The 62,729-nt window shown below is 39.5% G+C and overlaps 1 protein-coding gene across 2 annotated transcripts; it reads right to left on the bottom strand.

Annotated features, from left to right (window-relative positions):
• Positions 1–14,401: 14,401 nt before the first annotated feature.
• ITGB6 (integrin subunit beta 6) lies at positions 14,402–62,491 on the bottom strand. Of its 2 annotated transcripts, none has more exons than XM_030580766.1 (16): positions 62,381–62,491; positions 62,193–62,269; positions 61,419–61,498; positions 58,600–58,804; positions 56,983–57,229; positions 55,172–55,337; positions 54,349–54,510; positions 53,370–53,465; positions 43,331–43,420; positions 38,714–38,848; positions 38,061–38,478; positions 36,728–36,950; positions 34,050–34,147; positions 28,577–28,696; positions 23,675–23,841; positions 14,402–14,842 (listed from the first exon to the last, which is right to left on the bottom strand). In XM_030580766.1, exons 2-16 carry the CDS (start codon positions 62,251–62,253, stop codon positions 14,828–14,830), a joined length of 2,283 nt encoding a protein of 760 aa, XP_030436626.1. In that variant the 5' UTR covers positions 62,254–62,269; positions 62,381–62,491; the 3' UTR covers positions 14,402–14,827. The 2 variants fall into 2 exon arrangements, with proteins under 2 accessions (XP_030436626.1, XP_030436625.1); XM_030580765.1 differs by lacking the exon at positions 14,402–14,842 and adding an exon at positions 15,968–19,555.
• Between the last annotated feature and the right edge of the window lie 238 nt (positions 62,492–62,729).

Genomic DNA, 62,729 nt, shown 5'->3' with positions numbered 1-62,729 from the left:
CTGGGCTGAGGAAGGAGAAGTGCCATGCAATTTTCACCAAGGCAGCTGTATCTTCATTCCCCCAGCACCACCCCAGCTTCAGGTCAAACTTGTTGGAACTTGAGTGACTCTCTGGGGAGCTGAGAGGGAAAGAGGTCTCTGTTTAAGGAAAGAGGGACATGGTAGACAGAAGGGGGAGGATAATGTCTAAATTGAACTGTTAGCTGATATAAAGTTAATAGCTGGTACAAATACACTTCTAAATCTTAATGGTATCAATACATTTCTAATTAAGAGGTCAGAACAATGTTTTTAGTATGAAATGGTGTGTGGAGCACTATACAAGACTGCATCTGTGACTGATTGGGAGTTAGCCAGCAGTGGGCTCAGACTGACTATAGAGCGAAGTCTGACATGGGCTCCTTGACTGGTGAATGGCTCAAGTGACACAACTAAGACATGCCAAATTAGAAGACATGGATTTATTTGAAATCTGACAAGCACAAACTTTTTTCCCTTGCCCCTGTCCTGTACCCATTTGCAAGTATACTGAAAAAGAGCAGGAAAATTACAGGAAGACACTAGGTGAAAACAGGTGATGCAGCAATTCCTGGCAGTGTCCAGTCAAATGTACTGACCGGACACTAAAAATCCAATTACTGCAGGCAGTGCAGGGGAGAGTGGCAGCCTGTCACCTGGCCCTGAAGTGGCAGTTACCATGGCAGCATACATGAACCAGCTTGGGTTGCCCCTTTGAGGAGCATGGGCTGCACGGCTGCAGTGGAGGACAGGCATGGCAAGGGGGTAAGGAGCTCCCAGCAGCATGGAATGTTCCCTGGGACAGAAGGAACACAAACTGCTCTGCCAGCTGGTGTTTTCCTAGCCTGCACTCTCAGGCAGCTCCAGGGCAGGGAGGGCCCACACGGGTGGGGATGAGGGTTGCTGGGCAACAATGCACAGGGAGGCAGGAGGGCCACATCCTAGTTCGCAAGCAGGGTGGCCTGGCTGCTCCCATGTGGCCGCAGTGCTCTTCTGAGCTGCACTCCCAGGCAGCCTGCTGAAGCTGGGGTTTGCAAGTCCTTTGGGCCTGTTCACACTGGAGTAGAGGGGGACAGCAGTGAGCGATGAGGCCTGGGGGAAGGTGTGGGGCCGGTTTTCAGACATTAGAAAGTTGGCCACCCTAGTTACCAATTTAGTCATTTTCCAACCCTTTCCAAAATTTGAACACCGCCTCTAATTTCAATTCCTGGGGAAAGTACTGGGACAGAACACAGGGGGGTGGAATTAATATGAAGGTACAGTTTTAATCTGGGTAAGTTCTTCCCTCCCTGGCTCTGCTACTAATGAGAAGAGATAAAATTCCATGTTTGTGTTCAGAGCATAGCTGAAATCCCTGCTTGATTTTCAGCTATTGTGGTGGTCTTGTCATCTTGTTTCTTTTTCTCCTTCTTCCCCCTTTTATCATCAGGCAACCCTATCTAGTGCCCTACAGGTGTATAAGCTTCCCTCCGTTCACAAAGTAGCCCACCACCTTCGCTAGAGACCTTCTACACACACACACACACTGGCCATCCGCTTGCTAGGGCCCCCACTCTCTCACACACTAGCAGCATTCCATATTCCCAAGGCCCAGTGGAGAATAGAAGTGTCACATGTTTAGCTGAACTGTAATTAAGATAGCAACTAAACAGCCTCTATTTTGCTGTTCTATTTAATGAGCTGATTTGTAAATAATTTGCATTAAACATTACACATGTTGCTTCACAGAACTTGGCAGCTATGCACTAGCTCCCCCAGGGAGGGCCCCACTGTCACATACTCTAGCAATAGTGCCAAGAACAAACAGGCCCCCAAAATCAGGAGATCTTTTGAAAAATATATAATTTTTAAAAAATTGGCTTAATAGTTTTTCATCATTTAGGTTTCACTTTTCAAGCATTTCTCTACATCAAAGAGGGCTAGAAAAATTACCTTTTTAAAAATGAAAACATTTCCGGCATAAGAATGGCATTCAGCTCTGACACCTCCTTCTGCCACTAACCCCCAGCCCCCAAAGAAAAAACCCCAAACCTATCACAAGCAGAGTTTTTACCCCAAGAAGGGAGAAATGCCAGAGCGTCCATGAAGTCTAGTATAGCTTTGGTATTAAGAAAACACCAACTATCGCAAGACTTGCATCACAAGGTTCACTCACCTCTAGGGGAGCCTCTTCCTGGCTCTGCTCAAGTCCAACGCCCCCTTCTATAGATCATTCATGCTCTCTCTTCATGACTTGGCCCTCCTGTCAGGTCACCATACGCCTCCCCTTTTGGGATACCAAAGCCCCACTGGATGACTGTCCTAGGCAGTCTTCGCTCCACTGCCCAGTCTGTGCCACTTCCTCAGCAGCTCGTAGGGAAACCCAGGCTCACCAATAACGCTGGGTTCCAGGCCAGGGACCCTGTAACCAGAAGCCAAGGTCTGCACCGTCCCAAACCTTGCTACTGCTTCCCTGAGCTGCTCCTACTTCATCTCTATCAAGCTTTTTGCCTCTATCAGGCTCTTTCTCTACCTTCCTCTGAGTATGCCCTTCCCTTTGATTCTCCCCTGATTTCCTCCTTTCCCTCTCTACATCTAGGGAGTGACTGTAGGGCTCCACACTGCAGACCCCTTTCTGCTGCCAGCTCCCAGACTTTATCATAGAGCCGCCTGTCCCTTCTCAGCTGGGCTCTATTCCCAGTCAGGGGCTGCTCATCCAGCCTAATTCTTCTCTAGTGTGACCTATCAAGTTAATTGCCCCCCCTTCTGAGCCTCATTAACCTTTGCAGGGCTCGTGTGGAGGTGAACACCGCATCGCAACTTGCAATAAAATTGTGAGTTAGCAACAGTGCACTGGCCTCCTCACATGCTATCCCACCCCTCACTAGATCCCCTGTACCCACACACTACATCACGTAATTCATCTTCCGCCCTTCAGGACTCATCCACACATACACTAGTTTCCCCTCACTAGCTCCCTTTGCACAGTAACCCTCCCACTTATGTAATCCTACAACCCACTACATACAGTATTAATAATATCTCACCCCCTTGAGCCCTACTCACATGTAAACTTGCTTTCCTTTTCCTCACACATGGTTGGTTTCAGGGTCTGCCTACCAGCTACTTCACCCTGTACATACACACAGCTAGTTTGTGTCTCCACTGTCTCTAGCAAAGCTGGCTCCAGGCAACAGCCAATGAAGCAGGTGTTTGAGGCGGCCAATGGAAAGGGACGGCATGTCTGGGTCTTCAGCAACGGGTCCCTCAGTCCCTCTCGGAGCAAAGGGACCTGCTGCTGAAGTATGAAGCAGTGTGGTTGAGCTGCCACCGAAGTGCCGCCGATCGTGGCTTTATTTTTTTATTATTTTTTTTTTGCGTCTTGGGGCGGCAAAAAAACTGGAGCCGGCCCTGATCCCTAGACTCATATACACGTCAGCACATCGCCTCTTATAAACACAGTTGTAAACTGTGGGAGTCTCCTTCCTCCCCTACTTGCAGCCTACCCTCCTCTCAGGACTGGGGGTTGCAGTGTGTTGACTGAAAGGAGGGAAACAGAAACAGGCAGCTGTGTACAGACTCCCCAGCAGGCCATTAGCATCTCTGCAGGGGGAGAGGAAGAAGCACAGAAGCAGCTGCAGCTCTTCCTCCCCTGCTGCCACATCCCCATGAGAAAAGAAAGGCTGCACTATGCAGAGGGGCTATAGCTAGGAATATTTTGTGTTATTTTCTCCTGTCCTGCTCTAGCCAAGCATTTGGGAGCGGCACTAGAGGGAAATAAAGTTTGTGGGGATCTGTCTCTTCACCCTCCCCATAAAATCATGCATTTTCTTTTTGTTACAATGTTGGAACAGAATGGCAACAACAAAGTACCACCAAAAACTAATCAAGTTGACACAGTAAGAAGAAGCCTTACATACAAGCTAGATACTTATAGTGCAACTTCATTTCTATCATTAGACCCAAGCAACTTTCAGCTGAACCTGCTTCCAACTCACTAGTGTCTTTTAACTGTAAGGCCTTGTCTACACTATTGATATTTTGCAAAAATTTCTCATCTTTGTTAACCACCAGTGCTAACAAAGTTGAGAGCCCTAGTGTAGATAGCTGACCAGCTGCTACCAGCATTTTAAGCACTAGATCATGTAATCCTACTCAACATGTAACTGATATAGGCCAAGATCCAGCAAAGAATTTAACCAAGTACTTAACTTTAAACATGTAAATAAGACCATTAAAGTCATGGGACAACTAATTTGTTTAAGTTTTTTGCTAAATTGGAGTCACGGTGCTTAAAATTCAGGTGGCTTCTGGTTAGCTGTATACAGTAGAGATCTCAATGTTGCTAACACCAGTGGGGTGGAACTAGTGTTAATAAACTGTTAGAAATTGGCAAAGTTTCTCTAAGAAGATATGACTTAAAAGAGGTTAATATTGCTTGTATACACACAGAAGCATAGAATATCAGGATTGGAAGGGACCTCAAGACCCCCTGCTCAAAGCAGGACCAATCCCCAACTAAATCATCCCAGCTGGGGATTTGTCAAGCCTGACCTTAAAAACCTCTAAGAAAGGAGATTCCACCACCTCCCTAGGTAACCCATTCCATTCCAGTGCTTCACCACTCTCCTAGTGAAAAAGTTTTCCCTAATATCCAACCTAAATTTTCCCCATTGCAACTTGAGACCATTACTCCTTGTTCTGTCATCTGGTATCACTGAGAACAGTCTACATCCATCCTCTTTGTAATCCCCTTTCAGGTAGTTGAAAGTAGCTATCAAATCTCCCCTCATTCTTCTCTTCTGCAGACTAAACAATCCCAGTTCCCTCAGCCTCTCCTCATAAGTCATGTGCTCCAGACCCCCTAATCATTTTTGTTGCCCTTCATTGGACTCTTTCAAATTTTTCCACATCCTACTTTTAGTATGTGGCCCAAAACTGGACACAGTACACCAGATGAGGCCTCACCAATGCAGAATAGAGGGGAATGATCACATCGCTCAATCTGCTGGCAATGCCCCGAGTTATACAGCCCAAAATGCTGTTAGCCTTCTTGGCAACAAGGGCACACTGTTGATTCGTATCCAGCTTCTCATCCACTGTAACCCCTAGGTCCTTTTCTACAGAACTGTTGCCTAGCCATTCGGTCCCTAGTCTGTAACAGTGCATGGGATTCTTCCATTCTAAGTGCAGGACTCTGCACTTGTCCTGTTGAACCTCATCAGATTTCTTTTGGCCCAATCCTCTAATTTGTCTAGGCCTCCTATCTCTACTCTCCAGCATATCTACCACTCCTCCCAGTTTAGTGTCATCTACAAACTTGCTGAGGGTGCAGTCCACGCCATCCTCCAGATCATTAATGAAGATATTGAACAAAACTGGCCCCAGGACCGACCCTTGGGGCACTCCGCTTGATACCAGCTGCCAACTAGACATAGAGCCATTGATCACTACCCATTGAGCCCAACAATTTAGCCAGTTTTCTATCCACCTTTTAGTCCATTCATCCAGCCCATACTTCTTTAACTTGCTGGCAAGAATACTGTGGCAGACTGTATCAAAAGCTTTGCTAAAGTCAAGGAATAACATGTCCACTCCTTTCCCCCCATCCACAGACCCAGTTATCTCCTCATAGCAGGCAATTAGGTTAGTCAGGCATGACTTGCCCTTGATGAATCCATGCTGACTGTTCCTGATCATTTTCCAGTCCTCTAAGTGCTTCAGAATTGATTCCTTGAGGACCTGCTTCATGATTTTTCCAGAGACTGTGGTGAGGCCGAATGGGCTGTAGTTCCCCGGATCCTCCTTCCTCCCTTTTATAAAGAGGGGCACTACATTAGCCTTTTTCCAGTCATCCGGGACCTCCCCCGATTGCCATGAGTTTTCAAAGATAATGGCCAATGGCTCTGCAATCACATCCACCAACTCCTTTAGCACCCTCGGATGCAGCACATCCGTCCCCATGGATTTGTGCTCATCCAGCTTTTCTAAATAGTCCTGAACCACTTCTTTCTCCACAGAGGGCTGGTCACCTCCTCCTCATGCTGTGCTGCCCAGTGCAGCAGTCTGGGAGATGACCTTATTCGTGAAAAAAAGAGGCTAAAAAAGGATTGAGTACATTAGCTTTTTCCACATCCTCTGCCACTAGGTTGCCTCCCTCATTCAGTAAGGGGCCCACACTTTCCTTGACTTTCTTCTTGTTGCTAACGTACTTGAAGAAACCCTTCTTGTTACTCTTAACATCTCTTGCTAGCTGCAACTCCAAGTGTGATTTGGCCTTCCTGATTTCACTCAGCAATATTGTTATTCTCCTCCCTGGTCATTTGTCCAATCTTCCACTTCTTATAAGCTTCTTTTTTGTGTTTAAGATCAGCAAGGATTTCACTGGTAAGCCAAGCTAGTTGCCTGCCATATTTACTATTCTTTCTACACATCAGAATGGTTTGTTCCTGCAACCTCAATAAGGTTATCAATTATCAATACCATTGCATTTACTCATGTACTAACACATAATTATGACTATTTTAGAATCAAAAATAGTATTTACTTAATGTGCGGCTGCAAAAAATATTTAACATTTGCAAAAAATATCACATAATTGCATGCAAAAAGTTGAGTAAAAATAATGTTGTTTTGAGTTCTAAGAATGAATGAAATGATCTGTACCCCACAAAAATAAACATTACCACAATTACATTACAAATTGCAGAAGCTTGGCTTTAATTATCTGGTTCTCGCTATGTATACATGGAGAGAGAGAGAGAAATAGATTTAATTTCTCCAAATAGCTTTGTCACATTTAAAAGAGAAGCAAAATAGGTTTGACAGAAGATAACGGAATTTTTATTTCAGTTCATGTGGCAAAAAGAAAGACACAAGGCTATTTTTGAATAAAGCTGGTCAAATAATGAAAAGAAAACCTTTCAAATAGTTTACATGAAAGATATTTTTAAATTTGCTGAATTTTTATTGTATAATAATATTATGATTTATTATTAGATCAGCTCTTAGGATTTATATTGTTTGATTACAACATTACCTCCCTAGACCCAGATGTATGACTCCTATTGACATCTGTATCTGAAATGTGTTATGACTTGTTTGCAAAATATATTGTTATGGGCATTATTTTTTCTAGATGAGATCAATTTGATTTGGATAATGCTGTTCTTCATTTGGTAAATGTTCTGCAGAAGGATGACAGAATGAGAAACCTCAGACAAATAAAACATACTTAACTGTAGCCCCAGATGTGGGAACTAAATATTTGTTGACCATTAATCATAAGTTTTGATCTACAATTCACTTCCATAGCGAAATCTACACATTGAGATAAGTTTTAGTTAAGAAAATAACTGGTAAAAGTTGCAAAATTCTGAGTCCCCATGAAGCTCAGGCAAAAGCCAGAAGTTTTAGCTCAGGGATCTTCCAGATGGAATAATTTTGCCTTACATATCTTATTTTGCATTCAGTAGAATTAAATACAAACATATTCTGTGTTCTCTTTGATATTTTCTTTTGATATAAATCCGACACATATTTTCCAAAGGGAAAAGATGATGGTCCCACATTTGATGTAATTACATGAATTTATACAAACTATGGGTCCAATCCTGTTCCCAGAAGAAGTCAGTGGAAGAACTTCCATTGATTTCAATAAGAGAAGGATCAGTCTTCATGTTTGGATAATTCAAATTCTTTTTGTCATTGCCGATAACGCAGTCTCTGGCCTCAGGTAATTGTTGGCAGCACAGAACCACTTTTGATACCATTTTTCCCCTGAGTCCTACATTTTGAATCATGGATATTTAAACTCATAACTCATAGACTTAAGGTCAGAAGGGACCATTATGGTCATCTAGTCTGACCTCCTGCACAATGCAGGTCACAGAATCTTACCCACCCACTCCTGGAACAAACCCCTAACCTATGTCTGAGTTATTGAAGTCCTCAAATTGTGGTTTAAAGACCTCAAGGTGCAGAGAATCCTCCAGCAAGTGACCCGTGCCCCACGCTGCAGAGGAAGGCGAAAAACCTCCAGGGCCTTTGCCAATGTTCCCTGGAGGAAAATTCCTTCCCGACCCCAAATATGGTGATCAGTTAAACCCTGAGCATGTGGACAAGACTCACCAGCCAGCACCCAGGAAAGAATTCTCTGCAGTAACTCAGATCCCACCCCATCTAACATCCCATCACAGACCACTGGGCATATTTACCTGCTAATAATCAAAGATGAATTAATTGCCAAAATCAGGCTATCCCATCATACTATCCCCTCCATAAACTTATCAAGCTTAGTCTTGAAGCCAGATATGTCTTTTGCCCCCACTACTCCCCTTGGAAGGCTGTTCCAGAACTTCACTCCTCTAATGATTAGAAACCTTCATCTAATTTCTTCACAGGTATTCAAAGAGAGAGAGGAGACAGAAGGGGTGGTGGGGATGTAACAGACCTTTTGAGCATACAGGTTATACATAGCATACAGAACAGAGTCTCATTTTTCCCCTCACCTGTTTCACTGAAGAATAAAACAAGGTATGAGACATGCAGTAGCACTGCTTTCACTTTGCATTTAATTTTGTAATCTGGCCATCATCAGACCAGGAGAATAAGTAGTTTGGAAGAGTCTTTATTGTACAAGCTGTGTTTATGCCATTCATCTCCCCATCTCTCAATAACTAAGCTAACTCCATAAGCCAATTATCCTATTAATTATTTGTGGCAGTCTTTGTTCCATCTCAATTAATTAATGTGCCAGCTGTACGTCTAGCCATAGCTGAGGTCACCGTTTCATGGGAGATTAAAAGCCAACTGATAAGCAACCTGGGAGAAATAAGGAAGGTGTTAAAAGAATTCATTAAAAACATTTTTACCAAACAGCATGATGATAACACACTTGAATATATTATTGCAATTACACTTGGATTAGACCTGCTCTGGTCCATATCTCTCCCCTCATTCTCAACCCTATATAAGGAATGTACAATGTGAGGCCTGCAACCCAGAAGTATATACAATTCAACATGTGGCCACGTAGATTTTAGTAAAGAGGGGCAGCCTGAGAAGACTCTGCTCCCACCTTGTTAGCAACTATAATGGATCACAATCCACATTAAAAGGGGGGTGCAAATGCAAGTCAAGTGCTATCCTCACCTCCTCAAGTTACCAATGAACTCCACAGCCAAGCAAAGTTTGAGTTTCCCTACTCTTACATCATTGCCTTTTATTCTTCAGTCCTTCCAACACTTGCTACCATTGGCAGGCGGAGATAGCATGTCAGTAGTTAGTGATGCAGTTTTCAACACAACTCTGTAGCGCTTTTCCCCCCAAAGGTAGCAAAGCACTTTAGAAGCATTAATTAGGCCTCAGAATATCCCCCTGAGATATATATTACCGCACCCATTTTACAGATAGGAAAAACAGAGAGAGAGAGAGAGAGAGAGATGAAATTACTTGCCCAAAGTCACACAGCAAGTCAGCTGAGAACAGAATTCAGGAGGAGTCTTGACTATTAATCTCCTGATTTAAACCACTAGATACTGCCCTCATTTTCTCATTGATACATGGCTCTTTGGACATATGTTACTGTCTTGTTTCCTCCACTAATAAACTTGAAGGAGCTGTAGCTGTAGCCGAAGCACCAAGACATGATTACTATTACCACAGAACTTCTCTTGGATTAAACTTTCTCTGTTTAATTTGGGCCAGTATGTAAAACCTGCACCATTGGCCAAAAATACGGCATGTTCCTGGAGCTCCTACTAGCTGCCCTGCCTACCCCTAGGAATTAGCCAAATTTATCCTCTCCAGAACCAGCTTCACGATGTGTGGGTCCTCAGATAGGAATTCATGTTTAGGATTTGCAGTCCACAGGCATTCAGTAGAGCCAAATCCTTAGACCTCTCTGGCAATATGAAAACCTGGCCTAATGTTTGTTGTGAGATAGCCATTTGGTGTAATTACAGTACAAAAACACTCCTCTTGTTGACTACTGGACCCTAAACAGTCACCTGCCTTGTTTGAGCCTCAGGCCATCTCTGATCCTCTCATTTTCAGATTTTCTCACACAGATATGACAAGAAACAGCAATAAAACTAAATGATGGTGTCAAATGAGAACACACAAAGATTCAATATTTTTCCAATTGAAAGGCTCTAGAGAAAATCTAGGTGGTAGGTTGCTCCTGGGCCTCAATCATGTAGTATCTAGATGCATGAAGATCACCAGCTCAAAATGAATTTACATTATTCAAACATTGAAGGGATGTGGAAACATTCAATTTTTCTGTGGCTGAACATTTGTAGAGACATAATAGGGATTACATTTGATTCACAACGTACAATCATCTGCTACCATTGATCATGGCAGCGGGAGGAAATCAGCACTTCTCAATGTACTAGATGACTTTGTTATGAAGGAAGCTGGATGTGTTCCTGAGAATAGCATCAGTTGACCGAGCAACTAGCATCAGGCCAAGAATGTCAAATGTAAATGCATAGGCAATAAAAAGAAACACATTTATTGTAAATAATAGGCCAGATGCTCTGAACATAGTACACCAAACTTAGCCAAAATCTTTGATATCAATGAGAATTATTTATTGACACCAAAGCCATTAGATCAGTAAATCCAGACACGTAGAATTGCAAATCTTTGGTCCTTGGGATGGAGAGGAAGCTAGACAAGCTCTCCTCAAGTACTTTGTACTGGCACCTTTGTGTATTTTCTACTTCCAGCTTTTTTCCTTCTTAGGGCTTGTCTACATGGGGACCTAGCCTACATTACAAAGTTTTGCCACCATAACTATTTCAGATAGGAGTGTGAAAAAATTACGCCCCTAACCAACATAGCTAGGATGGCAAAAACCCTTAGTGCTGACACAATTATACTAGCAAACGTGTCCTGCTGCCAGCATAATTTATATAATACAGGGGTGTGGTTTAAGTTTGCCTCAATACAAGCAGTGTCTCCATTATGGAGCTTTGCTAGAGTAGCTATACTCCCACTACCTGCAAATGGAGGCATTGTCTGCTAAGAAGAGTTTGTAGTGTAGACCAGGCCTCAGGAGACTTCATCTGAATCAACTCATGGCATGAAGTTAAAATGCATAAATTAAAGTGCTTTAAATCCCTGCATGGATATTCAGCTTCAGAAGTGGCCTTTAAGGAGGATTAAGCTACAGTGAACTAAGGCCATTTTACTTCTGAATCAGAGCATCCACAGAGGTGTTTAATGCTATTTAAATTATATGCATTTACTTCACAGCTACAACTGATTTGTCATAACTTTCCTGAGTATTCTCAAGTAGACAAGCCCTCAATGTCAGTCTTCCAACTGCTTCTTGTAGAGGTGAAAAATATATTCCATGGGGAAAAAAACACTCCACTTGTACAAAGCCCCTATAATCAAGCTCAATATAGCTGGAGTTGGAGAGGCTAGGACGGGGTAGGCAACCTATGGCACGTATGCCGAAGGCGACACGCGAGCTGATTTTCAGCGGCACTCTCACTGCCCGGGTCCTGGCCACTGGTCTGGGGGGCTCTGCATTTTAATTTAATTTTAAATGAAGCTTTTTAAACATTTTAAAAACCTTAATTACTTTACATACAACAATAGTTTAGTTATATATTACAGACTTATAGAAAGAGATCTTCTAAAAACATTAAAATGTATTACTGGCACGCAAAACCTTAAATTAGAGTGAATAAATGAAGAATCAGCACACCACTTCTGGAAAGTTGCCGACCTCTGGGCTAGGAAGTAGAATCCAACCCCACAACCCACGGGCAGTGAATGGAGCTGCTGTGCAGTCTCCTTGAGGCTGCTATTCCAGCTGGCCTGGAACAGTAACCACAGTCCCTGCAGGTCAACTGTGATAGATGTTGGGGCCACTGGATCTGTGGACTTCTCCAGTTACAGCCTTCTGTGCTGGGCTGTGTGGCCTTGGTGCAGAGACTCTCTGTACAGCCCAGAGTGGGTACTCAAGCACCTTTGCACAGACACTATGTAATGCCAACAGACCCCGTTTTTGTGGCTGGCAGGATCAAACCTGGGACCTCTGAGGCTAAATGCATGAGTCTCTACTGCATGAGCTAAAAGCCACATGGCTGTAAGCCAAGGCTGTAGCAGACTCATCAGTCTCTAGGTGTTCTAGGTGCCACTGGAGGGGGACAGAGCACCACAATCAGCCAGCCTGGGTTACAACTGCATGGATTTAAAGATTTTTAAGGACAGAAGAAATCATTAGATCATCTAATCTGACCCTGCTGTATAGGGTGACCAGGTGTCCTGATAAAATCGGGACCGTCCCGATATTCAGTCGCCTGTCCCACTTCCCAATGGATGTATGGTCGGGATGCCATTTGTCCCGACATTCCGGCTCATTTTTTTTGTTTTGGTTTGGTTTTTTTGTTTTGTTTTGCTTTGGTGAAGCTCTGGCTCAGCTTTTTTTTTTTTTTTTTTTTTTTTTTTGTGCTTCGGCTGTACTCTGGATCTGCTCCCCCATGTGTCCCAATACTTTGTTCATATAATCTGGTCACCCTACATGCTGTATAACATGGCAATAGCCACTTCTGGCCTTAAAATCTATGAACCTGTATGCTCTATGAGTCTATGTAATGCGTGGCTGTACCTGAACTGAGGTAGCACCAGTATAGACAGACCTGTGGGGGAGAGTTTAACAAACAAAGGAAATAAAAGGGCATATAGAGGAGTCTGTATAGAAGTTAGAGAAGAAAACAACGTTGCTAAATGGTACAGAAAATAGAGAAAGTAAGTATAGCATGAAAGACCTTAAATAATGTTATTTTTATTAAAAGGCTTTCTCCCACTTAATTCCAACCGCTCCTTGACTGCCTCTCTATCTTTTCAGACTCCTTTATTTTATTCTTTCCTGGGAATTTAATGGTTATACTATGTTCACTTAACCTGACAATGGTAGGATGGGCCTCCTACAGCTTGAAATAGAATCTCTTGGGGTTCATTATATAGAAATTTTGACCCTGACACTGAAGTCATTTGGGCCTAGTCTTGAAGTCAATGAGAGTTTTAGTAGGAGCAAGATCGGACCTACACATGTAACTTTGATCTAATGGAGATCAGCATGAAGGCACCATTTTCCTTAAGATGAGCTGTTAGCTTTGAGATTTAAAATTGGTGGTACACCTCTTCCCCAAAAACATGTAAAGCCCAACTGTCTTTAACATTCAATTAGTATGTGCCATTTCTCTCTGCATTTAGCCCTCAGTTTTATTTAATGCCTTAATTTGTCCAAATTTGGAAGCTGTTATTAAGAAAACTATTGCTGAGAAAAGTTACTTTGCAGACAAGTAGCTTGTAGAAAAAATATCAAGCCACACACTTTTTCTATCTGAAAATGACATTTCTTGCCATAGTTTGTAAATTACCCAGTTTTATTAGACATACAAACTTGAATTCATCTATTGTATAAATAATTCTCTGAAAGGTTAAAGGTTGCAGAGAAAATCAGTTCCTGGTTCATATCTGCTCTCCTGAATTCTTATTGATAAAAGTTCAGGTTGGGGCAAACTTTAAAAGAAAAAGTTCTCAACTTCCTAGAATCTCTGGAAAGTTCATGCCTTTTTATCATGCTAGACATGTGTCATTTTTGTCCTTTTCTTGATAATCTCTCAATCTTTGCCAGTATGAACCACAATGAAAAGAGAGAAGAAAAGTTTCAAAGTATGGACCTTTCTTGGAATCAAGAAAATAAAGATTTATAGAGAGTTGGTGTAGGTTGAATCTGCTATAAATTATGCACCATAGGTACATGCTATAGAATCAAATCAATTTCAACTTTCACATCCCACTGTGAAATATGAGAGGACATTTTCTCATTTTGAACCGGGGAAATATAATTAACTGGCAATATAGTTCTATCAAGGATATAGAACAAAGCTCTCTTCCTCATAGCAGGATATTAACAAACAAGACAACAATATATATGAATTTTCATTGGAACAGAAAAAGGAGAAGTACTCTACAGATAAAATAGAAAATATGAACTTTGCCTTATAGCTTCAAAGAGAAGTAAAACAGTTATTATAATGATTAATGGAAAACCCTTAGCTGTAAGCATGTTGTGCGCTTTAGGAATCACTCTATATAACCCTCTCATACATAATCACATCATATTTTGGAAAAATAGGTTGAGTACAAAGATTTACTTAAGAGCCTCTTGAAAAGTAAATAGATCACAAACAGGAGACCATCTATTCATATTACACCTCATAAAGAAAGCAACATCATAAACTATAGGGCAAACAAAGATGTTAAATAAAACAATAAATTTCAGCAGAACAAATTTTGGAAGCATGAGGGAGTTGCTAGGAATAATCAAATGACATGAAGCAACAGATAAGGATAGGCTGACACGTAAAAGATTTAGAGAAAAAATAATTTACTGTAAATATACTTGAACCAACAAATAATAATAACAACAAAAAAGATACAATTTTGCAGTATTTACTCAAGATTAAATAATTCCCTCCTTAAGGAAGGAGAATTCAGTGGGAATTACTCATACCCTGCAGAGGAATGGAGGAACGAATGGGTTCTTTCAGGTTTTACTCATGTAGCTTCTGTGTGATCATTCCACTTGGACAATGTTCCCCTTCCACCTACTTTAAAACAAGCTGGGAAGTTCAGGTTCAAAAGGCTTGACCGACATACAGGAAGTGTGGCTTTATACTCCGAACTCAGGGCAAACATGCAGAGCTGTGCAGCATTAAGGAAAAAAATTCACCTAGGACTCCACTTTTTGGATCACATTGTGTGGCTGACTCCAAACACTCCAACAGCAGGTTTCTCATCACAGAAGGTGTTTCTATGTAAGATAAGGGTTGGTGTTATCTTATGAGATAAATCTCTATGGGTTTTGAGGAGGAGGATGCTTTGTAGAACAGCTACTCCCCCCAGCTTCATCCACCCGAGCTGTCCCACCATTCCCCCTGAAACCAGGGAGTTGTAAGTCTGAGAGAGACTTCAGGGAGAAGCGGACAGTGCTGTTTCTGCACATCTCCTCCCAGTTTGTGGATACTTCTAGATACTTCAGTTCCTTGATGCTTAGTCTCTAGTTAGGGTGACCAGATGTCCTGATTTTTAGGGATAGTCCCAATTTTTGGGTCTTTTTCTTGTATAGGCTCCTATTACTCCCCACCCTGTCCCTATTTTTCACGTTTGCTGTCCGATAACTGTATCTCTAGTCCTATCTCAATTCTCATTGGTGTCAATGTGATATTTGCCTCTAGGAACATATGATGAATATCACGGATTTTTAGCAGGTAAAACTCATAGCCCAATTCCTGGAACTAACTTACAGTCCAAGTAGCCTGGCTGTACACTGGATATTTCCTCAGGGTGTTGGAGGGCAGGAATCCTCTCACTTGAAGCCAGAGAGCCTACCACAACTGCAACTACAATCTCAAGACTACAGCAGCCCAGATTGCCATTGGGCTCCCTTACCATTCTCCTTTTTATAGTGGAAAATGATTGACTGAATCTATATACTTGTGGATCCATTGGCCCTCTCCTGATTTATTCTGCAGGCTGGGAGTCAGTGACATATAGTGGAATACAGCTCCATAGCCTGTAGGAAGTGTGGACCCTCTGTATCTCCAAATCCTGCCCTCCTTTTCTCCTCTGAGAGAACTGGTCTGACTTAGGTGAGTCAGGGCACTCCACAGCCAGAGAGAAAGAGGCAGGATTTGGCCCTCTGCATTACTATATACAGTACACAAAGAGTACTGCCCTGACATTCAACTCCTGGATTCATTACCTATTTTCTGTATTATGTTGTTTCCTGAAATTGAAAAAGCCATACATGGGAAATGCAATCTGGACACACAATGCATATATACATTTTTGTAAATCAAAATGAAAATTATCCATGCAAGACAAATTACTTAAATTACATTTTTAATGTATGTCAGATACACAAATACAAAAAAAATGTTATGAACATTCTTTTATTTACTTAGTTTAACTCTTCAGTGAACAGAAGTACATCTATTAGTAATGTTTTGCCCTTTCTCCAGGTCCAGCCTTAGGTCAAAACATCACCCATGACAACAGCAAAAAAAAGACTTTTCCATCTTCTTCACTGCCTCCCGTCCTTCCCCACCACACGGACACTCAGAGTTTGAAAAAGGAAAAAAGGGTTGTAAAAGTTTGCTAAAAGTATCTACAAGATAACAAATATTACCATCCAACTAAAAGGATAAACTCCACTCCTGGAGTTGGGGAAAATGCCACTGGTCTATGATCAACATCTTATAATATGCTATATGACCTCTGGGAAGCTTGCAGCACATATTTTAATTAAAAATAGCTTTCAGCATGATTTATATTTGAGAGGTCTCCTATAGAATGTAAGCTCTTCAGGGCAGGGACTCTCGTATTGTGACTTGCACAATGGGGCCCATTAATTATAACAGTAAATAATCAGTGAGACTGGGTATTTTCTCTGTTCTGATGAATTCTTACTATAAAAAGTAGCTGATTGATTTTCATTCTGGCAAAAAGTGCCCGACTGAGAGCCTTGAAAACCTCTATGCACAGAACTAGTACAGCACAAACAGCCTTCTTCACCACACTGCCTTGCCAACGTGCCTCTGGCCTGACAGGGCTCCCTGCCAGGGGATGAATGAGTTCTGTAGTTCAGTCTGTGCATTAGGAGACACTGAACAGTGTTCAGAGGGTAACAACATTCAAACACTACAGAGCTGTTCTATATATAAACTGGTGACCTAAAGATGAAAGACTCTTCTTGCTATTACTGATCCATTGAGTCAGCCATTCTGAAATATAACTTAAAAAGTGTTTAATAAAACAATAGGCATTTGGTTACTTTAGAGCTATCAAATGGAAGATGCTTTTTAATCTTTTAAAAATGATTCTGATTTTATACTTTTACTTTAATACCAAACACAGAAGTAAGATCTATTTTACCTTTACATTCTTTCCATGGTCCAAATTCTGCTATCCTTACTTGTGCAATAATCCTATTGAAGTCAGTGAGTAAAATCCTGGCTCCATTGAAGTCAATGGCAAAACTCCCAGTGACTTCATGATTTTGCTCAGTGGGACTATTCATGTGGGTAAGGAAGCATGATTTCATGCTATATGTAACTTTCACTGACTTCAGTATGAGTTAAGTGAATGGAAGGACTGCAGATCTGGGCCCTCTGCATATGCGTAGCTTCCACTATGAGTTGTGAAAGAATAATGAAAAGTACAGATGCCTCATTAACTTATTCCAGTGATTAGATTTACAGTCAGCCTTTCACACTGCAATTATTTCACATGCTGTTATATTGTCTCATCTTATTTCTAAAGATGTTTTAAAAGTTTCTTTGAAAACAAATGTATATCATAGGTCCCAGTCCATTAATGAATAGTGTTAATCAGCTTCTATCTGAACAAACAAATAGAACTTCCATTAACTAATAGCCAAGGTTCCATTGTAACTATTTTGGAGAAAGAGCTGAGATTTTAACAAATAAAATAAAATATATGTGCTGTAAGTTTCAGAGCAATATATGCATCATTCTGATGTGTTGGAATTTAGTCTGAAGTCTGGTTACTGAGGTAGAACAACTTGAACTGATTTCAAGCTGTTTAAAAGATATTCTGCCATTCAAATAGAGAGAGGTGACGATTGCAGAGCAATGGACATCTGTTTTTATTAAGGGCTCATCCATCGTTACCAATTGACTGCAGTAGACTTTGGATCAGGCCCAGAAAAACAGGTTTGAGTCAGAGCTACATGATAAATCAATTCACACCACATCTTGTATTTGCAATGTATGGACATAAAAGCTTGAAGTTGCACATGCTGTTGGAATAAATATTTATTTCAAAATGGCCACCTAAAAGGATTTTTAGATCAAAATGTTGGTTTAATGAAGAGAAAAATATAATTTTTGTTAGCTTGTCAATAGGTTAACACGGTTTTTAAAAAATATTTTCAGATGGCACATGTCTGTCGTAAAAATAGTCTGCACTCTGAATCTCTTTACCGTGGATTCCAGAAGGTTAAAACATTTCAGAAGAAACTAATACCTAGCTCAATACAGCATTTTTTTCATTCTAAAAAAAATCTTGATAGTGTCATTAACGTGTTATCACATCAGCTATTTTTTTTCAGTACTGTGCATGCCATTAGCGTTTTTGACTAAGGGTCTATGGCAAGTAGTTAGCAACTCTAGTTAAAAACTGACTTTTTAAGGTCCTTATTAAAGTCACTGCCAGGAATACCAAGTGGAATTAGTAATCATTAACAGCTTATTTTGAAAAACTGCCCCCAAAGGCCAAATATATTCTTTTGTACTAGAATAAATGCACTTGCAGATTAGAATACGCTGCTGCTATGGACACCTAAGAATCTCATCATTTGTGTGTGTGGTATCCACAGAACAATGCTATTATAGGTATGATAATTACAAATGTGCCTTATGTATTAAATTCTCTTCTATGCAAAGGGCTTGCACAATAGCCTGTGCAGCTCCTAAGCGTATCTTGAAACCTACTTAGGATTAAGTGGTGTATAGGCCTTGTGTGGGATCTCTGCACAGGAGGTAGATTTTTCAGAACCCTCAGGGTCATCTTCAGGTTTAAAGCTGCTCTATTGAGTTTTCTGAACTATGACAAACATTTCTATTTTGTGCAAGAACCTCTCCACTAGAACTCAGAGGAAAGAGGAGGAAATGATCTGGCTGTGTTTAAACAGGATTCACTTTTGGCAGTGCCTTAGGATGGGTCCTTAAAGAAAAGGGTAGAACAACAAACGGAGAAGAGTCAGGGGCAGGGAAGGGGACAGGCAAAGAAAGAGGGAAAGGCAAAGAGGTTGAGGAGATATTTTTGTAAGCTTTGGATCCATGTAAGCTAGGCTATATATTCAGTTGTTTCTGATTAAATCACTGTCCAGGCCCATAGTTTGGCATCAGGACCCTCTAGCCCTGCTTGCATTAGTCTTGTCATTCATAAATTCCTATCTTTTATTTTATGTAAGCCAACAGGGTAGACTGATTGTGTTTGGGCATGCACCATATGTGTGGCATTGTAGAGTGAACAACGTAAAGTTAAATTAATCATAAATAGCAAATACAAGTTAGACTCATCAAAATGTGCTTATTGATGGTGAATTTTTTTTCTATTTGTGGAGCAAATTCCACATAAATCTTCAGTGCTTTCTTCTTTAAGACTAATTTGTGGGTCTGACTGTTAAGTGTATTTCTTTGTAATGTCCCTCTTAACTGCTGTATGACTAAAAATTATCTACAGTACCTTCAATACACACAAAATATATTTGCTCTAGCTGAATTATATCACTAAGATGTGCTAATAAACATCCATGTAACCAGTTATAAAGAAATAGAAACAAAATAGTGCTTTTATATTTCTTGTCAGTAAAACTAATTTTCCAGTGTCTGAAGTGCTAATAGAAATCTGCAGTAATGTCCACTTTTTGCTTTTCTTGGTGCTTGTAAGTTACATTTTTAAATGTAGTTGTTGAGCCTCTGTACAGGGGATTTGTTCCCTAAAAACAAAACAAAAAACAAAAAAAGAAAAGAAAAGAAAAAAGAAAAAATATAATTTTTCTTAAATCTGCCATTTGACCATTGACTCACTGCACATGTGTGTAGATGCAACCCATTAACTTTAATGCTATCTCTTCAGCTTTAGAGCAGTGTGGGTCACCATCATGTAAATGATTCCTGACCTGATTCAGTCTGGTAATGCAAACCACACACAGACTCAGTATCTTTTATTCCTTATATGTGGAAGTAATGTGCTTATTACTGCACTACAGAATATAGCACAGTAAATTTGTCATGTGCAGATCCACTGTAGATCGTAATATGGCATAACTATGATCAGTCTACACAGAGCATAACAAATCAGTCCAGAACCAGGAAAAATGTAACAAACAAACAAACTTGTTTCCCAGGTTAAAAAAAACAAATCTAGTCAAACAGTATGTTGCCAAAGATGTAGTTAATCATGTGTCTTACATTATTTTCAAGCAGAGCATCATGACTGGATCATTTTAAAAGGAAAAGACTATACCAAGTGTTTTCTATAAAAGGTCATTTAAATTGTTTATGCTGCCACCATTCCCCTACTTGATCTCTGCAGGCTACTCAGATGAAAGGGTTGCTCCCCTGCTCCCTTAATAGGTGGCAGATCAGTCTGAAACTTCCCAGTTGTAATCACATATAACTATGAATAATCAATCAAATGACAGATTTATTATTTCTGGCACTCAGAACTATGGGCCAAGTAAAAGCAGCAAAAGATGTGTTTTAAAATGATAGTAAGAATACCATGTACACTTATTACAGAATGAAACACTTTATATACAGGAGAAGTCATGCATCAATACCCCTTCAGGCAAGTGTGCTTTGCTGGCCTGCACCTGTGGAATAAGATCCCTTCCAGTGGTATCAGTGGTTTTGTGCTATCTGAAACTACAGATATCCTTACTCTTTCCTTGAGGATTACAAAGCTGTCCAAATTCTTAACACACAGTCATTTAACACCCACAATGAGCTAGAGCACTCCTTCCCTTGAGGCCAGTCCCTCACTAAACCACCTTCCTTATGTAGGCACCTAAAAGTTGCCTTCAGATGGCATTTCTGCTTTCAACATTGACACTGAAATGTGACTCCTCAATGTTCTCCATTACATTGCTGAATACTTCAACTGTCTAATTACACAGATGGTATAATTATATTTTGCAGTACAGTTTCCTGAATTGTTTTTTGGGGATTTTTAGGCAAATTCTCTCCATTCTTTTTCCACTTTTCCCTCATTCTTACAATCTTTGGGTGAATCCCCGATGCCCACTCTAGATCCACAGAAGCTGATTGCAGCTTTCTCAGCAGCTTGTCAATGTTATTATGGCTTGAACTCTGGTCAGATGCAGCTACTTGGAGGTGAGGTGTCCTGGCACTCATGCTGATTCCTTCTGTGGTCTTAACTACCTCAGTTGTCTGTGTGCAAAATGGCACTAATAATACTTTCCTACCTGAGGATTAGTTAGATGATGATGGAGAAGTGCTTTGAAAATGAAAGGTGCTAGATAAGTATTATTAGGTAATGCATATCCATTCTGGCTTTAATTAATTACCAACCCATGTAACTTCTCAACATGTTATTTTCTGTTTTAGATTTTTTTTTTTAAAGAATCACAAAGTTTACACCTTAATTTCAATTATGTGCTAATCCTAGATAAAATGTTCTGTAGTCACTTTGGGGGGGAGGGGGAATGATTCACCATTAAACTGCTAAGTTAATTATAAAGATAGTACTCATTTGTCAAGCCTGTTTTTTCCTATAAAAACACAAATTTGTGCCAATTAGTATATGTAATGTATATTAACATGATTTTTTTCATAGCTTCTTTTAATCATGTTTAAACAAAGCTGTAGCAACTCACTAATCTGCAGTTGATATTGCATGTCTTTTCAGGTCTGCTGGTTAACCCATTTTTATTGTTACCAACACACTGAAATGTCATGTAACAGTTTTCTATTTGAATAAAAATGTTCTCGCAAAATGCTGCTTTTATTCTTTTATATGCAAGTAGTACTAATGAGGCAGTTAAAGTGTTTGTTGTATAGCAACATTGACATTACCATTATTTGGCCATGCAGAGAACTAAGGGGGAGTAGAGCTGTACAGAGTGTGGCTCTGGGGGAGATCAGAGAATGCTCAATCAGGACTCTCCACTGTAAGCAAGTGGTGTGTAGGGGGAAGATAGGGGATGGATGGGGCAGGGAGTGGGAACCTTGGGTCCCACCACACTACTCACAAGTCAGAATAGCTGGCTGAGTTCATAGGGTCGGGGAGCAAACCACTCCAAAACAGGGATGAAGTAACTTACTCCCCATCAGAGCAAGGGGAGAACTGGAGTGGAATTGTAATTCTGAGACATAATTCTTTGCCTGACCATCTCTTGGAATGGCACAGTTACACACCGTCCCTTGCTCTGGGCTGAGCTTAATGGCTCAATCTAGCTCAAAGTGCTTTCCAAACTATGCTCTGAGTTGCTGAGGGCCTTCAGTCTTCACAGTCATTGGAAGTTGAGGATGCTCAACTCCTCACAAGATCAGGATCTCTGATTTTGCTAACTCATGTAGTACAGGCATTTCTGACGTGAAATGCATCGGCTATTTAAGAGATGAGCCTAAACCTTGGAACAAAGTTCACAGCTTACACCTAGCTCCATAACAAAAGAACAGCCCTACTGGGTCAGACCAATGGTCCATCTAGCCCAGCATCCTGTCTTCCGATAGTGGCCAATGTCAGGCGTTTCAGAGAGAAAGAACAGAACAAATAATCATCAAGTGATCCAGCCTCTGTTGCCCATTCTAAGTTCTAGGCAGCTCACTTCACCCCTACTCTTGTAGAAGGTTCCATGGGATTTTTAATATAACAATATGGCAACTCCAAAGCTATGCACTCCTTTCAGAACAAAACCTGAAGCAAGCCGAAAACCTCTGTGGTTCCAGGCTTTGGATGAAAATTAGGCTTCTTTATCTTTTACACAAACTTTTAGCTGAGGTTCAGGATCCTGAGCCTGAGATGCATGTAAACCTCAGAATGTTCAGATGGCCTCCCAATTCCCCAAGAGGTCTTCTCCTACCACAGGCCTGTGATCTTTCATTTATCTGTTGTCAGTCTTCTTGGGGCATGGCAGTGGCTTCCCCATCTCCTACCAGTGTCACTATGGGCAGCTGACAGGCCTTGGAAATACCTTCTCTCCCTCTTTCAGCAAGAGTGGTGGAAGATATATGCTGTCAGAATTTTATTCAGCTCTCCTGTAGTCAGCCACTTCAGACTGTACTATATGGTTAATTAGGGAAACCCCAGGGATTTTCAGGGCTAACACAAGGTATGTTAATGCTGGTTTCCAGTGCCCTTTGTCTGGCCTCACTGATTTTCCTTTCAGAAGTTTCTTTATTTTCTCCTCTGATGGCTCTTCTATTCCTTCACCTCTCTCTTACTAGCCTTGGCTAACCAAAGGCATTGTGGAAATATTCTTGGAGTTAAGTTGTACCTATTTTTCTTTCTCAGATGCTAGAGAATACATAGAGACTGGTCCTGCTGAAGTGTGTCAATCATGATGCTACTCTGCTCTGTGTAGCTTTGCCTTAGTCAGTGAATCACTATTTAATACGTCATAATACATTAAAATCCCTTCCACTCTTCTCTAGAAAAGCTTACTGAACAGATGGTTCCCAGCCCTTTTCATTTAAAGACTTTTGCAAAAGAGCAAAAGTTCCAGGCAGAAGCAACAGGGAAAAAGGAACATGTGATATTTACGGGAACATGACTGTGCCTCTAATCTTAACAAATTATTTACTAATAGATGCATATAAAATTATTCATTAGATGCCCAGTTGTTCGTTAAAAAACCAACATCTCAGTGCCTCATATTTGTTTGTGGAAGAAATAAAATGAAGAATATTAAAATCCATCTATTTTTCATTCATTCCTAAAAACCCATTACAATTTTAATTTATAGCATGCTATATAGTGAAAATCTACTGACACGAAAGCATGGTTTGGGAAATCTGTCCAATTCTTTTATTATTTGAGAGTCATTGAGCCAAATCATAGACACTTGTATAAAATTAATGCAAATACATACCGTTTGCCATTTGGCCTTTGATCTTTCTGCTTCAAACTTGGCAACCTCTTTTCGGTCTTGAAAAGAAACTAGCAATTTCCATATACAAAGTAGAACAATGCCAATCAGAAGGATAGCAAGAGAAACACCCAACATTATCATCGGAATGTTTGGAGGTTGTGGGCAATCTGTAGAAACAAAGCAAGCTATGAGTGTTATTTACAAGTATAGCTAATTGAAAACAGCTCAGAAGAACCTTTTGGTTTTCCTTGCTGGGTGTTGCATGTGCCTTTTCTTTCAAGTTCATGTATCTTTCCAGTCCCTGAATACAAACCCAAGAATTCAAAGTGAAACTCATCTGAAATAGTTTTAGCTGAAGCCACCATTTAGCTCAGGTTTCCATGAAATTCAAACCAGGCTTATGAAAAGGTTTGAGAAACTGGCCCAGAAGGATTATACTGCAAGGGTGAAAAGTATTCACTACGGAGGTTTCCCATTGCTCTAATACAAAATTAACTAGATACAGATTCTCTGGAGTTAAATTTGGAACACCAAAAATAAAAATCCAAAAGTGATTTTTCCAAAAGAAATAAGAAAAATGATTGGCTTAGTGGTAGCATGAAGTCTCACAATAGTTTGACTTCTTGGACTTAACGGCACTCAGGCATATTGCAGAGGGAAAGATGCTGACTAGATTGTTGGCAGTTTAGTGGATAACTACTAACACAGGGAAATAGCATCAGTGAAATGGAGAAGCTGGGGGAAATGGCATCTCAAAAATAAAGAAAAGCAAGAAAACCCAAGATTTTCCTTGAAATGTCTCAGATGTGGGACTGGGATTTGACTCAAATAAATAAGATTAGAGTTGCCTGGAAAAAGTTACAACAGAACCATTTTCCATCAGAGAATGCAATTGTCGAAAATAGAAATGCTGGGAAATCATATTAATTTTGCAGAAAGTTCATTTTAGGAGAAAAAACAAGGGAAAAAGTTCAGACAATGTTGAAATGTCTCATTTCAACATTTTCAAGATGAAATATTTCAATTTTTTATTTTGAATCTTTTTGTTTGGAATGTTTAAAATTCAGTATGATTTCTTTATTTTACAATATGTAATGCAACATCTTAAAAAAGTCATAGTATCAATGAAACATTTTGATTTTGTCCAAACAAAATGTTCTGATTGATCCAAAATTATTATTTTTCTGGAATTTTCTTTCATGGAGAATTTTGAAATGTTCAGGTTTGTTCTGATTCAGAGTGAAGCCAAATTTTGAAATATCAAAATTCTGTGCAAAATAGAATTTAAATTCTTCACACAGGTCTAAATGAGATATAGAAAGACTTCCGCTATTTTTCAAGGTCCACTGCCATAATGTAAACAGTATTGCTAACATAGCTCCCACTAGAATCCATGACAAAACTCATCGACTTCAGTGGAGCAGGAACAGACCCCTAGAAACTACACTGAAGGTGCTTTGTCTTGGGCTCCATTGATTTGAATATACTCATAAAAATACAGACATGGTCTTTCCCACGTGAATCCAGTCAGTTCTGAGATCTGAACAGTTGTCACTTTCAGCCCTATCTTAAATGGTCATGTCCTTTCCATTCAGTGACCAAACCTCATGAGTAAAGATGGAGTGAAGGTAAGCTGAAGTATTGGATAAGGAGGTACTGCATCAAATCAGACACCCAGTTTTCAAACAAAAGCACCTAAGTAGGACTTGGAATAATACACTTGATTGCTCAGTTTCGCACTTCAGTGCATAAATGTTCATTATACACATCTGGGTGCTAATTACAAAGGTCTAGGTGTGGGATATGTAAAGTTTGTTAGGGTACCTCTGTTTAAAAACAGGTAATAACATCTTTGAACCAGACAGAAATATTCTAGACACCTCAGTTTTGGAAATGTTTCACTTCTATTTCCATGGTGAATGTAAGGTGTTATCATGCTATAAGTTCAATACTACTTTTTAAATGGCTTAATTTATTTATTTATTTATTTATTTATGTTTTCGGTTCTACAAATGCTAGCTAGCAATCCTAGGTCGAATATGGACGTTTTAGAATAGAAAACCAATATTATTCTGGGATAGATTTTTTTTATAGAATTCAACATAGGCTTGTAAAGCCCAGAGGGCATGTTCTTTTTGTCAGCTCTCAATTAAAAGATCATTTTAATATTAACCAGTATTACTCATAAAAGTCAATGAAGGTTACTATTTTATGAAATTTGCTGCTGAACCATGGTCTGATGACATTTAGAATTTGTTTCAGTTTGGCATAATTTACACAAATTTTATTTTGCATGACTATTTTGACTGATGTCATTATGCAACTCATTTTGAGAGGTCTAGTTTGAATAGTGGATGAACGCATTAGCTGTTCATGCAGATGAACTTCAGATCCATAAGTGAAAATGAGCTTTTGAGCATCCATGGTGGTCTCATCTTAGTTCACATTTGTATACATAACAAAACCACAGCATAATTGTTCCTCTGCTTGAGACAGGCCCAGAAGTGGAACAGCAGATTAAAATTTAGGTTTGTCATCAGAATTGTGTGGGGAATGCTGCAAAGCATTTGTATGCAGCATGCCTGCAGTAAGCTATTTCCATCAATCCTTACCTTTAAAGAAACACAGTAAATATATTTAATAAAGAGACTATCATACAGCTATGAAAATATTTAATAGCTATCATACAGCTATTAAATGTTAATATATTTAATAAAGAGACTATCATACAGCTATCAATCATATGATCTTGAATCTGGGGAGTGCAGTTTACATGTGTATACCTTCCATCCTTATTGTAAAGCTTTGCTTCAACTAGGGTGACCAAACAGCGAGTGTGAAAAATCGGGATGCGGGCGGAGTGATAGGAGCCTGTATAAGAAAAAGCCCCAAATATTGGGACTGTCCCTATAAAATTGGGACATCTGGTCACCCTAGCTTCAACATTCTTTTGTATAAAACTACTGTATATAATAGCACACTACTATTATTAAACAATAACATTCTTACAGGAATAGCTGACTATTTCCAGTGAAATCACTTTAATTCCTGACACAGATACTGCAGAAACACTGCACACAGAATTAATAAAGAAGATGAATGGCTGGAGAAATTTTCCAAACCTCGTTATACTGCCAGAAGGAAAGAAAGCATGTGCAGTGGCTTTCCTTAATGATGTAACTAACTTTTAGAAGTGTGACACTGGGTATGTCTAGGGTTGGCATGCATCCAGTTTTTGACTGGAATGCCCAGTTGAAATGGGACCCTGGCAGCTCTGGTCAGCACCACTGACTGGGCTATTAAAAATCTGGTTGGTGGCACAGCAGGGGCCCAGGGCTAAGCAGGCTCCCTGCCTGCCCTAGCTCCACGCAGCTCCCAGAAGCAGCCACCAGGTCCTTGCACTTGCTGGTGCATGGGTAGACAGGGAGGCTCTGTGTGCTGCTCCCACCCTGAGTACTGGCTCTGCAGCTCCCGTGACCAATGTGAGCTGCAGGGGCAGTGCCTGTGGGTGCGAAGGCAGCGCAAGGAGCCTCCCTGGCCACCCACGCGCCTAGGAGTCTCAGGGACCTGGTGTCCGCTTCCTGGAAGCTGCAGTAAATGCTGCCAGGACTCCGCACCGCAACCCCCTGCTCAGAGTCCCCTCCCAGGCCCAAACTCCCTTGCAGAGCCCACACCCTCCAAACACCTGCCCCAGCCTGGAGCTCTCTCCTGTACCCTGAACCCCACATTTCTGGCCCTACCCCCAGCCCAGAGCCCATACCCCACCCCACCCCACCCCAATCCCCTAACCCAGCCTGGAGCCCTCTCCTGCACCCTAAACCCATAATTCCCACCCCCACCCAGAGCCCGCACTCCCAGCCAGAGCCCTCACCCCTGCTCCTGCACCTCAATCCCCTGCCTCAGCCTGGTGAAAGTGAGAGAGGGTGATAGAGAGTGAATGACAGAGGGAGGGGTGGGGCCTCTGAGAAGGGGCAGGGCCTCAGGGAAGGGACAGGGACGGGGTGTTCCGTTTTGTACCATTAGAAAGTTGGCAATCCTAGGTGTGTCCAAAAATTTATCTGACTGTGTGCAAATGGCCTATCTAGTAACTGAGAAGAGGAGTGTGTTCTCTCATGTCCCACACGATTAGGATTTTTACATGAAAGATAAGCAAAGACAAATTACACAATAAATAAAGAAATATTTTTAAATGAAAGGACATACCTTAGTAAAAATGACTGTTGAATATCTAGAGTAACTTTGTGAAAATCATTCAAAACTTGGTAATAGTGTTGTGTTAAATGTAATTACAGTATGTGGACTGGGCATGATTTTAAAAATATTTGCTTTGCCAAATCTAGTGTAACTATTATGGATTCTTGTTAATCTATTGAATTTTTTTGTATCTATATGAATAAGATTTTACAGGTAATTTGTCATGTAATGTGATGGTATTTGGTATCATCATCATCATCTTCATAATGTTTAGTACTCCCATAGTGCTTTTGAAAAATTAACTAATTAATCCTCACATCACTTCTGTGTTGTAGAGAATGAAATGTTATCCAAACTCTACAGATGAGGAAACTGAAACAGAGATAGAGTGAGTTTCCTCAAGGCCACAGAGGGAGTCAGAACTGGATTTAGATCAGCAATGTCTCGCTCCTAGCTTTGTGCTCAGTCCACTATTCCATACTGCCTGTATTGCAAAAATGGTCATATCTCATTTCACCATCACATGAAAGAAATATTTTAGGAGGTGTTTTTCTTTGGTTAGGTAGAGAAAATTATTAACACAAGAAAATACAGTACTGTACGTAATATCTCAGTTTGCTTTTCTTCCAATATGTATGGGTCGTTTCTCCCATCTGTACTTTTAATTCACAATGTGCATATATTAAAAAGGTGATATTAACAACTCACCTTTCTGCTTTATGCTATGAATGATTGTCCTTCCCTGTTCATCTGTAGCCATTAGAAATGTAGTAACACATTCATTTTCCCCTTGTAAAGAGCAGGGAATAGATTTATCCTTTGAGAAATCTGTGGAAAAAGAAGCCACCCAGTAGGTCAAACGCAATTTAACATGTAATAAAAACAGAGACTATGGATTAATGTGTGTCATGGCCTTTTCAACATATAGTAAAGTCAGGAAGAGAACTGCAGAAATATCCTAAGAATGTCCACTATATTTAACAACTTTTTCTTCCACTCTAAATGGCTTTTTGTTTTTGTTTTAGATTTTCCACTTATGTTTCAAAAGAGTACGTCCAGGTGTTGTCAATCTGCACTGACCATCAAGTGCACCTATCAATCTGCTGTAGTGTGAATTTCAATGAATTGCAAATATTTCTAAGACACTTTCCACCAGTTATCTAGGGAATATAATAGCCCTGATTCTAGTACAAAGTAAACAATATGTTCTCTTTGGCTTAGAGCTACTGGTAGTATGTCTAGATTACGTTTCAGAAGTAGATAGTCACATATCAAACAGATACTGATACCTTTAAAAGGACTACCATTTATTCCTTCCACAATGCTGTTCCTAAAGAATACTGTGGCATGTATTGTGACAATAATAAAATATAAACTAATAACAGAAGTAGTTGTGGGATCATTGTAATGTGATTCAGCAGAAAGCAGATACAAAAATAATCCATTATGACAATCTGTCCAGTTTTACTTGCCCCTTCACTTAAAACTGTACAGGAAAACTTAATCCAGTTTTTTTTTTCAAACCTTTCAGAAGTAGGGAACCTTTCATGTTGGGTTCATTCAAGAGGTAGGGGGTGGGAATGAATAGTTGTGGCAGACAGTAAATAAGAAGCAAAATGATTGGAATCTGAGAGCGTATATCCAATTCCAGAAGTGCCACAATTCCAATTCTAACATTATATAATATCTTTATGTTAAGAAAATATCCTTCATTTTAGCAATGCCTGCTAACACATCTGTAGCTGAACATCTATTGTTGCTTCTGTTATAAACTATGGTTTCAAGACTTTTATACAATAACTGAGCTCTAAAAATTAGCTTTTCCTTTTAATGGATTTTCAAAGAAGCCTGTTGGTCTTTGTTATTCTTAGATAAATGTGAGAAAACTAGAAGTTTGTCAAATGGATTTTTTAAAATGAAATTTATTGGCATTTAATGCTCTATTCACCACTCCTTCAGACAAAACTCTGTGGGAGTTTGGCTGAGTAAGGAGTGCCAAATAGCCCAACCCTAACCTTTCAAACATCCAAATCACAAAAAAGGAAACAAACAAACAAAGAAATAACTTGGCTACAATAATGGAATTTTAAAGGAAGCTATTGTACATACACAATGTCAACTTTTATTTACTATGTATCACATACTTTCATATAATTTGGCCTTTATTTATATCATACATAGGGATGCAATGTGGCCATGTAGTCAAGTGATTACAAGAGAATCTCAATTTTCATTAAAATAAATTAAGTTTCTAGTTCTCAGTATGGTAGAGAAAAGCTTGAAAAATGGGACCCAAGTGCATTCAAAAGGCTCAAGAATCAGAAGGCAAATAAAAGGAACCCCAAATGTATTACTTTAAAAAAATGCCATGACTTATAGTAATCTCAGGATTTTTGATAACACTGCTTTCATTTCTTAAATTTAATTTACACTGAATATATTCATTAATCCTCCCAGGTGTCCCACTGTTTAAGTATATGAGGTCCTGGAAGAGTAAGGATAAAAAATGTACACAGCAGTTCAGGGGTGCTGGAACTAGGGACGCTGTGGGTGTGGCAGCACCCCCTAGCTTGAATTGGTTTCCATCATATACAGGTCTTACAGTTTTGTTCAATGGCTTTCAGCACCCCACTATTAAAACTATTCCAACTGCACCAGTTTGGTTCCTTCTGAAGTGTTTCAGCATTGTACTGGGTCAGATAGCATGCAAGGTTCATCCGAGGCAGCAGGACTGCAGGATTAGTGCCTGAGGTTTATGTTGCACTGAGATGAGATGCTGGCAGCTTTAAAGGGGTGCCTCCACTTAAATGTTCTTAATTATGCCAAAGTGGAACAAAATCACTTTTGTCAAATATATCTGCTGCTTATGCTCCTTTTAGTTCTTTCCTAATCATACTGTCCTGGGCTTTTAGAATTGCTTTATTCTGACTCATACAAACACTAAGGGAACATGTATAGACCTGATAGGATGTGTGTGCAGATCAGAGCTGGGGGAGGAGTATGGGAACACACTGAACCCTGGCTCTGCATGTGCCTCAGGGATGCAGTTCAAAACAAGTGCTTGGCCCTCTCCCCAATCTGCAGCTCATTTCCCTGATCCTCTCCTCTGCTGGCTCTATAAGCTGGTTGAGTATGTTCCTCCTAACGCAACTCCCTGGCTTGTAGCTCCATACCCAGCTACATGGAGGGGACAGATGCCTCCTTGACCTTTCCTCAGTTTCCTTCTGTGGGTCCTGTAGGACATATAGATTTTTGCGGCTATCTCAGCATTTTTAGAATTTTTCAATTTGTAATAATTTGACAATTTATCTTCATCCATGAAAAACAGTAACAAAGTAGCACCTATAGAAACTCAGAAACTTCAGCACCTCCACAGCTGTGTTATATTGAAGCCGCGTTGGAGTGTAGGGACAAGAACATTCAAGTGAGCTTCCTGCAGAGCACTTATACATGTGATGCTAGCACTTAAAAAGTGGGAAGTGAAACTGACTTTGCACAGTGCACTGCCAACTGCAGAAAGTAGGCAATCTAAAGAAACAGAACAAAAAGTGTATGTGTTTTTGTGTGTATTTTGGGTGTTTGTGTTTGACTGTTTCTCAACTGTAATCAGCTCAGGTTTTACCTGTAACAATTATTAATAAAGGAATCTTTCAGACAAAATCTATTCAGAAATTTTTAATATTCCATATAAAAATATGTTTTAAAAATATTCACATTTCACAATGAAGCACTCAAAAATCAGGAAACACCCAAATTGAGATTGTAACGTTGTCCAGTAGCAGGACTCCTAAAATGCAAAAGAACAGGGCTTCCTTTGTGAATCTTACAAAATGGGCAACCCTTCTTAACTTCTTTGCCACTTACAAGGTCCATGGGAAAAGAGTGAAGGGATCCTCTAAACCCCCTGCCTCGGTCCATATGCAGCTTCACCGTACTTGCCACTATGCAGCTATGTTAGCCATGCATAGTGCAGTCTACCTCAGCTGCACTCTTTGGACTTGACTAAACTCCTATTGAAGTCAATGGAAGCTTTTATATTGACTTTAATGAGATTTGGATCAAACTTTTCAGAGACTAACAAACACCCCTTGCACAGATACATGCACACTATGTACAATTTCAAAGGGCCAGAACTTGTCAAGTTAAAGCCAACAAGTATGATTATTTATCACAATAGCACCTAGATGCCTCAGTCAGGATTGAGGCCCCATAGCGCTAACCACCACACAAACAGATTAAAAGATGGTCCCTGCCTCAAAGATCTTGCAGTCTAAGTATGGGATGAAATGCAACAAATATGTACAACTAACAATGAATAGGAAGCCGGGGGAGGAAGAACAAGGGTAACAGTGACAAGATTATGCAGTTACATAGGGCAAGTAACGCACAACTTGATGAATTCTCATTGCATTGCAGTTCTTCTGTTGTTTTTGGAACCTCTGAAAATTTTTTTCTTTTAAGTATTAATTTTCTCCCAGACCACTTAAAGTCACTCCTCATTGAGGGCTATTTCCATGCCCAAATCAATCACTCCACCCACCACTCTCAACCATTTTGGATCAGGCCTAGAACTGTTCAAATATAGTTTGCAATAATTTTATTTATTTTATTTGTGGTGTTAGAATGGAAACTATCATGCAGTTTTTACTACAGCAGTTGATACTACTGTTATGAACAAAATCAAAGTCTACAGTAGCTGAAGATTATGGTCAGGGAAGGACAGAATTTGAAAGAGGCTCAAATGCAAAACACACAAATATACAGACAAGGCAATGGGCTAGTCCCAGTTTTCAGCAGTAATGTGGATACCTTAAATAGAATGCTCGATGTATCCTTGGCTACAAAGATCTGCCATTCAATGATAGCGTTTTGAAAAATTGTACTAAGAATACAATGATACCAAAAACTGTATGGTAGGTACTCAGATACCAAATATCCATGCTACCCACCGTCTTCTAAATAACTATCCAAACAAACATTTTCATTCCATTTATTATTTTTACTTGTATGTTTTTTTGAGAATTTTTGCCATAAATATATACTACTTATTGTACTTTTATCATAAACTATAGAAACTTATTTGGATTTATAGATTAGTATCACCCAAAGAAATTTATCTATCATTTGAACAGTGATTAATTGCTTTTATGAACTTGTTTACAGTTTATAGAATTCCATATGTTCATGAATATATACCACATATATTAATCATTGTAACTTCTTGTTAAGTTCTGGAATACAATGTTACCATCACTGCCCCCAGAGATAAATTCTTACAATTTTTGTACGTTGTATTTGATATCTGTAACAGAAACCACAAAATACAACTGTGCTGAAGCTCTTCTCAGAAAGGATGCAAATGTCACTGGATTGCTGCTATTTGTGATCCTGTGGATAAATTCCCAGTGGTTTAGTGCAAACAATTGCAAGATGTGCATATAGGATTCTGCATTGTTGTCCTAATTATTATATTTGCCTGATCTAGAGGTGAAGTCATATCTGTGATATGTTTCCTGCATAGTGATTGTGCTGCCTTGCCTCAGAATTACAGTATGTCAGCGTATTAGCTGCCTCTGGAAGTAATTATAGATTGTCTGCATAATTATATGCAGGCCCCTCCCTTTTTTTCTGTTTAGAAAAAGCAATGATATTGCTTAGCGGTCTTGTTTAAAGTTTTATTTCTTTATCTATGAGGGTAATATTTTATTCAAGGTCAATTTCTGTCCTGGAAGTTCTCATGGACTTCAAAGGGGTCACTGCATGTGCATCTGAGGGCAGCAATCATAATGAAACTTAAGGGTTGGGTGTAATTTTATACCCAGATGCTTTTGTCAGGATACTGCTTTCACTGGGAGTTTGTATTAGTGCACGTAAGACTAAAATTCAGTCATAGATGGGTTATAGTTTTCAAAAGTTGGTTAGGAAACTAGGTGTATAGTGGTGAGTTAACTAACCTGAAGGATTAAAAAGGATGTTTCTCAGTGCACTACTGTATATGTAGATAGATAGTGATTGGGTCAAATAGTCAGTATAATTTTTTAAGCCAATCCCATGGGGACAAAATAATGTATGTACTGCAGTAATTTTCAGATATTGTATATACTTTTCTGTAAAACTAATGAAAAATGAAGCCATGAATAAGGCAGACAGCAAAAGGCAGTTAAATAAAAGATGTACAAACCTTCTGCACTGTTGACAGTTGCATCAACTAATCTACATTTTTCATTGCATTCTGCCTGTGACTGGACATCAGAAGCCAAGTGACATTCTATGCAGCTCCTGTGAAAAATAATTTCAAAAGCTCATCAATCTCTGTCTGTTACACAGCACAAATATAAAGGAGAATATATATGCTGTCTACTTTTTAAAAAGTAGCCAACAAAAGGTCTTGTGCTATAGATACAGTAGTTCTCAGAAATGTGATATGTATTGCCTCAAAAAAACGCTGAATAAAGGTACTGTGGTTAAGTACTCTTTTGCCCTCTCTCTCTCTCTACGCTCTTGTTAGTTACCAGACAGAACCCCAGGCAGCATTATTCATGTATGTCTGATAAAGAAATGAGGTTACTCATACGTAGCATTCATTTTTAAAGATAAAGGTTCTGAATTAAGCCTACACTAAATACTTGTCAGAAGAATGGCTACCAAATGGACTAATATTTGATACTGACTTCAGTGTGAGGAGGCTGAGAATCTAATATAAATCTCCCTATGTTTAAAATCTCTTAAATAGTGTGTTATATTTACAAAGTGACTAAAAACATGCTCAGGTATCTTAACAGATGTCTCTCAAATATCATTCACTTGTCTCAGGAGCTACTAACACAGATGCTAATTAAGCTGATGCAAGTTATTGGCAAAGTAACTTCAAAATATCTTATTTACTTTATTTTATTTACTTGTACAATTACTGGAATATTTAAAAACAAACTTGGGGTCTGATCCAACTCCCACTGAAGTCAATAGAAAGTCTCCCAGTGATTCAATGGGAGCTGGAGTGGGTCTAGAGTCTGCTAGTGGAATAAAGAAAATAGATAAATGAAGTTCATATAAGAAAATTGTTGTTGCAAAGTATATTGGAACAATTCTAGGTTTAAAGCATTGACTGGATTCCGAGGCTGAGACTCTGAGAAGAACAACTCTGTAGGACTGACTGACTTTAAAAAGAAACTGGCCATCACAGTTGCGGCATTGAATTACATCCCTCTGTGAGAATAATGCTGAGGGTACTGTGATTGTTTTCATGAGATGGGGGTGACCTGATCACTCACAAGTGAAGCAGTAAATAGAATACATGAGTGGGTAATGGAATAGTCCCTATCAAATGTAGATACACTCAGTATTGTTGGTGTTTTTGTCATATTTGCCATGTTTCTCAAACTACTGCCCTCACTTTCTCAGCTGCCTACCCATGTCTCTTTGACCTGGTCTCTTAACTTAGCCACGTCCTCCAATCTTCTCTCTCTTGACTTTTCCAGCCATATGTTTCAGCTGTCATGGCAGTGACAAAGAAAGAGGCGAGATGGAAAAGGCCTGACAAATGGATGATGTGGAATATATTTTTAATATGCTAACTCAATGCTCATCAGATAACGAAATATCTCCTATTAGTCTGCTGAATTAGTCAGACTATAAACAGATCAATATATTCATTGCATAATGTACTTATACTCAAGGGCTACGTTTACTCAAAATATTATTCACTTAGCCTATGCACGTGAGTCTTGAGCAAACTGTACTGGCCTTTTGGGACCTGCTCCACTAGTTGTACAGAGCCATGATAGTATAAATTACACATCATGGAACTGGTTCCTTTCTCATTTACAATGCTATATTGAGAATAAGGCAATGGAATTCCAAAGGGGTAGAGACAGTGTGGGAGAAGAAGCAGGCCTCAGGTATAAACCAATATAAGTAGCAGAGTAGAGATACTTTAACATAACTTGCACTGATTCAGCATTCTGTGAACATGCAAGTGTACTTTGCACCAATTCGGTATTCAATGGAGAGCAATTCAAACACCTTGCCTACTTGGGCAGTTGTGCCTACTTATATCAAGGCTGAATTTTTCCTCGAATGATTTGGTGATAGTGCAGGCATACAAATGTGTCTGTTTAGAGGATCTGCTTTTCGTACCCTCTTTTAAGATGTTTTTACTGGTATACCCTTGCATGCAAGCTTCACTTCTTTTACATATCTCAATAAAGGTGAAATCAGTGCCTCTTTGCCACTTATGATCAGTCTCAGATCAGCTTATACCTGATGCATAACTTACACCACTGCTTTTATCTCCACTGACCTCACCCAGACATTCCTATGACAGCTGCACCTGCTTAATCCATGCTCCATTTAGCTGAATTTGGTATTTGAGTTGCTGTATATGTGTAAATCTGGTGTAGCTTCTGAGAGCAGAACTTGGCCTTATGAATCCATAGCCATAAATAACAGTCATGTTGCAAACTTTGTTATATGTTCCTTCCCTATTTGTTTTTCTTTCTGTGACATTGGTGTTGTTGTTCTGTTCCATGAACAGATGTCAGTATTGCTCAACTGAATTCATTGTAGGGCTTCTTTGTAGAACCAAGCGGCAGAAGTGGAAATGTGACATGGTGCTCTGTGCCAGCTGAAACTAGGGGAAGTGTTTTTCCTAAAGTTCATTTTGAGATCTAGCAGATCAATGCTGAGAAATGTTTGGTTTCTGCATTATGATTAGATCGCACAGAAAAAGCAGAGAAGCCCGTAGGTTCTAGGACCAACACCCAGGAAAAATGTGTTGGGAATAGCACCCCAGAGCTATTACTATACTGCACACATCTGAATGAAGCAGAAAATACAAACATGCTAAAAACAAAACCTTACCGTTTGGAATTACAAGGATCACCACATGTAGGGCATCTTTCACATGTGCTACCGGAGGCCCCGGGATTTGTGCAAACACATGTTCCACAAATGCATTCACCTCTTCCACTGCACAGTATTCCATCCTCAGAAACACAGGAGTTAGTGTCAGTTGTGCAGTTACAATATTCACCAGTCCATCCCCTGTGGCATACACATTCACCGCAGTCACAATCACCATTACCTAGAAAAGTAATGGTTATCTTGCCTGGTTAGTGTTTTCATTTAAAAGTGACAGAAGAAGTCATTACAAGCATTCTATTTCAGAACGCACATTTTCATTACTACCAGCACCTCTCATATTTAAACCCCGCCTCCCTTTCCAATGTATAGTTAAACATAGAGGGCCTGATTCTCATCTCACTTAAATTAGTGAAATTCTATTTACTTTAGTAGAGTCACTCCTAATATAGGTGGGTGGGAGATAAGACTCGATCCTCATGGGCCAAATTGTCTTTTCATTGACACTGGGATAACTCCAACCTACCTGATTCACTACTGTGCTACTCCAGAGAGATGTCAGTTGAACTCTATTCCCATTGTTTTTAATGGACTTGCTGTGGATTTACAGCAGAATTCAGTCCAGAAGAAGAAAATAAATATAAAGGCCCCGATTCTTACTTCACTGACATTGGTGTAAATCAAGAGCAATTCCACTTATATCGTTGGTTTTACTGGTATAAAACCAGCATGAGATCTGAATCAGGCTCAAAGTGATTAAATACAGGAGGGCATACTTGGATAATTATAAAACAGAGAAATGGTACAGTTTTGGGGACAGAGCTGGAAATGACAAAATGAGAGACACACACCCTGGAGTTGCCAATAGCCTGGTGGTTAAGGCATTCATCTGAGATGTGGGAGAGACAGGAACTTGTCCTAACCACTGGGGTACAGTCCCTCATTCTCTCTGGTCCAATTGATATTTAATTATTTATTTGTAGAAAATGGAATAGCTCCAACAGGAAAGATTGAGACACTGCTGCTATAGTATTGCAATTAGGGCACTCACCTAGCATGTGGGAGACCCACAAGCTGGGACTCCCACATGCCAGGTGAGTGCCCTAACCACTGGGCTATGGGGTATTCTGGGGCAGGAAGGGATCTCTCTCTCTCTCTCTCTCTTATTTTTTTCAGAAATTTTTGAAAGGTTCTGATTTCATGCCAACGTGGAATGAAAATAAATGTCAAAACCTTGAAATTAGCTCACATCTGGGAATACACCTATAATGAAAGTTACATCTACATAAAAGGTTATAATATAGATTTTAAAAATAGTTTAAGGTGGACATACCTCCACATTGCAGTCCTTTAAATCTCACGCAAGAGAAATTGTCACATTCACAGTATAGCCCATAAATATTTCCGTACACTGAGAAATGGCAAATACACTGCCCACAGTAACAGTCGCCTCTCCCACTGCAGGAGCTCTGCTCTGGAGACCTTTTACAGGAATTTGTGCTCAGGGAGTTTTCATTACATTCACAATAAGGACCCATGTAGCCAGGGTTGCAGGCACACACACCACACTCAAAAGAGCCCTTTCCTTTGCTGCATTTGGAACTGTTCATCTCAGCCTCTTTCTGACAGTTACAGCTGCATTCCAGCTGAATATCAATTTCCAGGGCATCACTCAGGCCCACAGGCTTTATAACAATCTGCCTCCGCCTTTTTTCACAGGTAGGTAGGCTTACTGTCATGTTGAAAGAGACCTGGAAAAGAAAATATATTAACCATTCGTGGCTGCAGCATACAAAATGCAAAGAATACTCTGGAAATATAACGCACAGCCAAGAACAAAAATTTATTAGGTATTGCCTAATAACTCTCAATTTGTTTGGAAGAGATTTATTAAATAAAGGAAGCAAGATTTCTGCCTTGGTGTTCTAAAAACCTCTCTCAGTTTTACAGGAATGAATGTCATTTGAGAATCTGTTATCTACTTACTGTCTCTCCTACTTTTATATGGGAACATTTCCTCTGGTGTGGAAAAATGGAACCATTGTTACAGATTGCCGTGAAAGAGAGATTGAGTCCTTCTGTGTCTCCTAACACCTCCAGCTCCACTTCAGATCGTAGCTCCTTAAAGAAAAGGAACACGATGGATGAAATGGTTGTTTTGTGACATATATTGGAAAAACTCAACTTTATCTATGCAGTAAAGAATTCTGAATTTTGATACTTTATTTACATACTTCTTTTTGCAAGAAAAATGGAAGATTAACAAAATATTGCCTTTTAGGCTAACATCAACAGCCTTATCAGCTGAATATCTGATACCAGAGCGACCATATCCTGCACTTGTAGGGGAATGTACTTAATGTTCTAATAAGTCGTCTTTCATTTCTAAGTACTCTGCTCTCTTCTGTAGGTTTTAATTTAGCCATGGCCTTACTGAGGAATTTATATTATTACTTTGTCAGCACTGCAGCTTTCCTTGTTTAGCATGTAACCTTACAGTCTTTGCTCAGGCATGACATCCATTGACTTCAGTTTTGTCTGAGAATGGCCAGAGAAAAGACTCCAGGATTTGGCATTATCTTTCCAGTACCAGAGACAGCCCTAATCCTCTGGCTCTGGCTCACTCCATTGTGTAAATCTAAGTCTCATCTTCTTCCTGTTTTCTTCTGTTCCCCAGATGGAAACTCTTTCAGTTTATGAGCTTTTGCTTGGATTTCAAAATAGGTTCAGTAACGCCAGAAATCATGCTAATATTGCTTAAGGAAGAGATACTCTTCATGTTGCTGCCTGCGCGTCCTCACACTCTGCTTTCTGGGTTTCATTCTTAAATGTTTTTGTATTACACTTTTGACAATATACTGAGACTTGATCTAAAGCTCACTGAAGACTGTGGCAAGATGGACTCCTGTGGACTTTAATGGGCTAATTCAATCAATAGCGTGCATCATGCTAAACCTCAGATACATAATCCGTTTGATGGGAAATTTTCATAAGTGCTTAAGGGATTTAGGAGCACAAGTCCCACTGACTTCCAGTGGGATTTGTGTTTCTAAGTACCTTAGAAGCTTTTGAAAATGTCCACTTTTTCTTAATTTCCTTGGAGATTCTCAGGTGAGTCATCCCAATGAATGGTACCACTCACTTGAGTAAAGATTTGCAGGACTAGGTGCAATGGGCAATAGCTGAAACTGCAAGTGGAATATGTATAAACTTGCATAATTGTCTCATTTGTATAAACTTTAGATTATCTACATGATCTATTTGTCTACTTCATTTTAATTGTGTCTTTCCATCTGAAAAACCTCACTGAAGTATTATTTGAATAAGATAAAGGATAGCAGCCCATTTGTTAAGCAAAATGTTTAATACATTCATTTACCTCCAAATCCACTCTACAGCACACGGCTTGAGCAACAAGGCTGTGCAGTGAGGAACAAGTTGGGAAGCTGTATGGGATGTAATCTCTCCCTCCTCACTGCTATGGCAGCCACAGGCTGAAGTAGCCTCTGTGCTGCCTGAATCTCCCTCTGAAGAGGGAAGATGGGCACTTCCTCTGGCTCTGCTGTTCCCCAGCCTTCTCTGTTTGGAAGTACAAAGGAACCTCCTTAGAGAACTCTAATTCAGCTGGCAGGGTCTATGCAATCCGTGTGTGGCAACCCCAAATCCTGCCCCCTCTCCAGGCAGTGAACTATATAGTTTCTGCTGCCACCAAGGTCTTGCGTGCCCATATAGGGAGGGGATAGGGATTTACCCCTTAGTGAAAGTGACATTATTGCCAGCCCCAGAAAATCATGAGATTTGCTTAAAAATCATGAGATTAAAAATAATAAATATTGTGTTCTTTTGATTTGCCATCTGGTGTGGGGATGTTTAGGGTTACATGGTCAAGCTTTTCTCTGCAGCCATGAAGGTAAGAAAATTCCTTTAAAAAGAAAGAAAAAAGCAAAAAGCAGTGGTTCTCACACAGTACTGATTTCAGCAGCTGGGGGTCTAACAAAAGCATCAGTTACCATGAGAATGATGCTAAAATAAGGAGAGTTGGCAATGCAGACTTTATAAGATGTTCCACACAATAGTCTGGTTTTCAACTCCTTGCTCCATCAGCTGGATTGGAGGTCCGGGGCTGGAATTGAGGTGCAGACTGCAAAGCTTTTAAAAGTGAAATTATAATTGTAAGTACAAATTAAATGCTGCTGTGCATAAGCCCATCATCCTTTTGGTCAGATGGATGGGATAGATCTTTATCACCACGTCTCCATTTTCTATTTAAGAAATGTTTTTTTAAATTAAAAATATGTATCACCTTCAGCTGAAAATGAATGGAAATCCGGGGTCAAACTCCACCCTGTTTTCACCTCCATGACTTCAAGAAGACGACTCAAAGCTAATGGGTTACGTGGGCATAATTGGGAGCAGAATCTGGCTCCCAAGTACATTAAACGTTCCTGCAGAAGCACTTTTAACTCAAAGATTTCCTGAATGAAACAGGCATCAGCGGTGTTACAAACTTGAGCCTTTGCCAGCAGCTCCCCCAATCAAAACTGGTACCTGATCTGTTTAAAATATTATTCCTTCAATCTTTATTACCCTGTAAGCCAAAAGGGACCTGGCTGCCGGAGAGAATGGAATTCTTTGTCTTTTTAAGAATGCTGGAATAATTTAGGAATCAACAGGCTTGATTTCAGATATAATGCAACTTGAATGAGTGCTTTGAAGATACAAAGCTAATACAGAATTTAACCTTTGTCAAAGCAAGTCGCGACATGCTTACTGGAGACTATGAATCACACTGTGGAGGGGGACGTGGGGAAAAATGAGAACATTTTACAACAAATATTTTGACAACTCATAGTTTCCTAATTTGCTTACTCCCACTGAAGATTTTAGAGGCCAATACATCTGAGAGTTATATTAATAATAACTTGAGTTTCTATAGTGGAAGTCATATAAAGAACGTAAAGCATTTTAGAAACATTCACAGATTTAACCTAACACCATCCTTCTGAGGTAGGTAATTATTATTATTCCTAGTTTACAGATGGGGAAACTGAGGCAGAGAGAGACAATGCAAGGTGACACAAAAGTGTGGCAGAGCTGGAACTAGAACCTAGAATTCCTAAGTCCGAATCCTGTGATTTTTAACAAGTCCACCTTTATTCCCACCACAATTTCAGCTTTTCTACACTCCCATCAAATATAAGGAAATGGTATTTCATTCAATGAGGCATCACTTCATTTTTATTTAAAATATTCTGCAAAATGAATATTACCCTCAAGGAGGTGGGAAGGAGGATTTTCTTAGTGTTTGTGTTAACTTGCTTTTTGTCCTTAAAAGAGTTTCAGACACGAACTAATGGAATAATTAATCTTTAACATTAATAAAATGGACATGAATAAATTCTGAGTCTCTCAGCCAGGGGGCCTTGATTCATATGTGGCACCAGAGGTATCTACATGAGGCTCTCCTTGGCACTCCTCTCACCCTCTGCCTTGATCAGAGGAACCCTGTACTTTTCAAACTAGCCAAACTATTTGTGGAGTGCTGAGCAATGTGTGGGAGCAGCCAGGATCCATTTCCCAGCTTCACCTCTCTTGCAGATAGTAAGTGAAAGTGGCTTTCAATCCATTAAAGTTGGAGTAACAGTAGCTATGTCCTAAAATTCCATCCTCAATTAACAGAAGGCATTTAGCCTTAGTCCTATGTTAAACTCCAGAAGCGGAATCCTGGCTCCACTGGAAGTTTTACCATTGACCTCAGTGGGGCCAGGATTTCACCCCAGGTCTATTACAATAGTAGTCCCTTGATTGATTGACTTTAAAGTGCATTGTCATTTTTTTTTGTTTTTACTTTATTGAAAATCTGTTGGTATTTATTAGAAAACCCATAGTATAAAAAGCTATTACAATTAATTATAAAAGATTTCACAATTTGTGTTACTTTTTTCTTTGTCCTGCAAACCAAAATAATTTTGTTGAACGTATTAGAGATATGATATAAATAAAGGACGTGAGAATGAAAAAGCATGGGAAATGATCATTTCAAAGAGGGTTTATTTTAAATACAGTAATTGCTAGAGTACATGCTTGTAATAGAGAAAAGTGAAGTAAAGAAAAAAAACCCAGAGACTAGGACCCTCAATATATTACTGTAAATGTACCCAGAGACATACCCCTAACTATGTATTTTATAAGCAAAGCTCTGAAAGGCAGCACCAGGTTTATGTCCTTATTTGTATTTCCCCACATAATCTTAAATACATTCAAATCTTTTTTTCCTGCCTATATTCCATTCTTTAAAAACATTAGAACAACCTCACAGCGGCACCACCACCTAGCTAAAGCAGAGAATAGCATTCTTAGTGCATTGCTTTCCAATATTACTGCAAAACAGTGTGATGAATATGCTCAAACAACATTTGAACTTGCATGTTCTTATTTTCAGGAGCGACGGAAAGTTTCTATGATGCAGGGCATCTGTGCACAACTGATGCGCTTATTGTAAACAATGCAGAAACAAAACCAAAGGCATTTGTTTTCACCAAATCACAATTTAATTGCTGAGAATAACAGACATGCAAAAGGAGAAATATGTTATAAACATACCTTATATGCATCAATGATCAATTGGAGAATATTTCCAGAATCTTTCTGAAGTTGTCCAACAGTAGCTCCAGGAATAAGTTTGGCATAATTCTGGAAAGAACAAGTATAAAATATAGACTTGAGCTGTTAACAATAATTTGAAAGCATAATTGGTAATAGGTGGTATAGTCCGTCTTACTGGCAACCTCCTCCACTACCCAAGTGCATAACTACCAATCTAAAGAATTATGAGTAGGATTTTCAAAAGCACTTAAGTGACCTCAGAGCAAGCACAAGTCCTGTTGAAAGTCAGTGGAGGAGCACAAGTCACTTAAGTGCTTTTGAAAATCTCACCTCATAGTGTTCTCCAATTAAAATGAAAATATACTCTCAACAGTTCTATTTGTTTTTAATAAAAATAATCAGAGCCTGATTCTGCTATTCTTACTGCTATTGTAATCCTGTTCCTATGGGCCCTATATGCATTTCTTTAAGAAACTGTACTTTTCTGAGGCAGGAACATGTTAACTAGCATATAGTGTACAATGCACTAGGGCTCAGCGATGAAGGGGCCATAAGGCCTCAATAAGAATGAGACTGGTGAGCCTGGAACACAGGCTCTGAACTATTTGCTGCTGTTTTTTGACTGGAATAGAAACCACACATTAATCAATGGTTAGTTATAATTCAGGAAGGATGCCTGACTAGTGCCATGTTTATATGCTGGTTTTGTGTAACCAAAATTGTGGTCATTTAATGTCCAGTCTCACCTTTGTGCTGTCATTGTAGCATGACACTCAGCAGCTAGTTGTTAGAACTAGTAGCTAATATTAATCTCAGCTGGTGATTACTACAGTGCATTTAGGGCTTGAACTGGTGCCTATTGACGTCAATGGGACTCCTTATAGATAATGAAATGGGCAGTTAAAGAGAAAATTGGTAACATGATAAACTCTGCAGAAGAAAGCTGCTGTTATAATGCTGATTTTTTAAACATTAAAAGCATTTAAAAAAATCAATGAAGGTGGACAATTTGACTCCCTTAAATCTCTCTTATACTTTGCACTTCCATCAGTATTATGCTTACTTGAAATATTATGTATGAAATACCTACCATTCATTACATTACTAAAGTGCTATTTAAAATCAGCACGATTAAACACATTTTATGTTACAACAGGCGATTTGGCATGCCTGACTCCTGTGAATTATAGCATTCTGTCTTTAAAAGATTGTTCTTAGAATATAGAACTGCATTTAGTAAACATGGGCATTATGCAGGCTGATTATAAATGAGAGTTGGAGAGTCTGGAATCTAAAATATCACTGCCTTTTATCTGGGGCATGCAAAACAAACAGCAGGAACATACTGGGCTTCGGGCCATATTCTACCTTTCCTCTTTGCATAAAAATACCATGGATGACAATGTGAGTTCCACTGAAGGCACAGGTGCAGACTGTGGATTGATTTTAAGAAAGTTTCCATCTTTGAGCATATGTTTTAATGTTTTTTCCATATAAAGTTTCCGAGCCGATTTACCAGTGTGGTGTGATTGCTTTGAATCTCATGGTTAATATTGTTAACCAGTTATGGCAGGTTGTCTTTTTAGTGCTAGTGTGACACAAATAGACCTAACTTTTTAGCATGCATTTACTAAATAGTTGATTTATTTTATTTACAGATATATTTGCAAAATTCTGCTCTGACTCATTCTCAGTGGAGTTAATTTGAAATTGCTTCACTGAGGTCAGTGGCGTTGCACATGATTTGCACCAGTGTAAATGAGAATAGAACTTGTGACATGATCCAGGGTGGAAGAGTACTATGTCAAATTTAGAAGAACTACATGACGTTTTTTGAACAGATCTTAAGCCTAGAGAGCTTCTGATGCCATTTGGCTATGTTGAAATGAGAGTTTTGAGCAGGTCATTTTTAAACTATATTCTCTTTGTCTGGAAGCAAAAGAAGAATTGCTTCAAAAGAAGAATCATTTTGTTTGCATGGCACAGGATTCCATTTAGTTAGAAAAACATTTTTGTTGTTTTTAACTCAGCTTAAATTAGAATGATTTTTAACATAATTTTCCGTGAAAATACATTTCAATTAAGGAAAAACTGTTTTGAAAACCTCCAAAAAAATTCCAAGAAACCCAAAGCTTTAGACAAAATTAGCAAGCAGTTTCATGAAAACCTAAAATACCAGTGGATTCCCCTACCCTAAATGTGATACACATAGTCTGTTAAACTTTCATTGTTATCACAATACTCATAAAAATAATTTTCAAATCAACAGCTTTTAAAAAGAAATTAATTACTTACTCTGTTATACACAGCTTTCAGCTAAGAATAATGATATATTATTTGGTCAGCCATATGTGAATATATTCCAGAGGAAGGTCTTTTTTGTTTCCTGACCTTTTCTTTTTTATAAACTATTTTAAGCCAACATGCCTCATCTGTAAACAACTTCCTTCCCCCTCATGCTCCCATGTCACTTGGTTTTTAGTTTTTGAGTAGTCTTGGCAAGTGTTTAATTTAAAACTCAATGCTACTTTAATAGCATCTGTGGTCATGCAATACTTTGCTGTTTTAGTTTTGATTCTCCCATGCAACATGACAACTGCTATTTTAAAATTAGGGGAACAGTTTGATGTTTGGTGACATAAAATACATGTATTAGTTGCCTGGGTATACCGCAAGAAGGACAGGAGACTTGTTATGGGTTTTAATCAGGCAGCAACTTTAATATATACATGTCTGGGACAACCCAGCAGATAAAGTGTACAGTGTAGGCAAATCCATGCTTATTTAAATCAATTCTCTGGGGCTTTCACTCGCCTGCCTTTGTTTAATCCATGCTTAATCAACTCAGTTTTCCAGGGCTTTCACCAGCCCCGCTTTGTTTCCATCCAGGTCCCCCCAGGCAACCCATGGCTTGGACCTTACCATCCACCAGCCTCGTGAGAGGGTTTAGGAGGGCTACGAGAATGGAGGGGGTTGGTTCCCTGCTGTGCCAGTCATAGGAGTCCCCGAACCTCTTCCCCGTTCTGTCCTTTTATCCAGGACCTCCTTTTAAGTCCTTTATCAGGCCATTTATCTGGTCACTAGCTGTCCTCCTTATGGAGTACCTGCACTGAACATCTACCCAATATTACAAAATAAGTTGCGACATATGGCCTACCACCTTTTGTACTGACCAGAAAAGGTCCATCCTCACACCTGCTGTGAGGAAGGCAAAAAAAACCACAGTCCACCAAAGCCAGTTATGGTGGTGCGAGAAAAATTCCTTCCCAGCCCAACTTTAAAAGGGGCGACTAGCTTAATGCCCACAGCAAGGCCTAACCCAGACTGCCACTTGCCTCCACTAGGGGAGGGAGGGTGGGTGTTGGCTTCCTTGCTGCTTGGACATAGAGACTTGTCCCTCCCAGGTTTCATAACTTTATGCACATTCCTGGAGGAATGGGGAGAGTGAGTCACTGCTGCAAAGTGCCTTTTGCAGCAGTTTCTGACCTTCCTCCCTTCCCTCTCCGGCCCCAACCAACCACAAAGCAGAGCTGCCTTCTTTGGGTAAGTCCAGACAACTTTTGCCCCACCTTTAGCAGCGGTGCAGTCAATAACAATATACACACCTATGTGGGAGGTAGGTCTGAGCCTAAATTGGATCTGAGGGGGATTAGGAATATTAAATGAATAAATGATTGACATATGCCATGCTAAACTAAAGGGGGATTATAAATAGCTAGAAATATAACGGTACATTTGATTATTTGACTACTACATTTATTTTAGACTAATGCCATCTATCCAAACTATTTAAGGAGCTTCTGGAGAAATTCTAGTATAGTGTTTGCCCTCCTTAGAAACTAAATTATCATCTGTCAAGATCAATTATGTTTTCTGGTCCAATAAAATACAGTTTCCAGTTTCTGGGCCTGATCCTGCAAACCTAAAGCTCCATTAGGCTCAATTATAGTGGTTTCAACTGAAGTTTTGCCTGAGTAAGGCACCGTCTATAAAGGTGCCACCAAAATGTTTGACTAAAGACATGAACCTTTGAGCATAGGGGTCCTTCATAGACTATAACTAGGCTCCCAACTAAAGTCAAAAGTGCCCTGTTTCTTGGCAGCACTGATTAGCTGATACTATTTCCACATGCGCCGAAAACTGATCTTTCACAGGCGGAGTTAAGTTTTGTCATTACATAAAGTGGCCCAGAGCAGTGCACACAGGTAGCTTTGGTGTTATGGATGAGTACATCTGCATATACTGAGTGATGATTTGGGTTCAGCTGCATCTGCTATTGTATTTTATTAAATAATGAGCTCTTTGTTCAATGAGAAACCCTTAGCTCTGACTGTATAAGCACAATAAGCTTCCATTCCTTAGCCTACTCTTGTTTCTGGAACCAAAATCATCCATTTTCCTCAAAATAGTTTATATTCCTTCTTTAGTTTTCTCCCCTCACCTCCCGCTCCTTCCATACAACAATGGAATGCATACATTTCCCAACACATACGATTACCTTGCACAACTTATATAAAAAATGATCTCATGAAAAAAATCATGGTTAGTTTTTTGACTCTTGGATTTCAGTTCACCCTTGGTCAATAATAGAAAATACATCACCCGTGCAAAGACTAAGAGATTATGCATTTTAAAGTCTCACTGACTCAATGGGACATAAGCACTTGCTTAAAGTTAAGAACATGCTTAAGTGCTTTCCTGAATTGGAGCCAAAATGCACCCTTGCACCTTGATCCTGCTCCCAGTAAAGGCAACGATAAAATTCCAATGGACTTCAGTGAACCAGGATCAAGTCCTTAAGCAAGTCATTGTCCCTCCTTGTCTCCTAGCACTCTGCCCTCTTCTTATTCCCCTAGTATCCTTCTAATTGCTCCTTCATCATATCCTTTGGAGGATCTTCCTTATTTTCCCCCCATACATACCAGGTTTCTGTGGGGATTTCACAGGGCTCTGTCCTTGGTCCCCTTATTTTCTACTTCTATATCTCATCTCTGGGTAATTCCAAATGCAAACACAAGTTCAACTACCATCTCTATGCTGAGGACTCACAGATCTCTCTCTTTCTCTCTCCACTCCAGACTTCTTCTATCCAAACTAAAATCTTGGCCTGTCTCTCTGACAACCCACTCCTGAATGTCCAGCCATTAGCTCAAGTTCAACATGGTTAAAACAGGACTTTAAACGTTCACCTCAGTCCCTCTTGCTTGCATCCTTTCTTGGTCACTCTGGGTGACACTGCCATCCTGTCTGTCCTGGGTGTCATCTTTGATTCAGACATCTCTCTAGGTCCTCACGTCTCAGCTATCTAAACCTTGCTATTCTTTCCCTATAATACCTGTAAGGATGTGTGTCTACGCTGCAATCACAGGGTGTGACTGCAGCTCACATAGACACACCTATGCTAGCTTTAATCTAGCTAGTTTGGGTATTGGAGCGAGGCTGCAGCAGCATGGGTTTCAGTGCACACTTCTCAAGCCTGTCTGGAACCCTGACCCTGGGTGGCTAGCCCACGCAGACACCCGTGTGAGATAGCTAGGTTAAAGCTAGCTCAGGTATGCTGCCTGCTGAACTGGCCTCTGACTACACCCAGGGTTAAGGGGGAAAGCGGAAGCTAGTTTTGCTCCCATTGCTTTCGTGCACTAACCCACTAAGGACTGCTCTGGTGCAAATGAGGAGTAAGCCCCAGGTTGTGGCTGCAGAAAAAGATATTTAAAGCAAAAAAAAAATTAAAATCAAAATAGAAGTTTTTAAGGTGAGTCCAATCTCCATACTCAGGGGAAAATAGTGCACGCCGAGTTCAACAGATAAGGAACTAGTAGATGTCACTCAAGTATAATCACACTGCAACATATAGTTACATAAGCAAAGGGTGTAACTAGCTAAATATTTATGGCATCCACAGAGCAGGTATTAAAATTCTATCACCTAAGGTTTGCTGGCTGGGGACCTGATCCTATGGCCAATGCAATCTTTCCACTGACTTTAATGGGTGCTGGATTAAGTCCTGCGCCTAAACTTGGAGTTATGCAGCTCCTCTTAATCTATTGTCTTATTGCATTGAAAAGATCCATCCCTCACTGAGTGCATGAAGGTTTCCTTTGGAATTTTCCAGTGGTCACGGTCTGCGCTAGCCAACACCATTCTTATCAAAGGTTTTATGTTTCAGTATCTCTGTGTCAGTTTTATACCAGTATCAAAGTTATCAAGTGGCATGCTTTGTTCACTGGGAACTGTATACTAAGATTTACAACTAACAAAAATGTGAGCCATTGTTAATCCATCTATTACTTTTTGTTCTCTACTTTCTTTGTCAGAAAAATAAAGTGCCATCATTTTCTGTCTTGTATAGAATATAGCAATTCTTTTAAACATATTCTATCTACTGCTTTCATCTTTTGCATGTTACACTCTGTCACTTAACTGAGTATCTCCTGTTATTGTTCCTTGTGCACAGCCTCACTAACCTGCGGGTTAGATGGACAGTTAGTCAAAGCAAATATAAAATAATAATAATAATTAAAAAAATCAGACTTTTATGGCTGTCTTTCACAAACATCAAAGGACATATCTAAAACTATGGGACGGTATTGTCATATTCCCCACCTGTGTCAATCAAACTCAGAATATTAACCTAGAAGTCTGATTCGCCCATACTCATGATTATAAAGAAAATGTAATATGACAATATAAATCAAGATTATAAGACTGCAAACACTGAATTCTGGTCTAGGAGTTATTTTTAGACACTACAGATTTCTTCACAACAGCTTGACTTGGCAAAAATGTACATAATAAAGTAAGATGGATACTGGCAGTTCTCTTAATGGGGGCATTGTGCCTATCCACTGCGCAGCTCAGAGTGAAAGAGAAGAGAGGAAAAGGCCCCTTATGTGTGGGAATTGCTCCCTGTAAAAAATCCCCAAAGACATTACACTTCCAACTCTCTCCTTAACCCACCTGCGCTGTGACTTCACTTCTACCCCAGCTCAGGGAGAGTTGGCTGGAGAACACAGGGAAAAAGGCCAAAAATAGCATGGCTCATCAGAGAGACGTGTTGCCAGGGAGGCTGAAACCAGGGACTGCAAGGATGGTTAGGTCTTCATGTGTAATCTGGGATAGGTGAGACTACAGCTGGTCTTTTCTATAGATCCTCCAGATCCAGTGTTATAAGGCCATGGGTACAATTTTCAATAGGCCCCTTAGCCATTTAAAGTTTTAGAAGATTTTTACCATGTCCCCTCTACATCATGGGCGGTGGGCATAATAGGCATGGGGAGGCTTGGCTCCCCTAGTGTAGCTGCTGCTGCTGGACCCTGGTTGCAGGTTTGACAGGGGAAACTTTTGTTTTTTACTATTCCCCATGCAGGTGCCGGGGCAGCTGAGGAGGCGGTATGTGCTACTCAGCTTCCTGGGATCATCAGTAATCTCCCTGGAGTCCAGAGAGATTACTAATGAACCCAGCAAGTTGAGTAAGGCATACTGCCTCCTCAGTCACCCGGAACCTGTATGGTGCTTATCAAAAGCTCAGGTTCCTCTTCCAGAAGAGAAAAGAAGAGAAGAACTTTTGAATTTTCCTTGGGGGCAGCATAGGGTCTGCAGTGGCTCTGGCTGACCTGGGGCTCCTCCACGCAGGTTGGAGCAGGGGGGAAGAGCTTGGGGCTCTGGCTGGCCCGAGCCTCCTCTAGCATGGGAGGGGGGTGCAGAGGGTCTCAGGACTCCAGAAGAGGGGGCAGGCAGAAGGGGTGGGCCGGGGGCTAGCCTCCCTGAAGTGGGGCTCCACCTGCCACCTGCTCCACAATGACACAGACACCTCATAATGGAGGGGAAGGGGCTTATCAAGCACAGAATTGTCAGATTACTTTTCTATGGTTTTACTGCAGATGGGAAACAGGCTTTTTCTCACTCATCTTTGACTTATTTTTACTCATCATTTTAAACAGGAACTTTAAGTGTTGTGGGCCCACTCCAGGGATGTCCTATCACTCCATACACTGGTTCTGCTGGTACTGGTCACTGGGAAATTCCCCAGCTATAGGAGAATCTCCAAGTATATTCAGTCTAGGCAGGAGCGGCACCAGGGTTTTTGGCGCCCTAGGCGCAGGGCCAGCTCGCCCTAGGCGTGCCTGCGGATGCTTCACCAGAGCCGCGGGACCAGCGGACTGTCCGCAGGGACGCCTGCAGGAGGTCCACTGGAGCAGTCTGCCACCCTTCCAAATCCTAGGTGGTCGCCTAAATGGAAGCACCGGTCCTGAGTCTAGGGGACAAACTGGGAGTACCTGGGGAAAATGTGCATGCTGACACAAGTTATGGCTGCTTTAGTTTAGCTGAGGGATGGAACTGCCTCTGGCCAAACCCTGAATAGATGCACAACGGTGGTGCAAAGTATCTTTTCCACTCCTTGCCCCAGTCCCATTTGCAATAAAATGTCTAATCTCCTCTCCACCCTCTCTGCTCCCATTGCCATGCAATGACTTTTTAAACAAAAGAGTCTTCATGTAACTGAGACTTGTATTCTTCACTTCAAACAATGCTAAGTATCTTTTCTCCCTTCAGTGCATACAGGCAGTTAGATGTCAGGGGGAGGGGAGAAGTTCTCCCTTCTATTTTGCCATTTTGTACTTTATATTTCCTGCTACCTTCCAACTTATCTCACTGAAAAGAAGTTTCAAACTGAAGAGCAGGAAGAAAACTCTCAGATCACGTAAAAACACATTGAGAGATGAACAAAAGTTCATGCGGACATTTTGTTTCAAGGGGTATCCCTGTCTCACAGGAGAAAAAGCAGGCTCAAACATTAGTACCCAGCATCTTAAGATACAACTGTCTAATGCTAGTGATTATGCTGAACAGTTTAGATAAGAATGTTCTACCCTGAAGCTTATCTACTATGACTTAAAAAGTACTTATTCACAGTGTGATTCAACATAAAACCCAATTTACAATTACGTAAAGAACCATAAAATCAGTACATGATGAGGTGCTTTCAAAGTAACTGAGTTTTTAGACATTCTAAATCAGGTATCTAATTTTCTAGCTATATTTTTAATTAAATATGCACCTTGCAGGGTTGAATCCTCAATGCTAGTCTTCTCAAGTGGTACTATATAGGGCCCTTCATTTTCAATTTTTATTGGGAATTTATCAGACAAAAAACAAACAACAATAGCAACAAAATCAGGTAAATATCAGTGCAAAAATCTATTATTAACTTTTCTGGGTAAATATCAGGGTTTATTTTGGTGGATGGAAAGACAGAGGAAAAAAGTATTCAGTAGATTAATGCTTTGAATTTCGTTCATCAATGTGGTTTGCTGCAGAACTAAAATAGAACTCAAAACACAATGCCACCTCAGAGTTTAAGAAAACAGTATATATCTCTAATCCCCAGATAAAACTTTTCATTTGAATAAAAAGTTTACTGTTGTAGACTTAGAACTATTAGACTATGAACATTTACATTTAATAATTGGGCCACACCATTTGCAGTGAATATACTCATAATCCTTTTCTCCTATTTTTGTTTTCTTAAAACTTTTGAATAGTTTCATGTGTTCTGAAATGTATTCTGATACAGATTTTCATTTTCTTCCCATTTTAGCGTGTTAAATCTTTAAAGCATTATCTACTAACAGCTTGAAATGTGGACGTGGTGGCATGAGATTCATCAGTGTGTTCAGATGCACACACAGTTCTGAGCTTGCAGGCATGCCTGTTTATAGTGTCTATCTTCTAATCGAGACTAATACATAGCCTTACTTCAACAGACAGCTTTGCATATACACACAGACTAATATATATCTCATGCAATGTATTGTATTGTATTTTCCTGAAAAAAAAAACAGTTATTTTTTACATATTTGAATGATATAAAAGTAGGGTGAAAATTGGAAATAAACTGAATAATACTTTTTGTAAAACCCTGGAAATTTTTGGTAAAAATAATTTTAAACTGAAAAAGAAAGGGCTTATGTATAAACATTATCAAAAGGAACATTAAAGCAAAACACTGGAGAATTACACATTTTAGTTACCTCACCTCATAGAAGTAAACTTGTTCCTTTGTTACAGCAAAAATTAGTAAAACGTTATTTTGCACAAGCTTGTCTGTTAGTTGACCAATTGTTGGATACTCCTGAAAACAAATATAGAGAGCCAAATCAATCCCTGTTTTACAAAAGGACCAAGGAGTTAAAAATAGTGATGAAAAACATTGCATGTTATCTTTAATGAACATACATTCATACCATGCTCGGTGTAATATAAATATATAATTACAACTACATGTGTACAGAGTAAGTGTGTATGTGCACATAGAGCCTTTCCTTCTGGTGCTCACATTACCCTGAAGAGACTGAGTGCTCCACCTGTATGTCATGCTTTGGTGCTTGGGGTCAGGAGGTTTTAGTCCACACTGGAACACAGGCCTTTGGAATATTCTTTAAATCTCTTAATTTAAATCTCTTAAATCTCTGAATTTAGACTCTAAGAAGGTAAGAAAACTAACTCTTGGGGGCAAGGACACTACTTACCTAGCACAATATGGCCCACATCCTAACAGGGGCCTTTACCATAATAGAACTATTAATAACAGTATTAGTCTGAGCACTTGACTCTTAGTTTGAAATGTTTTTCTGACCTCAGCAATGTCCTATACATTCCTGAACCACTCCTTAATTTACTTCCTTTAAGACAAGTGATGAAAACATATTTTTGCTCCTCTCTCAAGGAGAGGATGCCAATAGGTTCTGTTCCACATGTTACCCATGGTGGCAGTTATTGGGAATAAGAGGTATCACTTTTTCTAATCATAACATGTTCTGAGATCACTTAGGTCAAATTGCTGTGTCCTTAGTTTTGATTTTATGAAAATATGTGATTAAAATTAAAATGGATGACATCAAATGACTGGATTTCCCAACTCCTACTGCATATCACTGAACACTATCATTAATATTCCAATTCATCTTTCCTGTACTTTAAAATTCCACAATGAAAAATTGTACAAAGCACGTTACCAAAACTGTTGACATGGAATATTCATTATTGTGGTCCAAGTGACAATGCCCATCATTTGGAATAACAATCCCTGCCAGTTTACTGTCCATCCCAAAATGGGAATCAGCATCACTCACAAACACCAGCAGATGTAGAGAGTCATTTCTCCACCCAATCTTTTCCTGTAATTAAAATGTAACGGTTTAGTATAGACTTTGATTATATTGATAGGAATAATACAGGATGATGGGGTACAACGCAGAAGAAGAGGTCTTTCAAAGAGATCTTTAAAAGGTAATGTCCTCTCTGCTTTAAGCAGACATCAAAAGACACCATGACAATTATTTAACAGAGTTCACCCCATTGCCTTTGACCAACATATCTCCTCTTCTCATTGTTGTGTTGAGTGAAGTGTGTATAGCTGTTTGTCATCTATATAAAATATTGTGAATCATTAAAATATTTAAAGAGAAAAAATTGAAGAAACTATTATGATTATGTGGTAATTTTATTGCTTTTCATTTCCCATAGACACCCGATTATTACATGATCAGTGCTTTTATTGATGGAAACTACAAAACAATCATTTTTCAATGTGCGTATTTAACTTCATTTTATATACTTTTCTAATGAAAAAAGAGATAATTTGAATATACCTTTACAGTCTGACCAAATACCCACTGAAATCAGTGGGGGGCCATCCATTGATTTTAGTGGAGTCAGATCAGGATCAAAGTCTACATTTTCAGAAAACAAGAGCTGCTTATTTTTTTTTAAATACCATTAAAATCTATTAATATTAAAATGTGGAGTAATAAATATTACACCTAGAGGTTTCATTACCTTGCAAACAGCTGCCTGCATAATTGCATCAAATCCTCCCTCTGGAGTATCTATATTAGCTGAGATTTTCTGTTCTTTCACAATTTCATTGAATCTTTCAGCGTCATTTGTTAATGGCAAAACATGTTTGTATCCAAAGGTGGGTAAGCAATCACGTGGAACACTTCTATAAAATAAATGATATATCTATGTCTATATCTTACAGCCAAAGGAGAGACAGAATGCACACAGGGTAGTTTCTTTGTAACTCTATCTAGCTTAGTTTTCAGGTGAACATCTCTTCTGTGTAACTTATGTGACAGACCCAGGCCAGTGCAGTACAGGAGTCTGGTAGAGGGCAAATATACTAGTCACTGGATGAGTAGTTTTCTGTTCCCTGAGTGACCAGAGCAGGGGCTGCACTAGAGTAATCAGAAATCTGCTAGAACCAATTAAGGCAGACAGGCTGATTAGAACACACCTGCAGTCAATCAAGGCAGGCTAATCAGGGCACCTGGGTTTAAAAAGGAGCTCACTCCAGTCAGGCAAAGAGGAGCCAGAGGAGAGGAAGTGCATGTGAGGTGCTGGGAGCAAGAGGCACCAGGAGCTGAGAGTGAGAGAGTGTACTGCTGGAGGACTAAGGAGTACAAGTGTTATCAGACACCAGGAGGAAAGTCCTGTGGTGAGGATGAAGAAGGTGTTTGGAGGAGGCCATGGGGAAGTAGCCCAGGGAGTTGTAACTGTCATGCAGCTGTTACAGGAGGCACTATAGACAGCTGCAATCCACAGGGCCCTGAGCTGGAACCCGGAGTAGAGGGCGGACCCGGATTCCCCCCAAACCTCCCAACTCCTGATCAGACACAGGAGGAGTTGATCCAGAGTGTGGGGAAGATCACTGAGGTGAGCAAATCTGCCAGTAAGCACAGGACCTACCAAGGTAGAGGAGGAACTTTGTCACACTTGTTTTATTAATATGACTGCTGAAATTAGTACCTTTTATAGTTCAGGTAACAGACCAAGTGAAAAAACTTCAAGGTTAAAACATAACATGACACTCAGTTAATTTTAATGAGAAACTGTGCGTTTAGATACGCTGTGGCTAAAGAGTGGTGTGAAAATGGCACTTCCCCAGGAATAGCCCTGGGAGGCATTGTGCCCCAGTGATACCCTGCAGTGGCACACTCCTCCTATGCTCCTCTTGTAATCTGTTCCAGCCCTTTACAGGGCACATTATACTCCCACCATCACCTTGCCTCCCCACTTGCTCTGAGGAGGAGAAGAGTCTCAGGCATGCAGCCCCCACTCTCCCCAAGCACCCCAGAGTTATGATCTGGGCAGGACTCATGCAGCATGGGGCTCAGGGGACTGTTTCTGGTTCTTTAAAACAAATAAATAATAAGAACATTAATAAATATACTGAACTATTGTTGTTTGGTACTTTTGAGTACTCAAAAGTATGGTGAGCCTTTACAGCTGTAACATGAATAATCCAGGATTTAAATAAATAATATATATTTCAAGCAAATTCAAGAGATATATAACTTGAGTATCAAAGTGCTAATCAGTCAAACACACCTGTAACTAGCAGGAAAATCTAAACAGAAGGCAAAATGGCAAGCCTCTTGCCCCCTTAACTCCCCCTCCCCCCCAACAACCCAACGGGGTATAGAAAATGACCAGAGTATGAACCAAGAGCCAAGTCTCATTTGCTTCATTCGCTCAGCTGCAAGTGAGTCAGATGGGAAGGCTCCAGTGAGGGCAGTGAGCAAGATTTTGCCCCCAGTGTTCCATCATTAAATAATAACACATACATAGTTGCTTTCTTTGCCTACCTGCAAGGGTTGTTTATTTCTTCAGCTGTGGTTTTGATGAATGGTGAAACTGGTTTTTCAACAAAAGACCCAAAGCCCAGTCTAAAGTTGCTTGTTAGTTTTGACATTTCTTTGGAAAGAGTTGAGCCTAATTCCTTTATTGTATTCAGATCATCATCCATGGAAGCAGAAAGGTCCATGAGGTAATAGAGATCAACTGGATAATCTTCAGTCTGGCGAACTTTAATTTCTATTGTTTCTTCATTTCCTAGTAAAGCCATAGGGGAAATGGAGAATAAATTAACACATTTAACTTTAGACAATGTTACCGTCAATATAACAATGACTGTCTGTTTATTCTTAATAGTACTGTATGTGCCATTGGTGGAATTAACAGAAAGGTATAAAATTATCAGTAAAAATTCCAAATAGAAAATCTGAAAGGCCTTAAGTAGGAATTACGTGACTGGTACAGTAAAAGTTAAGTACTAACTTCAGGTTTAGGACTATTTGATTCCTGTAGATCTAGTGTGTTAGGAAAAACAAATGGCAGAGTGCAGCTTTAAAACCTTCAGATATGAATCTATAACGAAACAGAAGTTAGCACTTGTAGGAGAGAGTGCAAGGGTTAGTGGTCTGAGTATGGGACTGGGAGAGTGGATTACAAGTGCGCCTGGGTTCTATTCCTGGTTCTAATACAAACATACTGTGTGTTGTTTAAACCTCTCTGCACCTCATTTTCCCTAGGACAAATTCTGATCTATGTTATATTGGTGTAAATCCACAGTAACGCCATAGACCTCAGGAGATCTTGCAAATCATGTTGATATCCTCAGATAAAAACACTATACGACAGATTCTCTGCCGCAGCTGAGATTTTCTCAGGGTAGCAAAGAAAAGGTGAGACACTGGGGAGCTGGCTATGGTTGCAGTTTCCCAATTCTCTCCTCATCTCTGCCATGGCCTGAGTGCAGGATACAGAAGCCTCCAGAATAGGTGCTGCTGGGACCTGGAGGTGCTGCTGTCGTGGCCCCTAACCTGAAGTGGATTCCATTATATATAAGGTTTACAGTTTGGTTTAGTGGCTCTTAGCAAACCCACTATAAAAACTGTTCCAGCACCCCTGGCCTTCAGACTTCTCTAACCAATACCAGCTGGCCACATCCCATGGGATAGCTCGCCTACTGTGCTATGACCATGGCCCCTTCATTTTCACCCTCAATACACCTCCTGCATCAAGGGCACAAGAAGAACTGTAAGGAACTAGCTCTTCCAGCTCTATACCCACGGAGCGAATTCCCAGCCCCATCGATGTATGACATTTCCATTCCCTTTGTGCTGCCCCCGGGCAATGAAGAAAATAGAGCAGGGGGATTAATCTCCTTTTACATAAATGCAAAGTACTTTGGGGGAATTTAAATAGATCTTATCTATTTTAGATCTATCCATCAGAGTGACACATGATAAATATTCACTAGGTCTTATATGATTACAAGTAATGCTTAATTTTGAATTTGTTAATATATTTTATTTAAATACAGTAAATACATTGTTTTTTAGATCATTAACCATTTATTCTGAGAAACCTGGAAAGATAGCATTCAGGAAAGAATCACAGTTATGAACTGAATAACTTACCTGGTCGCAGTCTAAAAGTTAACTTTTGAGGGGAAATCTGTGTGACATCAGAGTTATTCTTCTGGATTCCTATGCTAAGGGGCTTATTTTTGTGAATTTCTACTTTAGAAATGGGAAATTCAATAAATTTCAACTGACATCCTTTCGACAAAAGATTTTCTGGAGCATCACACCTTCCGTGAACTCCAGATGAGTCTGTATAATTCTGAAACAATCAGCAGAAAGAATGGAAGAGTTAAATTTATTATTGAACAATGGAAAATAAATTATTTTCTGACCATCTTACACTTGATGTTTAACTAACACCATATTTTCATGACCATGAATTTAGCCCAGAGATACACGTGGCACTTGTATTCACTTCCTTGAATTCAGCTCTATGTGCTGTTTGGCCTTCTCCTGCACTTAGGATATGATCAATCTAAAGCCCATTGAAGTCAACAGGAGACTTTCCACTGACTTCAATAGTCTTTGGATCGGGCCCCAGCTTTCAAGCAAAACTTTCACCAACTGGAATGGGAGTTTTATGATTATATATTACTCTTCCTCTTCAAAGCACTATACTCACATTAATTTCCACAACATTGTTGTAAGGTATCATCATTGCTGTGTGAAAACTTTGGCAGAGAGGCTAAGTGATTTGACCAAGGCCATAGAAAGACTCCATGTCAAAGCTGGGATTAAAATTTAGAAATTCCTGGTTTCCAATCCTGTGCTCGTATCACTGGTCCATACTCTTTTCTTGTGCCTATATAAGGAATTTAAACTTTGCCCTTAAACTGCAAATGTCCCCTGAATTTTGTCACTGAGTAACACTCTGTCAAAGTTACATCAAAATTAATTTAAATCCACAAAAGCCCAGAAATTCAGAGTTAATGCTAAGACTCTGCTCTTCACTTCCCACGGGGAGTCAAATTCTGTTCATGGATATGTGTGTCTCTCATTGATTTCAGTGGAAACATAGGAGGGAAAAAATTGCCTTTCTGTACTTGGGGCCACTTCTGATATCTACTCAGACAAAACACCCATTAACTACAGGATCAAACCCAGTGTATGTAAAAATCACCTATTATTATGAAACCTTTGGAAAGCAAAGCATACCGTCTGCAGTAGCTAACACTGAATTTTCTGGCTTCTCAAAACATGCATTATCAGGTAAACACATGGTTCAGGGCTAGTTAGAATGTGTATTTTTATCCAATAGACTATGATGGCTGCTTTTATTGAGTCTAGCCTGACATTAAAATAAATATACAGTTCTTAAATACCCCACATCACCTGAGTGCAGCAAATAAATCCATGGGCAAACATCATATTTATTCTACTGACATTTCCAATAAATGCACATGATCTATACATGGTACTTCCAAACTCAAGAACTTAGTTGTTTTCTTTTTGTGTTTTATGAAAACACCCAATGGCAACTGGCCTAATTATGTACCTAATAGCATGGAAAATTTTACACTATGAAATCCTGCATTTTGAGTTGTACAGGAACTGTTTTTTAAAAAAGCATAGAAAAGCCACTTTTTTGCGGGGTGCGGGTGGGGGGAAACTTCCTAGTGTTATCTTTCAAATTGCTAAATTGCTTTTAGTAAAAACTGGATTAAAAAAAGAATGGTATGTCAGTTTCATCCAAGATGGTATTTCTACTGTTCAACTAAAACCACCTAAGGAAAGTGTTTATACATTATTTAAAGAGTCCCTTAGAGGAGAGCTATAGAGGTAGGAACAGTAAACCACCACAATAAGGTATTTTAACACACATTCTGTTTCTCTTTCATATCTGATCTGTGTATTGTGTTTACATATTTATTACGTGCTTTGGATCTGATCCTTTGAAATGCTTAGCACCTTCACTTGCCACTGAAATCCATGGCTATGACGGGTGCTCAGCAGGACAAAAGTATCAAACACAATCCACTTGACTAAGACATTATTTTAAGAAATTTTGCAGTACATAATAATTCAAAATAATCTGATCAATAATTCAAAAACTAACCAGCAATTGACTGGCTAGCTGTTGGCTGAAACAGATTCACAAAACCTTGTGTTTGTCTATCTGTATTTATAAGAGCCAAGATTTCCAAAATCTAAAGTTAGGCTTCTAAAAATCATATCTAGGCTCCTGAATAAGCAGCCGTCTTTTCAAAAGTGCTGAGCACCTAATCATTCACCTTCTGCTTTAGAAGGGAGAGGGATGTGTGGCTCTCATTTGAACCCTGCTTATTTTATTTATTTACAGCCATGTCTATTGAGATTTAATCGCAGAAGCCAACTGCTTCACAAACACTAACAAACTGAGGCTCCAGAACACCTGCTGTGAGGCCAGGACGAATTCCTATTCCTATTTTACACATTAAGAACTGAGCCACAGATAAGTTAAATGACTTGCCTGGGGTCACACAGGAAGTCAGTGACATATCTGGGAACCAAATCCGTATCTGTTTCCCAGCCCCATACGTTAGCCATAAGACCTCTGTATCTTGGGCTCTCTATCCAGTATCACAGGAGCTGTACAATCCCATCATATTCACTTCCAAAATGATGAGGGCAGCTCCTCTGATAGGTAAAAACAAAAGTGCTAAAAGCTGGGGATCTTTTTTTTTTTTAAAGAAATAGAGAACAATAAAGCATAATTTCCAGATGTACCACTTTTGATTTCCAGATAAAATTACACAGGCAATTTTTCCCCTCTAAATTCTTCATGCATTACAAAAGCACCGGCTGACCCGATTAATTCAATAATTCCATCACTCATAGCCACTGCAAACACTTAGATTGTATGGCTTTGAAATTTTTTAAATCATTTACTTTACCTCTTGAGAACACCAAGCACACTGTGGTCCAGAAAGCAAACAATCTTCACAAGTCACTGCACTCCCTGGAGAACAATTTCCTATATTTAAACCCAGGAAGGAAAGAGATTAATAATGGGTTTAATTATTCTTTTTATAAAAAGTCCCATTTTGTTAAAAATATTGGAGATAAAAAATAGTGACACATTAGGACATACTTAATATTATTGCAAAAATTCCATCATTAAAATATTTATATTAATTTAGTATTTAACTTGATCAGTAATTACACTATTACTGGTAATTAATAAAAATGTGAGCACCTGAAGGTCACTCATCTATGAACAATATGCATACTATTATTTGTTTTCTGAAATGCATTTCATAATTGTTGTTTGTTTAATCATAACTAGAATTTTTAACAAAATAGATCTGTGAACATTGTACACATTACAGTTGTTTCATTCTGCTTTCCAATGTATTTGCTCTGGAAGTTAAAATTATGCCAGGTTCCACAGATGTAGTGTGAAATTTCATGATGGATCAAACTGATTTGTTTAATTAAAATGGCTCAAAAGCCTGTGTGTTTGGTGCAGGTAGTTCTATATTATGAACAGATGTACTCTAAATACATTTATTGGCTATGAAGTCATACTACACTGTCAAAAACATTCATTAAGTGGAAAGGAATGATTGAACAGACAATATGGGAAGCTAGTTAATAAAAGTTGTTAAACAAAAAACAATGTAAAATATGCTTTTAAAGAAGCAGAGTTCACTAACTGTACGCCTTACCTTGTACATTGTTATTTCTTAGCAGAAATAGAAAGAACAGGAAAAGCAATACAATCCCCATTCGTTTTCAGTTCTGGCTGTGTGAATTAAAAGTATAAAAGAATAATTACCTTCAGGGTAAAATGATTAATGTGGAATGTTGTAAAAGTCATAGATTCCTGAAGTATGTATTCTAAGATGATACTTACACTGGTTTGAAGAGAAACTTCCAAAATACCAGGACAGAACATTAATACAAAGAAAACAAAAGCTACCTGAATAGGTAAAGACGACAGGCTGTGCATAAAAGCAACTTCAGCATGGTTATGGAACTTAACACTGCTCTTTATCTTACTTCCTTATTTTCCTTATAAGGAAAACAGGTACACAATCATAAGAAGGTGGGGGAATTCATTCAGGTACTGATTCTTTTTTTTTTTTTTTTTTTTTTTTTTTTTTTTTGGTCAACACTCGCAGTCTCTCTGGGTCCTAGAGACATCTGTCCAGGAGATTTTTATTAAGCATACAGTAACTCTAAAGTACTGGTATTCCTTTGAC

This window comes from Gopherus evgoodei, chromosome 11 (genome assembly GCF_007399415.2).
Source record: "Gopherus evgoodei ecotype Sinaloan lineage chromosome 11, rGopEvg1_v1.p, whole genome shotgun sequence".
Classification (NCBI taxonomy): Eukaryota; Metazoa; Chordata; order Testudines; family Testudinidae; genus Gopherus; species Gopherus evgoodei.
Note: the sequence above shows the minus strand (reverse complement) of the source record. Positions and strands in the feature narration are given on the sequence as shown.

What these genes read in the sequence shown, in the direction of transcription:
- ITGB6 (XM_030580765.1), bottom strand. Translation starts at nt 62,253, where the DNA reads ATGGGGATTGTATTGCTTTTCCTGTTCTTTCTATTTCTGCTAAGAAAT. An exon ending in GTGCTTGGTGTTCTCAAGAG is followed by an intron (nt 58,805 to 61,418) that starts GTAAAGTAAATG and finishes TGATTGTTTCAG; the next exon opens with AATTATACAGACTCATCTGG. An exon ending in GAAATAAACAACCCTTGCAG is followed by an intron (nt 55,338 to 56,982) that starts GTAGGCAAAGAA and finishes TTTATTTTATAG; the next exon opens with AAGTGTTCCACGTGATTGCT.